Genomic DNA, 72,089 nt, shown 5'->3' with positions numbered 1-72,089 from the left:
GGTTCGCAACTGCCTGTAAATATGTAGACAACCAGTCCTATATTGCGGCGGTTTTAACAGAGCCGCAAAATTCATTCCAAATTACAAAAACTGATTTGATTTGCGGTGGTTTTAGAACCGCTGATAAACAAAATGCCAATCGTGGCAAACAGGTTTTGCGGCGGTTTCTTTAACACCTGCTGCGAAATACGTATTTAGCGGCGGTTATACCAGCGGTTGCTGGAAACCGCCGCTGAACTCACTCCCAGCGCTCATAACCAGGGCGGTCTCCGTAGCCGCCGGTAAACTATTTTGCAGCGGTTTAAAACCGTTGCTGAAGGGAGAAAAAACTGCCGCTAAGTTCCGCCTTTGCTGTAGTGTAATTTATAAATAATAAAAATTATATGTATATTTTAATTTAAATAATTGATATTTTTAATTTAAAAATAGAGTTTAGTTAATATTATTATTATTATCAAGTTCTAAATCCGTGGATATGAGTAAATATTGGTATTTTTCAGTGAGCTTAGCTTTACTAATGTTTTACCGTATACCTTTTATCATTATGTTACTAATATCATTTATATTAGTAACTCATATATATTATTACTTGTGTTTTAATATATCTAATTTCCAAAGTTATTCGTTTAAGATATTTATAACTTAAATCACTGACTCAAAAGCTCAAGAACATGACACGTGTCTCCTAATATGACACATGCCCTTATAACACATATAATCACATTCATCTCATCCTTCCCTTCATTTTGACCGAAGCCAAGAAAGGAAAAGAGAGAAAGTACTAGAAACTCCATGGAAGCCACAAACCTTCGGCGTTCGATTTTCTGAGATCTGTAACCCGAATAAAAAATCAAATCTGATAAAAGTGTTCGGATCTTCCTCCTCTACGTGTTGACATCATAAAAAGTCAAATCCGATAAAAGTGCTCGGATCCTTCTCCTCTACGTGTTGACATCATAAAAATCAAATCCGATAAAAGTGCTCGGATCCTTCTCCTCTACGTGTTGACATCACTTTTGATCGGTGAAAGTCGACGGTGATGTAGCTCCTCTACCCCTTGAGTTCGGTGAACTGGAGTTTTAGGAGGCACAGACAATTCTGGACGTTTTTTTCTTTGGCAGCTCGGTCAAAAGGCTTCTCCGGAGCTTCTGTGGTTTTAGTTTTGTATGGAGGTAGGTTTTGGTAACTTTATAATAATTAAATGTGAATTTGATAAGTGAATGTTTGTTTCATTGATTATTAATTGAATTTGATTGAATTTATGTTGAATTTTTGTGATATATTGATATTTGTGATTAGTTTAGGATTTGGTCAGTTTAAGTGTAGCCAAGAACCGAATTATTTTGATGAATTAGGGGCTAGAATGTTGTTGGTAATCAAGTGGAATTGGTGAGATTTGATGATGACATTGAGATTTAATAAGAAATGAATTGATGACATGCTTTGAGATATGGAAATGGTTTGAGTTTGGAAACTGTTGGATTTTTAATTGGTTTAATTTTATAATTTCTTTTATATTATACATGGTTTTGATTTATTGGAAACGATTTGAAAGAATTTGAGAATTGGTTTGGATGGGACCAGAGGCAGAGCTTCATTAGGACAAGGGGGGCCATGGCCCCCCAAATTTTTTATAAAAAAAATTAGTAGTAGTCCTTCAAAAAATAAAGAATAGTTGAGTTGGCTCAGATACTTTATTATAATTTAGAGTATCTAAGTTCAATTCCTATTTCATGCTTTTATTGCATAATAATTTTTAGTTTTAGAGTGGGCCTTTGTTGGCTTCACAACACATCAAAATTAAAAGATAAAATCAAAATACTTTGCTAAAAAATTAGGTATTTTTTATTTATTTAATTTAATATTATTTTATATATATTATTATTTATTTTATTTAATTTTTTATATGATAAAAAATATTAGAATATTCAATAACTATTGATATTATTGTATTTGTTTAAATTAATAAAAAAACAATAAATATTATAAATTTTTTAATATTTGTTTTTTTAAATTTTTTTTACATATTTTACAGGATATATATTCAAATTTTTATACAAAATAATTATGAAAAATCAAAGAATTGATGCATTTTTTAAGAGGAAGGCTAATATTCAAGAAGGAGAACATATAACTTCTAAAATATCAACACGTAAATAGTTCTTCTACTTTAATAAATCACGAAGAAAGTGAGATACAACTTTCAAAAATTCAAAGAGTTGTATCTGATGAGTTTGACCTTAATTCTTTGGAATGAGACCCTAGAAAACGGCTTTAAATTTCGCAATATCACCCAAACCAGAGAGAAGAGGTTAGAAGAGCTTATCTTAAATGGGGTTCATATCAAAAGCATCTTGACAATTATCTTCTATCTTGTAGAATTATTTATTTATTATCTTATTAGTAACAAACTTAAAGAATAATTATATTTATAAATTTTATTTTGATATAAATATTATTATTACATTTTTATGTTAAATTTTTGCCCCCCAAAATTTTGTTTGAAGCTCTGCCACTGAATGGGACCCAAGAAGGGTGGCAAAGTCCGAGTTTTAGGGGAGATGCTGCCGAAATTTTGTTATAAAATTTAAGACTTTATTTGAAATATTATTTTGAAAAAGATTAGATTTGAGAGGTTCTATTATTTGATTTTTGATTTATTAAGAAAATAGTTATGTTTCGAGTTTAATTCATTTTAGAAAAGTATATGTTTTGAGTTTGATTTATTTAGAAAAGCGTTATTTTACGATTTTAAATTATTTAAGAGAAGTTTTATGTTTTAAGGTTGATTTAAATATGAAAAGGACTTATGTTTTGAATTTGACTTAAAAATTTCATTCGGAGGAGTTTTAGTGAACTTTAAAAGTAATTGAATTTTGACTGAAAAATTTTGTTTTGCGACACCTTGGAAAAAATTAAAGAATTAATCTTAAGGATGGAACTGGGATTGGTATTGGCTTTGACATTGGTTTGGAACCTCCGATTTGTATGGCTTGGTTTTGATTTGATTTAGAAAGTTTATTTGATTAACTCAATTTAAGAAAACAACGATTGTTAAGGATTCCCAATGAACTTACGAAAGTGAGATTGGTTGTCACACCCCTGAAGTCTAGAGCTTTTGCTGAGGGGTTTAACTAGTAAATGATTTCTCTTTGTCTTTTGAAAGAAGAATTGGTTTAAGTGGAATTATTTTAAAGATTTTGAAGAATGTCATAAAGAGGCGGTTTTGATTTTAAAAGAAAAAGAACAGAAAAGAAAAGAAAGAAACAACGAGCAGAGATGATTGTTTACCTGCTGAAAACGAGTAGAGATATAGTGGTGAATCCACCGAGATTTGCTTCCAAAGATACACCAGCCAATCCAGGGATGGTCGTACCTATAAGATAGAGGTTGCTTACAGAGGTTATCGATACATACATTGGCCAGAGAGAGCCTCACCTGTAAGACAGAGGTTGCTTACAGAGGTTATGTTTGTATACATTGGCTCAAGAGAATCGCACCTGTAAGACAAAGGTTGCTTACAGAGGTTATCACACTGGAAACCAAACTCAGACAAAGGTTGTTGAGTTACGTTGGGAGCGGGTCGAAACTGACAGATGAGCTCATTACGTGACCTAGGGATAGACATGCATCATATTTGTTTGCGCATACTTGTTGTGATTGTGTTTTCTATGCTTGTATGTGCTTGTGATTGGATTCTGTGTTCTATAATTATTGAATTGGATTGTACTTTGTTGACTATATTGCGGACCAAATATATATAAAATGAATATAACTTTACACCTCGACCCTACTAAGAACTCCCTAGTTCTTACCCCCTATTTTCACCCCTTTCAGCTACAGGTGCAAAGGCTTATTGCGAAGCTGCAGGAGCACAAGGAATATGTGTACGATTTGATTTGTTAGAATTTATTTTCTCCTCGTCATTTATTATTTTGGTTTTTAGAGGGGTAGGACTTGTATTGAGACTCTTTGAAATAAGTCTATATATAAAGCTATGTGAATATATATACTTTTGTGATTAAGTGGTTTAAAACAGAGTCTCCTTTCGTTTTCTCAATAAGAGTTTCTGTTCGTATTCATGAAGGCTCAATATTAAATAAACATAGTATCTAATTAAAGGAATAGAGGTAAGTGACGCCTGGACTTTTAGTACGATCATGAGATGCTAAAAGTTAGGGTGTTATACTCTACCTATGCATGGGTGTTCTTAGAGCATACAACTATTAGGAAAAGAGAATATTTTAATTTTTAAATAATATCAAATATTTTTAAGATTTAATATATGTGAAATTATAAATAGAATAACTTCTCATAATGACTACAATTAAAAGAGTATATGATAAGAGAAATAGCTAGGGAACTATCAGAATTTATTATTTTTGACCGTTACTTAACTATCAACTCAGTTAGTATAGTTCCTTTAATCTAGTCATCCAACAACATACTTCATCACATATTTTTAAATATTAATGGTTAATTAGTGGCTAATTGATGGCCAAAACAATAAATTCTGATGACCCTTTAACATTCTTCAATATGATAAAATAATCATTAAATACCACATATAGTATATAAATTATTACAATTAATGTAAAAATCAATATAAATATATGTATAATTATAAATAATCATGAGATAAATAATATCTTAATTTAATACTAATTAAACTGACAAATTTGATTTGTTATTGTAATAATACATAAAAAAATATTGTTTGTATCTTCACAAATTGTAGGACACTTTTAAACTATTAATACCTATTAATTAAACCTCTTAAAATAACAATAATTAAAACATAATCAATTCGTATACATTTGTGCGATGCTAAACATAATTGGAACCTAATTAATTTGAACATAATAATTGAAATTATTCTCTCTTAATAAAAAGAATTTTTCATTTTAATTTTGAGAGTAAAATAATATTTTGAATAATAAATAAACATAAATAAATATAATATATAAATTTAGTATATAGTAAAATAGAAAGAAAAAGTATATTAATATACGGGCTTGCTACACATACAAGCAAAAAGGTCCTACAAGATTTACAAGTTTCCAACCCACACTTCATTCACACGTGCACTCACTCACTTTGAATGGAGCATAAATTACACGCGCCCCACTCAACGGTTGCTCTTCACAAATAACGCTCCTTAATGGCGCACTCTTCCACTTCTCCAAGCCCTTCGAAGAAAACACAAACCGTCCATTTTCGAGCAGCATTCCAAATTGCAGAGATAGGACTCGTCGCAAAGATTACAATTTTCCATCAACACAACATAGAACTTTCCATCAACAATCTCCAGAAAAAATGAAGTTATAATACTCAAGGTACGTTACGTTACTATTTTACTCATCTTGTATATTTTCTACATTTCGAAATCGAAAAACTAGGTTTACCTGTTCTTCTACGTTCTTCTAGGTTTTACTGTTCTTCTTGTTTTAGGTCTCATTTTACAGTTTTTAATGTTCTACTTGTTCTAGGTTTTACTGTTATTCTTGGTTCTAGGTTATACTGTTCTTCTTAGTTGTTCTAGGTGTTACTGTTCTTGTAGTTCTAGTTCTTCTTGTAACTGCTTTTTAGGAGTATATTGCGTAATTTGGTGGGTGTATATTGTAAGACCCCAAATTTTTATAAATTAAATAATTGACTATTTACAAATTATTGTATTATATTGAGATGTAGTTTTTAAAAAAAATTATTTTGATTAGACAAAATTTATTATTATTATTATTATTATTATTATTATTATTATTATTATTATTATTATTATTATTATTATTATTATTATTATTATTATTATTATTATTATTATTATTATTATTATTATTATTATTATTATTATTATTATTATTATTATTATTATTATTATTATTATTATTGTTGGAAGGTACCTAACGTAGCCTTCAAAGGAACCAAAAAAAAGGAAATGGAAGTTGATTTACTATGCATATGTATGTATATAATAATAACACATGCTTTCTTTTGAATTATTAAAAAAAAATATGATAAGATAAAAATAAAATTGATTATTATTGTTATTATTATTATTGTTATTGTTATTATTAATATAACAAACAGAAACCATTAAGGGAATAAAGTAAAAGAGGTTGAAATAATACATGTAATGCATGCATACATATATAATAATAATGACACATGCTTTGATTGCTTTATTATTCTTTTGACACCTAATAACACCTTAATGCCACAAATCTTCAAGTTTCACCATTACCCTTTACTTATCTTTATTTTCATTCCTTCATCACCGAACTTCACTTGGAAAAGAAACAAAGAGAGTCCGAGAGTGTGGGTGAGAAAAACCGTAGAACCTCTGAGCTTTCGGTTTTGATTTTTTGAGATCCGTAACTCCAATAAAAAATCTAATCCAATAAAAATATTCGTATTCTTCTTCTCTACGTATTGACGTCACTTTTGACCGGTGGAAGTCGACGGTGACGTAACTCTCCTGCCCCTTGAGTTCGGCTAACTGGAGTTCTAGGAAGCACAGACGATTTCTGACGCTTTCTCCTTCAGCAGTTCGATCAGAAAGCATCTCCGGAGCTTCTGTTGTTTTGTTTGGTACAGAAGTAGGGGATTTTATTTTGAAATTAACTGTTTTTAAGCTATGAATGCCATGGAAGTCTAGTGAGTATTTGTAAATAATTTATGATTGTTTGAAGTGACTGAATTTGATGAGTATGTATTTGATTTTCTGGTTGAAAAGAGGTTGAAAAGGGTTCAGTTGGGACCCGAAAAAGGGTGGCTAACCCCGAGTTTTAGGGGAAGTGCTGCCAAAATTTTATAAAATCTGAGGTTTTATTTAAAAAGTTATTTTAAAAGATTTTGTTTTGGAAAATTAAATTATTTAAAATATATTTAGTTAAGAAAATATTTACTCTATTTTAAAGTTTGATTTATTAAGGAAAATATAATGTTTTAAACCCAATCTTTTAAGGAGAGATTTTGTTTTAAGTAAAGATTTGAGCTCGGTTTATTAAGAAAAAGAATCTCTGCCACAGGAGAGCAGAGAACAAGGATTTAAAGAATATATTAATTAATGAAGCGTCTGCCACAGGAGAGCAGATGTGACATTGTTTGGGCCTTAGTGCCAAATGTAAAGTGGGGACGCCCACACACTGAGAACTGTTTTCCAGATGTACGCTTATTGATTTGGAAAGTCACACTGTATGCGGCCTGGCCGTACGACTTAAAGTCACACTGTATGCGACCTGGCCGTACGACTTATAAGCACACTGTATGCATCTGGAAAGCCATATCTGGGACTTGTGCCCGGGTAATGTCGGGAGCGGGTAGGCAACCGACACATGAGCTCATGGCCTGCATTAGGAATAGACATGCATCATGTTGTTTGCACATTTATATTTGGTTTTGTTTGCTTGTTATATTTTCTCTGTGATTGTGCTGCTTGACTTGTTTGTCTTATTGTAATTTGTTTGTGTGTTGATCTGTTTCTTGTGCTATTAGTTGGTGTATTGAGGTGACTGAGAATTGGGCTTTGATTTTAGTTCAAAAAATTAAAAAAAGTAATTAAGTATATGAGGTAAGAGTAAGAAGTATTTCCAAAGGTTTTAAAAAGGAGAAAATAGTTTTATTAAGTAAAGTTAATTATTTGCATTAAATTCATTACTTTTACGGCATTCCCATTCCCTACTGAGAACGTGTGGTTTGTTCTCACCCCAAAATCTTCCACCCTTTCAGTGACACAGGTTCGAAGATTCAGTTAGAAGATGCAGACGACTAGTAGATTTACTTGTGATTCCTGTTATTTTTATAGAGTTCTCTCGCGCTTGTTGTTTTAGGATTTTTATTTTACCCAGAGGGATAGGTATTGTATTTGAGTTTTATATTGAATTCATTTGTATAGCATTTATTATTATTAATAATTGTGTGATTTGAATTACTACAAATAATTTTCTGGTATTTTCTTATAAACTGAAACGCGATATCGACCTAAAGGCTCAATATTAAATAGTAAATAAGGAGAACAGGTTAGTAACTCCTTACTTTTGGTACGATCATGACGTGCTAAAGGTTAGGGTGTTACATATATGGAGTAATTTGTTGGGTGTATATGGCATAATTTGTTGGGTGTATATTTCTGAACTGATATACTGTAATATAGTCAACAGTTGCAACTGTTCTAATATTTGCTTGTCCATGGGTGTATATTGCTTGACCTTGTAATGTTACTTGACCTTGTATATTAATTCATGTTTGAGTGATATCTGACTGATATATATGGGTGTATCTGAATCATATCTATGAGTGTATCTTACTAATATCTATGGGTGTATTTTTCATTTTAGAAAAAATGGCAAGCAGAAACCAAGCTGAAAAAAATGTAAGAACAAATATATGTCTTAGATGAAATCAGTTTTATATAATAGAAATATATCTGACTATAATTTTGCTTTGTTTACAGCAAACCAAAGACATTAAGTGTGCAACACATTTGTTAAGTGAGAAATTCAGAAACATGAGCGAGAAGAAGAAAACAATTGTTAGGGATTTAGGATTTGGTGGCTTGATGCACCGCCGCTAAGGGTGCATTACCAAATATTAAGGGAGTTGGGTAACTCCTTCAAATTAGGGGAAAACAGACTGGAAACCGGCTATTGTTCATTTAAAGTAAGACAAAACATAATAGGGGCTGCGCTTGGCATCAACGCGTCAGGTAACTCGCTAAAAATTATAGGTGTATATGAGCCATAATCAGTTGTATTTCAATTGATGCTTGGGTGTATTTGAACTGATTTTCATACTATGTTGTTTTTCTTTTTGTAGGAGATCTATTTCCTCAGAAAGTGAATTATAAGGATCTTTCTGAAGATGACAAAAAACTTTTTAGAAGATTCCAGGGTAAGACCCTAAAAAATCTGACAGATGAGATGATGGCTATTGCCATTGATAATGAACAGGATCGCCTCATGTTCAAGAGGATTTTCATTCTCTATATACAGATGGCGTTCCTGTTACCAATGATAATAAACAAAATCTCACCTGTGCACCTGGCCCCAATTTTCAAGATGGACAAGGTAACAGAGCAGAACTAGGGAGCACATGTTTTGAATTTTATCATCAAGGGCATAACAGATTACAATCTAAAAAAGAAAAAGGCAATTGACGGATGCCTGCTTGCCCTGATGATAATTTACTTTCATCTGTCAAAAAATAAAGACAAGAAGAGGGCAGAAAGACCTCCAGAACCCTGGATTGCCAACTGGACTAAGGAGCAGTTGGTTGAAAGAATGAGGGCAGAAATGGAGGATCATATGGTAAGTGAAAAATATCTTGGGTGTATTTTATTTACCTGAATACTGCTAACTAAAATTTCTAATGTTTCAGGGGATTGTAAAGATGGCCGACACAAAGGAAAAAATGAAAGAAATAAAGAAAAAAGAAAAAAAAAGAAGAAACCAAAAAAACAAAAAAAGAAAGGCAAGTTCAACATCATCATCTGAGACTGAAACAACTGAAAGTGACCATTCTACCTCTGAGTCTGAGACTGAAGAAGACTCAGAGGATTCAATAAGAAAATAACCCACCCGAAAACCAAAAAGTAAGTAACATACTTGGGTGTATTTTGTTTATCCATTTGGGTGTATTTTGTTTCTCCATTTGGGTGTATTTTATTTTTCAAGTTGGGTGTATTTTGTGCATTCATTTGGGTGTATTTTATCCCTTTTAAAATGTTTTTAAATAATGATTGTTTGCCTTCCAGAATGGAGTCCAAAAAAAGAAAGAAGATTTAGGAGGATTCTGATTCAGAATCTGAATCAACTGATGAGTAATATTCTGAAATTATTACTCCTTTCCTTTGGGTTTATTATCAAGAGTTCATGTATTAACAGAGTGTCTCTTATTAACTTATAGAAGCGAACAATCATCATGAGTGGAGAAACAAAAAACAAAGAAAAAAACTCAGAGAACACCAAAAAAGTAAGCACTTCTTTGGATAGTATTTTGTGATCAAATTAATTTTGTATTTCTGATTCATACTTGTTTTTTCCCCCAGGACGCAATCCAAAAAGAAAAAGTTCGTTGTTGAGGATTCATCTCCTGAGCAAGCTCAATCCTATCATGGGTACAGTACTTTGTAAGCTATATTACCGTCTATCATCAAAATTATATTTGTTAACATATTCTTTTATGCATGTACTGTCAGATCTGAAATTGAAACTGAAGATTTAGATGAATTCTTAAGAGAAAACAATGAAAAATCTGTTGCAGAAGGGTATGTCTTGTTGGGGTGTATATTTCAGATTTTAGGGTGTTTACTTTGCTAATAATTGTTTCTTGTTTCGCAGGGAGAAGGAAGCTGACCTGCGATCGACGGAAGGTCACTATGTCTCATCTGAAACGTAAGAAGCTTTATTTGATAAAATCTTGTTATCATGATTTAACAGTATGGTATTTTATGTGAATAACATGTACTCTATTATATTTAGAATACCAGATGTAAACTTGGGAAGTGATGATCCTTCCTCTGAAGGACACACAGAACAAAGTAGCGTAAACAAACCGGCAGAGAGCGTGTAATTTCTCTTTCAAATAACCGTTGTTTTTATTCTTTTATTACCTTCTGCTTCTAATTCTGTATATATTTTCTTTAGAAAAAAAGCCTTTTATTGTTTTATTTGAGAAAAAAAGGCAGGAAAAAAAGCAAAAACTGCAAGTATGTAAGTTCTCAAAAAACAAAGCCTGTCTTTCTTTTGAATTGTTCGGGTGTATTTTAGGTTGAGTCTGTTTGAAGAGTCAGTCAGTGAGCCGGCGGAAGAGAATATGATGGTTGTGCGGGAAGAGACACCGTCCGAAGGGCTTGTAATGTGAGTTTTTCAAAAATATTTCAACCTTATAACCTTTTTATTTTCAAAGGCATTGTTAACCTTTTATTTTTCTTCTTGTTTAGAGTTACAATTCAAGTTTGTCTACCACTGTCCCAAACAACCACTATACCGGAAAATGAACAAATACCTGAGACAGAAAATAAACCAACCCCTCTGCTACAAATTGAAGGAACTACAAAAAGGTAATAGATAGTGTTGGGTGTATATTTGGTTACAGTTTGGGTGTATATTGCCCCTGTTGGGGTGTATATTTTCACGATTGATCCAGGACTAATTTTTTTACATCATGATTAATTTTATGTACCGTGCAGCACCCCTGAACCCCCAAACAACTTGAAGAAAGCACACCCACGCTTCCCCCAGCTCCATCTAAAATGTAAGTTCATCAGAGTAAAATCAATGTTTGGTTATCATCCGTATATTCTTATTCTTATAATACGTTATACATGATCATGTAGTAATCCAGCCCCAAAAGATGCTGCTGCGCTGATGATGATGGCACAGACAGCATCGTATGTTCCTAAAATAGATTTGATGCCATCATTCAGCCTTGGCTTGACAGATTCAAGCCAAGAAGAAGCAGCAACGCAGGAGGGGCCAGCAATGCAAGATGGAGAGAGGGCAAAAACTCCTGAAAATTCAAAACTTCTAGAACAATTAGAGGATCTGGTAGAAAAAATTACAAGTGGTGGGGTGACAACAAAAGGATAAAGCCCACAGATTCGAAAGGAGAGTGATGGAGAGAGTTTCGAGAAGTTTGAAATTCCTGCGAGGACGAATGAAGGTACTTCTGGCATGAAAGAGAAATTCTACATCTGGGACATACGAGTGAAGACATACGCAAATGGACTAACTAATGAGTTTGCCAGCGTGTGCACACTCCAAGCCCAAGATAAATACATTTTGTCAAAAGTCCACCTTGCATCACTCGCAGCTGAAACGCATATAGAAGCTGAGGTAATATTACAATAACATAAATGTTTTTATCACCAAAATTAACTGCAATGCTGATTGATGTAAATTGATTTTGGCATCTTGTTTTAGATTGTCTCTGCCATGTGCCTCATCCTAAACCAGCAAAAGATTAAAAAGTTTCAAGAAGAAGTATATTGTCACCCCCTTGATATTGTGGTAAGGGTTGGTTACACGAATTTTGGGTGTATTTTCTGCATTCCTTAGGGTGTATTTTCTTCCTTACATTGGGTGTATTTTATGTGCTCATTTGGGTGTATTTTCTGTGTTCAATTGGGTGTAAGTTGTGTATTCATTTGGATTTATTTTTTGCATTTGTTTGGGTGTATTTTTGGTATTCATTTGGGTGTTCACAATTTTTGCAAAATATGGCCATTGTAAATCATCCAGAAGGGGTATTCTTAAACGCTAAAACCAATAGGCCATTCAGCGTGGAAGACTACCCAATGTTTATACCACCCTTCTTGGATCTTAAAAAATTAGCATCACATCGTTATGTAAGTTTTCATTTCAAAAACTTCTTATTACCATTTTTTACTTATGTGCCAAATAAATTAAAACAGTGTTCAATCTGAACATATTTCAGATTTTTGCACCTATTTGCCATTTGGACCATTGGTGGTTATGGTTGGCTAATACAAGAAAGCGAAAATTTTATATAGTCGACCCATATCACACGAAATCTCCATCTGATAAGAGAACAGCCCTAAATACATTCATTGTAAGTTGGTTCTGTGTTTTGTATTTTAATATTTGGATGTATTTCTGTTCAAAATAAGGTTTAAGTTTGTGCTCCTTTGGGTGTCTTCCTTTATTAAATTTATCCATGTATTACTAATTTGTTTTGTGTTTTAAGGGATATGTAATTTCACGAATTAGAGTATATGCTGGAGGGCCATCTATGAAGACAAGGGACAAGGACAAGGAAATTGAACCGCCATACCTTAACATCTCAGGCCAAAAGACAAGGTATAAATCTTTAACTCTGAAAATTAAACTTTCCTATATGTAATTTGTAATTTATTTTCTTGGTTTTCAGCTATGACTGTGCTATTTACGTAATGAAGTGGCTTGAGATAATTCAGCCCAAAAATATTAAAAGGTTGAAGTATGAGTGAGACAACTGGACCCAGGTAAATGTGTTTAAAACTAAATAACTGTATTACTTTACTCAATTAACATGGTTCATTAAACACAATATTCCTTTTAACTGTAGGACAAGGTGGACCACTTTAGAGTAGAATATGCTTCCCGGATTCTATTCCATGAAATGATCAAAACAAAGCTGAAGCCATTAGAGGAAGTAATGCAATAAGACTATCATTGTTATTGAGTCCATATTGCCAGATAGATTCTAATGATATTTAGACTTGTAAATAGAACACATGCTGTAAAAATTTGCATTTATTATAAACAACTTCTATTGAATGAAATTATTTTCCATAGTTAAACTGTCTCTGCTGTTAAACTGTCTGTGCTGTATTCAAAAGCTCTGTATTACAGGTGGTAAAGTATGAAGAAAAACATATAACGAGATATAAAACCAAAACATAAAATTTTACACCCAAAGAAAGTTGAATATACAACCAAGGGAGTTGAATATACACCCAAACTACTATACCCTGATGCTTTACCCTTAAAACCCTAAACCCAAAACCCTAAACCCTAAAAATCTAACCCCTAAACCCTAAACCCTAAAACCCTAAATCCTAAAACCCTAAACCCTAAATCCTACACCCTAAACCATAAAACAACCAAACTACTATTCACCCAAATCAGTAAATTTTACACCCATAAGATTTCATTTTACACCCATAAGATTTCATTTTTACACCCAAGGAAAGTTAAATATACACCATACATCTATCCACTAATGCTTTATCCCTAAATCCCTAAAACCCTAAACCCCTAAAACCCTAAATCCCTAAATCCTAAAATCCTAAACCCTAAAAACCTAACCCATAAACCCTAAAACCCTAAACCCTAAGCCATAAACCCTAAAAACTAAAACCCTAAATCCTAAAATCCTAAACCCCTAAAACCCTAAACCCTAAAACTTTAAATCCCTAAAATCCTAAACCCTAAACCCTAAAACCCTTAAATCGTAGTAAAAAAAACAAACAATATTTTATAGCATAAACATCAGATTGTGAAGTATATATATTTATATATATGCAAAATGTGAAACACAAAAAATTTAGAAAATACACCAAAAAAAACAGTGCTTTTACACCCATATTTTGTAACTATACACCCAAAGAGATATCCGCTGCTGCTGGTACCCTGAACTGATAATTCATAACACGTCCTTGATATTGGCTAGAATTTGAATGCACCACTGATTATAACAAACTCACATATTAGCTAAACTATTAACGATAAAATTAAACTCAATTACCACATATTTAAAAAACATCACTTTTACCTCGTTTAAAGCTTTCATTTTCTTCTTCTTTGAGACATTTGCAATCTGTTTATCCAACTTTGAACCTAGCCTATTTTTTGGACGTTCTCTTGTTTGAATCCTTGGAGGGCTTTGAAGCTCGTTAACAGATTCCAAGTTGGCGTTTTTGTGAGATAAAGAAGATGTCCCCTTCCTTTTGGCTTTCAATTCTTCCATCTCAACCATGACGGTATCGTACACACGGTACAGAATTGCAGTCAGCTCCCCCGATTCTGATGCAAATTCGCAAATATTTTGCGAACAAAAAACCAATTCGTCAAACCTCTTGCTTCTTGGCTCCAACAATGGCTCGTCGTGGCTGCTCTTGATGTGTGTGTGTCGCCTCTTTACCTTTTTGCTCCATCGTTCCAATATATATCTAGGTGACACTTGGCTTACTTGTTCAAAGCTTAACACGCTTAATGCGTGACGGCACAATATCCCTCTTGACTTGAATAATAAGCATTGACATTTTACCTCGGCTACTACTGAGTCGTAAGTAACCACAAACTTGTTGAATATTGAGCTGGAAACTTGTTCTCCAACTTTGTATATTGAATAGCCTAGAGCAAAATTTGTTAATCTAGTGATGCAATTCGCCTTTCCTCTGAATTGTTCTTGGACTTCCCTAAACTTTTGATGAGTGTACACATCTTGAAACTGAGCTTCAATGGAGGATTTGGTTGCACGCGGTATCACCTTATGAAAATCTGCAGCATCTGATTCTCTCTCTGCTTGCTCCCTGCTTCCAAGGCAATTATCGTATTGTTTGCAAATTGAATAAGCGAGTTGTTCCGGGTAATAAACTTGTTAAAAAATGAATGCATGCTCTCGCTCCTTTATGTGCTTCTCATCCCTGCCCAGAAGTGGTGATCCAGATAGATTGGAACCCATATATGACGGTCTTCATAGAGATCTGCAGAATACACCCAAAAACAGACTATAAATACACCCGAAAGAAATTAAAATTACACCTCTGCTGCAGATTTTAAACAAACATTACCTGAAAGCCACTTATTATCCACAAGACTAAAATTCAGCAGAAAATCATTTCAATTTCTATCAAATGAGTCTTTACTATGAGAGTTCCAAACAACTTGGATCATTTCTTGTTCAATTTCTGCATGTCCCTTGTACCCGTTTAATTTGCTTGGAATCTTCTTCATGATGTGCCAAATACACCAACGATGAATTGTTGTTGGCATACAGGCCTCTAAAGCCCTTTTCATTGATGCGCATTGATCGGTGAGAAACCCTTTCAGAGCATTTCCTCCCATGCAACAAAGCCAACATTGAAATAACCATTTGAATGATTCAATTTTTTCATTTTTTATCAAAGAGCATCCAAGAAGTGTTGACTGACCGTGGTGATTCACCCCAACAAAAGAACCACAAACCAAATTATACCTGAAACAAATTACCATAGTGCAGAATGAAAAATCATTATGTACACCCAACAAATGCTTTGTATACACCCAAAAACACCCAATATATACCTCTGCCGTGGATTCATAAAAATACATTAATTTAGTATCATAAACAGGGACAGTTTGTTACATGTTTGTATTGTAGGTGGTGTCAAATGAAATAACATCTCCGAAATACTCAAAGGCAGCTCTACTTCTTGCATCGGCCCAAAAAGCCAGCTTAACCGATTAATCCTCCTCGAATTCAAGCTCAAAAAAGAAATTCTGATTCTTCTCTTTCATTCTTAACAAATATTTCCCAAATTCCTTTGCATCTTCTTGTTCAGAAACATTTCGCACTTCTCTCGAAATATAATTCCTCACATCCTTTCAATAAAATTTAATTCGCGGTGACCCCCGGCAACCGCAACAAATAATTGGTAAGTTTTGCTTGGTCTAATACCAGCCTCCTCGTTATTCTCTATTGTACGATGAATGGACATGCTTAGTTCCCTGTGCTGTTTGAGCATCTCTGCTTTACTTGGACAGCAAGGGTGTGAATGATCCAACACAACCTTTGAAATGATCCAAGCACCAACATCCTTCAATGTGTATATATAAATTCTTGCAGGACAGTTTAAACCGGCTGTCGAATTTGTCTTCTCGGTTGGAGATATTTTAGATTTCCATTTTCCCTCTCTGCTACATGTAATCAATTGATTCTTAATCTCGTTTCTCTTCCTATTTGTGCTCCGAACTCTTGTAGAAAACTCTGCAGCCTTGGCGTAGTTCTTGTAAAATTTTCTAGCATCTTCAAGGGTGGTAAAGGTCATTCCAACCTTGGGAACAAACTGGTCATCAACAACAGAGAGAGGCTGCAGAATACACCATGTCAAAAACTAAAAATACACCCAATCATGTCTAATATAATACACTCGAACGACAACAACTCAACTAAAATAACAAAAAAAGCCATAAACTGTAAATACACCCACACTTTTCCCTAAAATACACCCAAAAAATTCTGATCTACACCCGAGCGTCTGCTATAAATTGCAGATAATTAATCAAAATTAATACATTAGATTCAATCCACAGATTTATGTTCACGCGTTAATTTCACAGTCAATGTTCACGAATTATTCAGCTACAGAATGCTATACAAATAACTACAACAAAATTAAAGTAATCGTATGAAAATCAAACTTCAGGAACTTTGTTAGATTCAAATTCATAATCCACTTCGCCCTGATTCAGTTGGCAATCTGAGGTTAAATCATCCATTATCTTCAAAACGAGTTCAAACTTTGATTTCAGAAACCAGAAAATTGAAAAGAAAATGAAGCTGGAGTTACAGAGAGAGGAACTAACATCAATGATGAAGAACAAACTAGTGAGAAATGAGGGAAAAAGAACGATTGAAAAAGTAGGGGAAGACGCGCGAGAAGAAGAACGAGAAAATTTGGAAAAGAAGGAGAATGAAGAAGGAAACAAATCTTTTAAATTTGGTAGTTATATATAATACGTGTAAGGAACGTAACACTAGAAGCACGTTTTGGGGGATTAGTGGTTAATTGACTTGTAATGCTTACAAGCTCTAATCGCTTGTATGCAGAGCTTTTCTAATTAATATATTATCATATAAACGGTAAGAATTATATATTATTAAATTTATGATGCATGTATTAATGTTTGAAATTAATTAATGGAAGGAAAGTATATTATTATATATATTATTAAAAGAAAGATAATTTTCTAACTTATTACTAATTACATATATTAAACATGATTTGTATAAATTATTCTACAATCATACATAATTTTCAAAAATTAAAGAATTAAATTATTACATTATTAATTTATTATTAAATATTAAATTAATAATTAAATTATTACATAACAATTTTCATGACTATTAAATTATATTCTAACATTTTGTTTAATATATTGTTAAATAAAATATAATATATATATATATATATATATATATATATAATTTTTTTATAGGTATAATTTTATTTAGAATGCCAAGGTACGTAACTTTCGAGCATAAAATTTGGAAACATAAAGCTAAAGTTCTTTGATTGTGGAATGTAAAATAATTTGAAACGTGGACACAGAAAGTTCTAATTGAAATAGTTCTAATTGATAAAGAAGTAATTGTAATTCATATATTAAGAATAAGTCAATTATATATTTGTACAATTCTTAATTAATTTTTTTTATATTATTTTATAAAGGTACCCTATGTAGTGCACAATTAAAATTTTAAATATATCTCTATTTAAGAAAAAAAAAACAATCTTAAAGAAAAGTTTATAATATGATCAACTTTAGCGTCGGTCAAAATAAGATTAGATCTAAACTAACTAGCCAATTGAAATAAAATTCCTTTCTACTTTGAACCAAGCAAAAAAATACTCTAAAAGAAAAGAGATAATTCATACTTGATAGATAAGAGTTATACAATTTAAATTTAAATTAGTTAGTTTAAATATATTTTGATGAATATTTTTAGAAGTAAATTTTGGACTTTTAATTTACAGATATAATATGGTTTTTAACTAAAGAAATTTTAAATTCTATAATAAATTTAGTAATGCGATATTTTTATTGTGCTAGAACTTGATGAGCCACAACAAATTAAAATAGTTATAAAAATATTTTTAAATTTGATGCAAGAATTAGAAGTTCTTTCTAAATTTTTCTTAATGTGCTATATGAATGGACCTAAGTTGAGATTCACATTTTGTGAGAATTTTGTAAAACAAATTTTTCGAGTATATATATATAATCACATAAATAGAAAAAAATGTTAAATAAGTTAAATATGTACATAAAAAAGTTTACCTTTAATTTCAAACATAAATACAAAAAAATAAATATTTTTCGTGCATCGCACATATACATATGCTCATTACAAGAAAAATGTCAAGTACTGTCGGATTTATCGTTAGAAAACTAATTAAAATCCAATCGTCGGAATGAATCAGACGGTATAAACTTCGCCAATAAATGGTTATCATAAGATTTTTTCGTCCGAAAGTAATTACCATCGGATTCTGCAACGGATTACCATATCAAAGAAGCAATTGGTTACCGACGAATTTTTCTTACAGTATTGTTTGCACCAAAAAATATTGTTTCGCGTACTATTACCATCGAATTATTCCTACAGTAAATCTGACAGTAATATCATTTTTTTTCAAATTTGAAATATATGGTCAATTTCAATTTTAAATTTATTTTTCACACAATTAATGTTGAATTGATAAATAATGAAAACGTATTACTTAAAATAAATAATACAATATTCAAATAAATTAAAAGTCAAATACATCAAATAAATACAATCAAACAGTAAAATGAAACCCTAATAACTACATATCCAGGTAGTCTTCATCGTCATCGTCATCATCGGTCCCCTGGCCTTGAGTCGATGGCACAGAAGACGGTGATGTTTGTGTGCCACCAGGAGCGGTGCTGCCACAGTAGAGTTGATGCCAGTGGTGCGCATCTGGGCCTCGTACACCTCCATCTGAGCCTCCATACGCTGAAACTACTCCAGCGACTCCCTCTACTCCAGCCTGAACTCATCCATAGACGTCATACAGGTGAGGATCTTCTGATACCTCTTCCGATAATTGTTTAGCTCCTTAGCCTACTGCTGAAGGCTACGTTGGAGCTCCTACACATGCATCCTCAAATCCATGCCTTCCTCGGGCTCGATGATTTAACTGGTGGCAGGGCTTGACGACGGCCTCAATGTGAAAGTGCGGATACTGCTGGAGAAGAATGACTCCAACCCGTACACGCAGTTCTTGTACGACACTGAGGTGGTCTCGTGCCAAACTGCATCAGGATCGACGACTAAAGCTACAGAGCCATCGGTGCCGATGTCCTCTCCACTTTGCTGGGACAGTTGAGTTGCGGTCTTTAGTCTCTGTATGTAGGACTCCTATGTAACACAAGTTATTGTGATTAGCACAACAGATATACAGTTAATCTCTAAAAATCTTATAATAGAAGATAATCAAATGTATGTTTACTCACATAATGGTCCTGAGACCGCTGATCAATAAATCTATCTTTGCTCTCCTTCAGCGTGTGGGTATACTTGAACATCTCCGCCAATGTCGCCTCGCAATCCAATGACTTATACTACACATGTTGCATTGAAATACAAAATTATTAGGATGATATGCAAAGAATATAACTAAGTTATTAACAAAATTAAAGTCACTACATACCATCCTGACCTTGGTCTTTATAAAGGTCATTGAGCCACCGATATACTTGAACAATCTGGCTGATGCCCTGTTAGCTTTGTTGGTGAGACACCGATGCCTGAATCCCTCATCGGTCTCCCAATGAACTAATAGAGCCTTCTTTATTTTCAGTCATAGCTAGGTCTTCAAGTGGTCCTGTCCTTGGCAAACATCATCCAGTATCTGCTAGAGCCGCCAACCTATTCTGTGGTCGAATATCTTTCCAATGGTCTGATCGTGCTTAGCATCCCATATAAAGTGCAGCTACAACAAAGAAACTTTAAAATTATTTAAGCAAGATAGAGGATATAAACTAGCTAAAATGGTTTGATACTGAAAAAAAGAAAAGCAATTACCGCCCATTTCTCAAACCATCATTGTCTGGTCTCAGCAGGGATCTTCTTCTACCTGGGCCACAGATGGTGGTACCAGATAGACTACGTCCTAAGTAAAATCCATGAGGGGTGTTGCGGCCATCATATCGGGGGAAGGTGCTAGCAAGGTTGCTCGTGAGAGCTGGGTATTACTGGCCTTTCTCACAGTGGGGGGGGGTGATCTCTTGGGCCCGTTCTCGGTAGGTCCTGGGCAAGTTAAGTATTTAATAGTGGTCATCAATTACTACACCAAATGGATAGAAGCAGAATCATTGGCTAGCATATCATCAGCAAATTGCCAAAAATTCATGTGGAGACAAGTAATCTCCAAGTTCAAAATTCTGGAGATAGTAATCTAACAGGACACAGTCTGCAGACAAGAAGTTCAGAGAGTTCCTGTCCGGGCTGGGGATTAAGCGAAAATTCTCATCGGTAGAGCATTCGTAGAGCAATGGTTAGGTAGAAGCAGCGAACAAGATCATCCTCAAAGGACTAAAAAAGTGACTCGATCAGAAAAAGAGCTCTTGGGCAGACGAGTTAGCTTTAGTCCTATGGTCTTATAGGATAACGCTGCAATCCTCCACCAGGAAAACTCCTTTCTGGCTTACCTATGGAGTTGACGTGGTCATCCCTATGGAAATTGGGGAACCAAACCTAAAATTAGTCCTCGGAGGGGGCATAGAAGCAGTTGAAAAAGATCTGATTGATGAGACGAGGGAGATGGCCCACTTGTCGGGAGCCACATTAAAACAAAGGATAGCTCTGTGGTATAACAGCAAAGTGTTGACCAGGAGTTTTGAAGAGGGCGATTTGGTACTACGGCAAAACAACATTGGGTTACCGTCCTCGGAAAAAGGCAAGTTGGCGGCTAACTTGGAAGTCCCGTACAGAATAAGTGAGGTTCTCAGAAAGGGCACTTACAAGTTGAAATGGTTGGATGGGAGTGATATCCCGAGGACATGGAATGTAGCGAACCTGAAAGGGTTCTACTCTTGAGAGGCGACCTTCCGACCTAACGATTTTTCCTTTCCCTACCTTATCATTTTTGTTTTCATCATCCCCATATTGAATATGTTTGTTCTCTTTCATTTCCAATATTACAAACATTGTATTTCCATTTGATTGTTAAAAATAGAACACCTTTTACCCTATCCGAACGTGAGGCCACGGTAAGGGGTCTTTTCACGAAGTGCGGTTCGTTATTTTAAATTCATTATTTTAAACGACAACACGGGATTGATCACCCCAGGGGGCCAAGAACAATTGCGACTAACGGATATCCAATAAATAGCGGCTTCCGGCCAGATGGCCATATGACTAAGCAACACAAATATCTCACGAATAAATAAGTTAAAAAGTGCCATGACGGCCCGATTGACGATTCAAAGTTCAATACAACATAAATAGTTGATGTTGTTCAAAATTACAAGTTTAGGCACCGCATCGGCCCCATAAAGTCAAAATACAAGAAAAACGTACAAGAATAAGGAAAGGACTTCACGGTCTTGGGATGTCCACGATCTTCCCATATTGGACCATCTTAAAAGCCCCAACCTACGAAGTGTCAAGGTCAGGAGTGAGGATAGAAACTTGAGCTTTGATCCCCTCCTCAGTGGCCTTGACGACCTTCCGAGCATCCCTCACGAGATATTTGTTCTTCTTCTTGAAAGAGAAGGCCTTTTGCTGGGCAGCCTCGGCCAATTTTGCGGTCTCGGCAAGCTTCATGATGACTGCGCATCATGTCATGTTTTTCTATGCTTTTTCATGTCAAAAGTTAATTCATTATGCTTAATTATTGAGTATTGTTGTGCTTAAGTTGTATATTGCTTTGATTTTTTTGAATTGTTTAAATTTGTAGAAAATGGTGGAAAAAGAAGCAAAAAGCACAAAAGAAGCAAAAGAAGCTGGCGTGCCACTTGATGCTCTGGGCGCGGCAAGCCAAGCTTGTGAACCCAACACTCAACAATGGGCGTGCCACTTGGAGCTCTGGGTGTGGCACGTCAAGCTTTTGAAACTAATTCTCATCAATGGGCGTGCCACTTGGTGCTCTGGACGTGGCACGCCAAGCTTGTGAACCCAACACTCAACAATGGGCGTGCCACTTGGAGCTCTGGACGTGGCACGCTAAACTTTTGAAACCAATTCTCATCAATGGGCATGCCACTTGGAGCTCTGGGCATTGCACGCCAAGTTTGTGAAGTCAAGATCTCAAAGAGGGTGTGCCACTTGATGTTTTGGACGTGGCACGCTAGGCTTAAGTTCCAGAGGAGTGATTTTGAGCCCCACTATGGGCGTGGCACGCCAAGCTTTAACGTAGCACACAGGGGCATATACTAGCCTGACCTTTTCTCATTCAAATGAAGATATCTTGAGTTACACAACTTCAAATGAAGTAATTCTAGTGCCATTAAAAAGTAGACATCTAGAGCTTTACAACCAAATATAATACTTTATAGTGGACACTAGAATTAAGGATGATATTGACCCTGAAAATACAAGAAGGAAAACACACCACTGCAGAGTTACCAACCTGACCTCTTCATCTTAAAAGGAACATAACTTGAGTTGCAAAGGTCTAAATGATTTAATTTTGGTGGCTTTGAAAAGCTGACATTAGGAGTTTTCCAACAATGTATAAATTTTATGGTAGACACTAAATATGGAGGTGAAAAAGGCCATTATTTCAGTATTGCAAAACCTGGGCGTGGCACGCCAGCTCGAAGGCATGGCACGCCAACTCCTTTCCTACAATGGGCGTGGCACGCCAGGTCTTGGTCGTGGCATGCCAGTTCTAATGGCCAGAGAGGAATATTTTGTGTATCATTAAGGGTGTGGCATGGTGAACGAAATTGTGATCTCAATGGCGCCAACAACTTGGTATGCACGATTGTAATATCACTCTTTTTCACAACTTCACACAACTAACTAGCAAGTGCACTGGGTCGTCCAAGTAATAAACCTTACGTGAGTAAGGGTCGATCCCATGGAGATTGTTGGTATGAAGCAAGCTATGGTCATCTTGTAAATCTCAGTCAGGCGGATTCTAATGGTTATAATGGTTTTTGAATATAAAGATAAATAAAGCATAAAATAGAGATAGAGATACTTATGTAATTCATTGGTGGGAATTCCAGATAAGCGCATGAAGATACTGTGTTCCTTCTGAATCTCTGCTTTCCTATTGCTTTCATCCAATCATTCTTACCCCTTTCTATGGAAAGCTGTATGTAGGGCGTCACCATTGTCAATGGCAACTTCCCATCCTCTCAGTGAAAATGGTCCAAATGCGCTGTCACAGCACAGCTAATCATCTGTCGGTTCTCGATCATGTCGGAATAAGATCCATTGATCCTTTTGTGTCTGTCACTATGCCCAACACTCGCGAGTTTGAAGCTCGTCACAGTCATCCCATCCCAGATCCTACTCGGAATACCACAGATAAGGTTTAGACTTTTCAGATCTCAAGAATGCTGCCAATGGATTCTAGCTTATACCACGAAGACTCTAATCTCACGGAATGGGAGGCTCGGTTGTCAGGTGAGGCAACCATGCATCGTGGGTCAGGAATCCAAGAGATACACACTCTAGCTTTCGCAGGTAAAACGGAAGTGTTTGTCAGGCACGCGTTCATAAGTGAGAATAGGGATGAGTGTCACGGATAATCACATTCATCAGGTTGAAGTGCGAATGAATATCTTAGAATAAAAATAAGCATGAATTGAATAGAAGAACAATAGTACTTTGCATTAATACTTGAGAAACAGCAGAGCTCCACACCTTAATCTATGGTGTGTAGAAACTCCACCGTTGAAGATACATAAGTGAAAATAAGGTAGGCATGGCCGTGAGGCCAGCCCCCAATGTCTAAGGACTAACAATAATCAAAGATGTTCCAAAAGCTCGTCCAAAGATTCATTAAAATACAATAGTAAAAAGTCCTATTTATACTAGACTAGTTACTAGGGTTTACAGAAATAAGTCTTAGTGCAGAAATCCACTTCCGGGGCCCACTTTGGTGTGTGCTTGGGCTGAGCTTGAGCTTTACACGTGCAAAGGCTTCTCTTGGGGTTAAACGCCAAGTTGTAACGTGTTTTTGGCGTTTAACTTTGGTTTGTGACGTGTTTCTAGCGTTTTACTCCAGAATGCAGGATGGAACTGGCGTTGAACGCCAGTTTGTGTCATCTAAACTCGAATAAAGTATAGACTATTATATATTTTTGGAAAGCCATGGATGTCTACTTTTCAACACAACTAAGAGTGCGCCATTTGGAGTTCTGTTGTTCTATAAAATCCATTTCGAGTGCAGGGAGGTCAGAATCCAACAGCATCTGTAGTCCTTTTTCAGCCTCCTATCAGATTTTTGCTCAGGTCCCTCAATTTCAGCCAGAAAATACCTGAAATCACAGAAAAACACACAAAATGATAGTAAAGTCCAGAAATGTGAATTTTGCATAAAAACTAATAAAAACATCCTAAAAGTAGCTAGATCCTACTAAAAACTACCTAAAAACAATGCCAAAAAGCGTATAAATTATCCGCTCATCACAACACCAAACTTAAATTATTGCTTGTCACCAAGCAACTGAAAATTAAATAGGATAAAAAAGAGAATATACTATAAATCCCAAAATATCAATGAATATTAGTTCTAATTAGATGAGCGGGACTTGTAGCTTTTTGCTTCTGAACAGTTTTAGCATCTCACTTTATCCTTAGAAGTTTAGAATGATTGGCATCCATAGGAACTCAGAGTTCAGATAGTGTTATTGATTCTCCTAGTTAAGTATGTTGATTATTGAACACAGCTACTTTTATGAGTCTTGGCCGTGGCCCTAAGCACTTTGTTTTCCAGTATTACCATCGGATACATAAATGCCACAGACACATGATTGGGTGAACCTTTGTTGCTCCTCCCTCATAGCTCTTTGATCTTCTCTAATCTCATTGAGAATGATGGAGTGCTCTTGGTGTTCCACCCTTAATTGGTTCATGTTATGACTCAATCCTTCTAGAGAAGTGTTGAGGTATTCCCAATAGTTGTTTGGAAGAAAATGCATCCCTTGAGGCATCTCAGGGATTTCTTGATAATGAGCTTCCTCATGCGTCTCTTGAGATCCATGAGTGGGCTCTCTTGTTTGCTCCATCCTCTTTTTAGTGATGGGCTTGTCCTCTTCAATGAGGATGTCTCCTTCTATGACAACTCCAGCTAAGTTGCATAGATGGCAAATGAGATGAGGAAAAGCTAGCCTTGCCAAGGTAGAGGGCTTTTCGGCTACTTTGTAAAGTTTTAGAGAGATGACTTCATGAACTTCTACTTCCTCTCCAATCATGATGCTATGGATCATGATGGCCCGATCCACAGTTACTTCAGATCGGTTGCTTGTGGGGATGATAGAGCGTTGGATGAACTCCAACCATCCTCTAGCCACAAGCTTAAGGTCCAGTCTTCTCAATTGAACTGGCTTGTCTTTTGAGTCTCTTTTTCATTGAGCTCTTTCCACACATATGTCCATGAGGACTTGGTCCAACCTTTGATCAAAGTTGACCCTTCTAGTGTAGGGGCGTGCGTCTTCTTATATCATAGGCAAGTTGAACGCCAACATTACGTTTTTCGGACTGAAATCTAAGCATTTCTCCCAAACCATTGTAAGCCAATTCCTTGGGTTTGGGTTCATGCTTTGATCATGGTTCCTAGTGATCCATGCGTTAACTTGTTGAATGGGATTGGAGAGAACTTCCCATCCTCTTCTTCTAATCTCTTGTCGGATCTCCGGATATTCGTCCTTTTTGAGCTTAAAAGGGACCTTAGAGATCACCTTTTTCTTGGCCACAACTTCATAGAAATGGTCTTGATGGGCTTTTGAGATGAATCTCTCCATCTCCCATGACTCAGAGGTGGAAGCAATTGCCTTCCATTTCCTCTTTCTTGAGGTTTCTCTGACCTTAGGTGCCATAAATGGTTATGGAAAAACAAAAAAGTGATGCTTTTACCATACCAAACTTAGAATGTTGCTCGCCCTCGAGCAAAATAAGAAAGAACAGAAGAAGAAGAAGAAGATATGGAGGAAAGGGAGAGAGGTGTAGGTTTCGGCCAAGGGGGAGAAGAGAGGGTAGTGTTGTGTGAAAATGAAGAAGGATGGAGGGGTTTATATAGTGGAGGGAGAGGGGTTTGGGTTCGGTCCTTTAGGGTGGGTTTGGGTGGGAAAGAGATTTTGAATTTGAAGGTAGGTGGGGTTTATGGGAAAGAGTAGATGGATGTGATTGGTGAAGGGGTAATGGGAAAGAGAGATTAAGGTGATTGGTGAGGGGTATAGTGTTATTGGATTGTGTGAAGAAGAGAGAAGTGGGGTAGGTGGGGATCCTGTGGGGTCCACAGATCCTGAGGTGATCCTGTGGGATCCACAGATCTTGAGGTGTCAAGAATTTCTCATCCCTGCACCTTTTAGGCATGTAAAACGCCCTCTGTGTGCAATCCTGGTGTTTAACGCCAGACTGATGCTTGTTTCTGGCGTTAAACGCTCAAATATAGCTTGTTTCTGGTGTTTAACGCCAGCCTGATGCTTGTTTCTGGCGTTAAACGCCAGCTTGGTGCTTGTTTCTGGCGTTAAACGCCAGATAGATGCTTGTTTCTAGCGTTTAAATGCCAGACAGCTCTTCCTCCAGGGTGTGCTTTTTCTTCTGCTATTTTTTATTCTGTTTTAATTTTTACAATTGTTTTGTGACTCCACATGATCATAAACCTAATAAAACATAAAAGAACAATAGAAATGTAGATAAATAAAAATTTGGGTTGCCTCCTAATAAGCGCTTCTTTAATGTTAATAGCTTGACAGTGAGCTCTCATGGAGCTTCATGGATGTTCAGAGCATGATGAGGGCCTCCCAACACGAAACTTAGAGTTTGAATGTGGGGGCTTCTCAACACCAAACTTAGAGTTTGGTTGTGACCTCCCAACACCAAACTTAGAGTTTGATTGTGGGGGCTTTGTTTGACTCTGTATTGAGAGAAGATTTTCATGCTTCCTCTCCATGGTTGCAGAGGAAGATCCTTGAGCTTTAAACACAAGGTAGTCCCCATTCAATTGAAAGACTAGCTCTCCTCTGTCAACATCAATCATAGCTCCTGCTGTGGCTAGGAAGGGTCTTCCAAGGATGATGCATTCATCCTCATCCTTTCCAGTGTCTAAGATTATGAAATCAGCAGGGATGTAAAGGCCTTTAACCTTCACTAACACGTCCTCTACCAATCCATAAGCTTGTTTTATTGACTTGTCTGCCATCTCTAATGACATTCTTGCAGCTTGCACCTCAAAGATCCCCAGTTTCTCCATTACAGAGAGTGGCATAAGATTTATACCTGACCCCAGGTCACATAGAGCCTTCTCAAAGGTCATGGTGCCTATGGTACAGGGTATTAAGAATTTACCAGGATCTTGTTTCTTTTGAGGTAAAGTTTGCTAAACCCATGTATTTAGTTCACTAATGGGCAAGGAAGGTTCATCTTCCCAAGTCTTATTACCAAACAACTTGGCATTCAGCTTCATGATGGCTCCTAGATATTGAACAACTTGCTCTTCAGTTACATCTTCATCCTCTTCAGAGGAAGAATAGTTCTCAGAGCTCATGAATGGCAGAAGAAAGTTTAATAGAATCTCTATGGTCTCTATATGAGCCTCATATTCCTTTAGGTTCTCAATAGGGAACTCCTTTCTATCTGAGGGACGTCCCATGAGGTCTTCCTCATTGGGATTCACGTCCTCCCCTTCCTCTTTGGATTCGGCCATTTTGATAGTATCAATGGCCTTGCACTCTCTTTTTGGATTCTCTTCTGTATTGCTTGGGAGAGCACTAGGAGGAGTTTCAGTGATTTTCTTACTCAGCTGACCCACTTGTACCTCCAAGTTTCTAATGAAGGACCTTGTTTCACTCATGAAACTTAAAGTGGCCCTAGATAGATTAGAGACTATGTTTGCTAAGCTAGAGGGGCTCTGCTCAGGATTCTTTGTCTGTTGCTGAGAAGATGATGGAAAAGGCTTGCTATTGCTAAACATGTTTCTTCCACCATTATTAAAGCCTTGTTGAGGCTTTTGTTGATCCTTCCATGAGAAATTTGGATGATTTCTCCATGAGGGATTATAGGTGTTTTGATGAGCGGATAATTTGTACGCTTTTTGGCATTGTTTTTAGTATGTTTTTAGTAGTTTTAGTTGAGTTCTTAGTATATTTTTATTAGTTTTTAGCTAAAATTCACTTTTCTGGACTTTACTATGAGTTTGTGTGTTTTTCTGTGGTTTCAGGTATTTTCTGGCTGAAATTGAGGGACCTGAGCAAAAATCTGATTCAAAGACTGAAAAGGACTGCAGATGCAGTTGGATTCTGACCTCCCTGCACTCGAAGTGGATTTTCTGGAGCTACAGAAGCCCAATTGGCGCGCTCTCAACGGCGTTGGAAAGCAGACATCCTGGGCTTTCCAGCAATATATGATAGTCCATACTTTGCCTAAGATTTGATGGCCCAAACCGGTGTTCAAAGTCACCCTCAGAATTCCCAGCGTTAAACGCCGGAACTGGCACCAAAATGGGTGTTAAACGCCCAAACTGGCACAAAAGCTGGCGTTTAACTCCAAGAAGAGTCTCTACACGAAAAATGCTTCATTGCTCAGCCCAAGCACACACCAAGTGGGCCCGGAAGTGGATTTTTATGTCATTCACTCATCTTTGTAATCCTTAGGCTACTAGTTTCCTATAAGTAGGACCTTTTATTATTGTATTTTCATCTTTGGACATCTAGTTCTTAGATCATTTGGGGGCTGGCCATTCGGCCATGCCTAGACCTTGTTCTTATGTATTTTCAACGGTGGAGTTTCTACACACCATAGATTAAGGTGTGGAGCTCTGCTGTACCTCGAGTATTAATGCAATTACTATTGTTCTTCCATTCAATTCCGCTTGTTCTTTGTCCAAGATATCACTTGTTCTTCAACTTGATAAATGTGATGATCCGTGACACTCAACATCATTCTCACCTATGAACGTGTGACTGACAACCACCTCCGTTCTACCTTAGATTGGGTGAATATCTCTTAGATTCTTTAACCGGAATCTTCGTGGTATAGGCAAGAACTGATGGTGGCATTCAAGAGAATCCGGAAGGTCTAACCTTGTCTGTGGTATTCTGAGTAGGATTCAATGATTGAATGACTGTGACGTGCTTCAAACTCCTAGCAGGCGGGGCGTTAGTGACAGACGCAAAAGAATCACTGGATTCTATTCCGGCCTGACTGAGAACCGACAGATGGATAGCCGTGCCGTGACAGGGTGCGTTGAACATTTCCACTGAGAGGATGGGAGGTAGCCACTAACAACGGTGAAACCCTTGCATAAGCTTGCCATGGAAAGGAGTAAGAAGGATTGGATGAAGATAGTAGGAAAGCAGAGAGACGGAAGGGAAAGCATCTTCATACGCTTATCTGAAGCTCTCACCAATGATATACATAAGTATCTCTATCTTTATCTTTATGTTTCATTCATCATCTATACCCATTTGAGTCTGCCTGACTAAGATTTACAAGGTGACCATAGCTTGCTTCATACCAACAATCTCCGTGGGATCGACCCTTACTCGCGTAAGGTTTATTACTTGGACGACCCAGTGCACTTGCTGGTCAGTGGTGCGAAGTTGTAGTGATTGCAATTTCCGCCCACCAAGTTTTTGGCGCCGTTGCCGGGGATTGTTTTGTGTATGGACAACTGACGGTTCATCTTGTTGCTTAGATTAGGTATTTTTTTCGAAATTCTTGAAGATGAATTCTAGAGTTTCATGATGATTTGTTGAAGTCTGGCTGGCTGTAAAGCCATGTCTAATTTCATTGGACCGAGGTTTCAACTTATCATCACAAGAGCTTGTTGATTTTTATCAATCTTGCTTTTGGAGCAGTGATCTGCTAAGGCTTGGCTGGCCATTGGCCATGTCTAGTGTTTTGGACCGAAGCTTTCTTTGAAAGCTTGGCTGGCTGTGAAGCCATGTCTAATTCCTGGACCGGAGTCTTAGACTAGCATTGCACTGATTCCTGGAATTCTCATTAAGAATTTTGATATCTTTTTCCACTTAATTTTCGAAAAAAAATCAAAAAAATCATAAAACCCAAAAATATTTTATGTTTCTTATTTGAGTCTAGTGTCTGATTCTAAGTTTGGTGTCTTGCATGCATTGTTTATTTGATCTTAGTTCAATTTTCAAGTCAATAGTACAGGGAACTGAAGATTCAGAACATGCAGCAGAGGAATTACACAAAAAAAGCTGGGCGTTCAAAACGCCCAGTGAAGAAGGACAGACTGGCGTTTAAACGCCAGCCAGGGTACCTGGTTGGGCGTTTAACGCCCAAAAAGGTAGTGCATTGGGCGTTAAATGCCAGAATGTGCACCATTCTGGGCGTTTAACGCCAGGATGGCACAAGAGGGAAGATTTTGTTTTCAAAATCAATTTTTTTCAAAGTTTTCAAAGTTTTTCAAAATCAAATCTTTTTCAAATCATATCTTTTCAATCAAATGTTTTCAAAATCAATTTCTTTCCTTTTTCAAAGATACTTGCTAACAATTAATGATTTGATTGAACATTTCAAGTACGTTGCCTTTTCTGTTGAGAGAGGTTTAATGTTTGAATCATATCTTTTCTTGTTAGGCAAGTCATTAATTTTTAATCAAATCTTTTTAAAATTGTTTTCAAATCATATCTTTTCAATCATATCTTTTTAAAACCATAACTTTTTAATCATATTTTTTTTATCACATCTTTTTCAAATTAGTTTTCAATCATATCTTTTTTATTTCTAATTTCAAAATCTTTTTCAAAAATTACTGGATCTCTTTCTCACTCTTGATTTTCGAAAATCAAATTAAAGTTTTTCAAAATGTTTTTAAAATCTTTTTTTTAATTTTCAAAAATTCTCTTCCCCTCTTCTCACATCCTTCTGTTTATGGAGTACCACTCCTTCTCAATGCACAATTCGAACTCTATCTGATTAAGTTCGAATTCTTCTACCTCTTTCTTCTATTTTTCTGTTCCTCTGACACCTCAAGGAATCTCTATACTGTGACATAGACGATTCCATATTTTCTTGTTCTCTTCTCTTTCATATGAGCAGGAGCAAAGACAAAGGCATTCTTGTTGAAGCTGATCCTGAACCTGAAAGGACCTTGAAGGAAAGCTAAGAGAAGCTAAGGCACAACTCTCTGTAGAGGACCTAACAGAAATCTTCAAAGAAGAAGAACCCATGGCAGCCGAAAACAACAACAATGCAAGGGAGGTGCTGGGTGACTTTACTGCACCTACTCCCGACTTCTATGGGAGAAGCATCTCTATCCCTGCCATTGGAGCAAACAACTTTGAGCTTAAGCCTCAATTAGTTTCTCTAATGCAACAGAATTGCAAGTTCCATGGACTTCCATTGGAAGATCCTCATCAGTTTTTAGCTGAATTCTTGCAAATCTGTGACACTGTCAAGACTAATGGGGTTGACCCTGAGGTCTACAGACTTATGCTATTCCCTTTTGCTGTGAGAGACAGAGCTAGGATATGGTTGGACTCACAACCTAAAGAAAGCCTGGACTCATGGGAAAAGCTAGTCAATGCCTTCTTGGCAAAGTTCTTTCCACCTCAAAAATTGAGTAAGCTTAGAGTGGAAGTCCAAACCTTCAGACAGAAGGATGGAGAATCCCTCTATGAAGCTTGGGAAAGATACAAACAATTGATCAGAAAATGTCCTTCTGACATGCTTTCTGAATGGAGCATCATAGGTATTTTCTATGATGGTCTCTCTGAACTATCCAAGATGCCTTTGGATAGCTCTGCTGGAGGATCTCTTCACCTGAAGAAGACGCCTACAGAAGCTCAAGAGCTAATTGAAATGGTTGCAAATAACCAATTCATGTACACTTCTGAAAGGAATCCTGTGAACAATGGGACAAGTCAGAAGAAAAGAGTTCCTGTGATTGATACTCTGAATGCCATTCTGGCTCAGAATAAAATATTGACTCAACAAGTCAATTTGATTTCTCAAAGTCTGTCTGGAATGCAAAATGCACCAAGCAGTACTAAGGATGCTTCATCTGAAGAAGAAGCCTATGATCCTGAGAACCCTTCAATGGAAGAGGTGAATTACATGGGAGAACCCTATGGAAACACCTATAATTCTTCATGGAGAAATCACCCAAATTTCTCATGGAAGGATCAACAGAGACCTCAACAAGGTTTCAACAACAATAATGGTGGAAGAAATAGGTTTAACAATGGCAAGCCTTTTCCATCATCTTCTCAGCAACAGACAGAGAACTCTAAGCAGAACCACTCTGACTTAGCAACCATGGTCTCTGATCTAATCAAAACCACTCACAGTTTCATGACTGAAACAAGGTCCTCCATTAGGAATTTGGAGGCACAAGTGGGACAGCTGAGCAAGAAAGTTACTGAACTCCCTCCTAGTACTCTTCCAAGCAATACAGAAGAACATCCAAAAGGAGAGTGCAAGGCCATCAACATGGCCGAATTTGGAGAGGAAGGAGAGGAAGTGAACGCCACTGAGGAAGACCTCAGTGGGCGTGCACTGACCTCCACTGAGTTCCCCAATGAGGAACCATGGAAATCTGAGGCTCAAAATGAGACCATAGAGATTCCATTGGACTTACTTCTGCCCTTCATGAGCTCTGATGAGTATTCTTCCTCTGAAGAGGATGAGTATGTCACTGAAGAGCAAGTTGCTAAATACCTTGGAGCAATCATGAAGCTAAATGACAAGTTATTTGGAAATGAGACTTGGGAGGATGAACCCCTTTTGCTCACCAAAGAACTGGATGACTTGTCTAGGCAGAAATTACCTCAAAAGAGACAAGATCCTGGGAAGTTTTCAATACCTTGTACCATAGGCACCATGACCTTCAAGAAGGCTCTGTGTGACTTAGGGTCAAGTGTAAACCTCATGCCTCTCTCTGTAATGGAGAAGCTAGGGATCTTTGAGGTGCAAGCTGCAAGAATCTCACTAGAGATGGCAGACAATTCAAAGAAACGAGCTTATGGACTTGTAGAGGATGTTTTGGTGAAGATTGAAGACCATTACATCCCTGCCGATTTTATAGTCCTAGAGACTGGGAAGTGCATGGATGAAACCATCATCCTTGGCAGACCCTTCCTAGCCACAGCAAAGGCTGTGATTGATGTTGATGGAGGTGAACTGATCATTCAAGTGAATGAAGAATCCTTTGTGTTTAAGGCTCAAGGATATCCCTCTGTCACCATGGAGAGGAAGCATGAAGAGCTTCTCTCAAATCAGAGTCAAACAGAGCCCCCACAGTCAAACTCTAAGTTTGGTGTTGGGAGGCCACAACCAAACTTTAAGTTTGGTGTTGAACCCCCACATTCAAACTCTAAGTTTGGTGTTGGGAGGTTCCAATATTGCTCTGAGTATCTGTGAGGCTCCATGAGAGCCCTCTGTCAAGCTACTGACATTAAAGAAGCGCTTGTTGGGAGGCAACCCAATGTTATATTTTATCTATTTTCTTTTGTTATTTTATTTTTTTTGTAGGTTGATGATCATAAGAAGTCACAAAATCAATTGAAAAAGCAAAAACAGAATGAAAAACAGGAAGAAAAATAGCACACCCTGGAGGAAGAACTTACTGGCGTTTAAACGCCAGTAAGGTTAGCAGGTGGGCGTTTAACGCCCAGTCTGGCACCATTCTGGGCATTTAACGCCAAAAATGGGCACCAGACTGGCGTTAAACGCCAGAAAAGGGCAAGAACCTGGTGTTAAACGCCAGAAATGGGCACCAGCCCGGCGTTTAACGCCAGAATTGGCTCAAAACGTGATTTTGCATGCCATTTGGTGCAGGGATGACTTTTCCTTGACACTACAGGATCTGTGGACCCCACAGGATCCCCACCAACCCCACCACTCTCTCTCTTCTTCACCCATTCACCAATCACCTCAACACCTCTTCCCCAAAAACCCTTCACCTATCAAATCCCATCTTTCTCTTCACCACTCACATCCATCCTTCATAAAAACCCCACCTACCTCACCCTTCAAATTCAAACCACTTTCCCTTCCAAACCCACCCATACATGACCGAACCATGAGCCCCCCTCTCCTATATATACCCTTCTTCACCCCTTCATTTTCACACAACCTAAACACCACTTCTCCCCCTCTTTAGCCGAACACAACGCCATTCCCTTCTTCCTCATTTCTTCTTCTTCTACTCTCTTCTTTCTTCTTTTGCTCGAGGACGAGCAAACCTCTTAAGTTTGGTGTGGTAAAAGCATTGCTTTTTGTTTTTCCATAACCATTTATGGCATCCAAGGCCGGAGAAACCTCTAGAAAGAGGAAAGGGAAGGCAAAAGCTTCCACCTCCGAGTCATGGGAGATGGAGAGATTCATCTCAAGGGTGCATCAAGACCACTTCTATGAAGTTGTGGCCTTGAAGAAGGTGATCCCCGAGGTCCCTTTTTCACTCAAAAAGGGTGAATATCCGAAGATCCGACATGAGATCCGAAGAAGAGGTTGGGAAGTTCTTACCAACCCCATTCAACAAGTCGGAATCTTGATGGTTCAAGAGTTCTATGCCAATGCATGGATCACCAAGAACCATGATCAAAGTGTGAACCCGGATCCAAAGAATTGGCTTACTATGGTTCGGGGGAAATACTTGGATTTTAGTCCGGAAAATGTAAGGTTGGCATTCAACTTGCCCATGATGCAAGGAGATGAACATCCTTACACTAGAAGGGTCAACTTTGATCAAAGGTTGGACCAAGTCCTCACTGACATCTGTGAAGAGGGCGCCCAATGGAAGAGAGATTCAAGAGGGAAGCCGGTTCAATTGAGAAGGCATGACCTCAAACCCGTGGCTAGAGGGTGGTTGGAGTTTATCCAACGCTCAATCATTCCCACTAGCAACCGGTCCGAAGTTACTATAGACCGGGCCATCATGATCCATAGCATCATGATTGGAGAAGAAGTGGAAGTTCATGAGGTTATAGCCCAAGAACTTTATAAGGTGGCGGATAAGTCCTCTACCTTAGCAAGGTTAGCCTTTCCTCATCTCATTTGTCACCTCTGTTATTCAGTAGGAGTTGACATAGAAGGAGACATCCCCATTGATGAGGATAAGCCCATCACTAAGAAAAGGATGGAGCAAACAAGAGACCCCTCTCATCATGAGATCCCTGAGATGCCTCAAGGGATGCACTTTCCTCCACAAGACTATTGGGAGCAACTGAACACCTCCCTAGGAGAATTGAGTTCCAACATGGGACAACTAAGGGTGGAGCACCAAGAACATTCCATCCTCCTCCATGAAATTAGAGAAGATCAAAGAATCATGAGAGAGGAGCAACAAAGACAAGGAAGAGACATTAAGGAGCTCAAGCACTCTATAAGACCTTCAAGAGGAAGAACAAGCCGCCATCACTAAGGTGGACCTGTTCTTTAATCTCCTTGTTCTTTATTTTCTTGTTTTTCGAATTTTAGTGCTTATGTTTATCCATGTTTGTGTCTTATGATCATTAGTGTCTTAGTGTCTATGCCTTAAAGTTATGAATGTCCTATGAATCCATCACCTTTCTTAAATAAACAATGTTCTTAATTGAAAAAGATAAGAATTGCATGAATTTTGAATTTTATAACAGTTTAATTATGTTGATGTGGTGTCAACACTTTTGTTTTCTGAATGTATGCTTAAACAGTGCATATGTCTTTTGAATTTGTGGTTCATGAATGTTGGCTCTTAAAAGAATGATGAAAAAGGAGACATGTTACTGAGGATCTGAAAAATCATAAAAATGATTCTTGAAGCAAGAAAAAGCAGTGAACATAAAAAAAAAGGGGAGCAAGCGAAAAAAAAAAAGAGAGAAAAACGAAAGAAAAAGAAAAAGAAGGAAAAAGAAAGAAAAAGAAAGAAATAAAGTTGTGATCCAAGGCAAAAAGAGTGTGCTTAAGAACCCTGGACACCTCTAATTGGGGACTCTAGCAAAGCTGAGTCACAATCTGAAAAGGTTCACCCAATTATGTGTCTGTGGAATGTATGTATCCGGTGGTAATACTGGAAGACAGAGTGCTTTGGGCCACGGCCAAGACTCACGAAGTAGCTGTGTTCAAGAATCATCATACTTAACTAGGAGAATCAATAAACACTATCTGGATTCTGAGTTCCTAAAGAAGCCAATCATTCTGAATTTCAAAGGATAAAGTGAGATGCCAAAACTATTCAGAGGCAAAAAGCTAAAAGCCCCGCTCATCTAATTAATACTGATCTTCATAGATGTTTTTGGAGTTCAATGCATATTCTCTTCTTTTATCTTATTTGATTTTCAGTTGCTTGAGGACAAGCAACAATTTAAGTTTGGTGTTGTGATGAGCGGATAATTTGTACGCTTTTTGGCATTGTTTTTAGTATATTTTTAGTAGTTTTAGTTGAGTTCTTAGTATATTTTTATTAGTTTTTAGCTAAAATTCACTTTTTTGGACTTTACTATGAGTTTGTGTGTTTTTCTGTGATTTCAGGTATTTTCTGGCTGAAATTGAGGGACCTGAGCAAAAATCTGATTCAGAGATTGAAAAGGACTGCAGATGCTGTTGGATTCTGACCTCCCTGCACTTGAAGTGGATTTTCTGGAGCTACAGAAGCCCAATTGGCGCGCTCTCAACGGCGTTGGAAAGCAGACATCCTGGGCTTTCCAGCAATATATGATAGTCCATACTTTTCCCAAGATTTGATGGCTCAAACCGGCGTTCAAAGTCACCCTCAGAATTCCCAGCGTTAAACGCCGGAACTGGCACCAAAATGGGAGTTAAACGCCCAAACTGGCACAAAAGCTGGCGTTTAACTCCAAGAAGAGTCTCTACACGAAAAATGCTTCATTGCTCAGCCCAAGCACACACCAAGTGGGCCCGAAAGTGGATTTTTATGTCATTTACTCATCTTTGTAATCCTTAGGCTACTAGTTTCCTATAAGTAGGACCTTTTATTATTGTATTTTCATCTTTGGACATCTAGTTCTTAGATCATTTGGGGGCTGGCCATTCGGCCATGCCTAGAACTTGTTCTTATGTATTTTCAACGGTGGAGTTTCTACACACCATAGATTAAGGTGTGGAGCTCTGCTGTACCTCGAGTATTAATGCAATTACTATTGTTCTTCCATTCAATTCCGCTTGTTCTTTGTCCAAGATATCACTTGTTCTTCAACTTGATGAATGTGATGATCCGTGACACTCATCATCATTCTCACCTATGAACGTGTGACTGACAACCACCTCCGTTCTACCTTAGATTGGGTGAATATCTCTTGGATTCTTTAACCGGAATCTTCGTGGTATAGGCAAGAACTGATGGCGGCATTCAAGAGAATCCGGAAGGTCTAACCTTGTCTGTGGTATTCTGAGTAGGATTCAATGATTGAATGACTGTGACGTGCTTCAAACTCCTAGCAGGCGGGGCGTTAGTGACAGACGCAAAAGAATCACTGAATTCTATTCCGGCCTGACCGAGAACCGACAGATGGATAGCCGTGCCGTGACAGGGTGCGTTGAACATTTCCACTGAGAGAATGGGAGGTAGCCACTGACAACGGTGAAACCCTTGCATAAGCTTGCCATGGAAAGGAGTAAGAAGGATTGGATGAAGACAGTAGGAAAGCAGAGAGACGGAAGGGAAAGCATTTTCATACGCTTATCTGAAGCTCTCACCAATGATATACATAAGTATCTCTATCTTTATCTTTATGTTTCATTCATCATCTATACCCATTTGAGTCTGCCTGACTAAGATTTACAAGGTGACCATAGCTTGCTTCATACCAACAATCTCCGTGGGATCGATCCTTACTCGCGTAAGGTTTATTACTTGGACGACCCAGTGCACTTGCTGGTCAGTGGTGCGAAGTTGTAGTGATTGCAATTTCCGCCCACCATGTTTCCATAGGCTTCACCCATGTAATTCACCTCTGCCATTGCAGGGTTCTCAGGATCATAAGCTTCTTCTTCAGAAGATGCTTCTTTAGTACTGTTGGATGCATTTTGCAATCCATTCAGACTCTGAGAAATCATGTTGACTTGCTGAGTCAAAATTTTGTTCTGAGCCAATATGGCATTCAGAGCATCAATTTCAAGAACTTCCTTCCTCTGAGGCATCTCATTACTCACAGGATTCCTTTCAGAGGTGTACATGAATTAGTTATTTGCAACCATGTCAATGAGTTCTTGAGCTTCTGCAGGCGTTTTCTTTAGGTGAATGGATCCACCTGCAGAATGGTCCAGTGACATCTTAGAGAACTCAGATAGACCATCATAGAATATATCCAAAATGGTCCACTCTGAAAGCATGTCAGAAGGACACTTTTTGGTCAACTGCTTGTATCTTTCCCAAGCTTCATAGAGGGATTCACCATTTTTTTGATTGAAGGTCTGAACATCCACTCTAAGCTTGCTCAGCTTTTGAGGAGGAAAGAACTTGGCCAAGAAGGTCGTGACCAGCTTATTCCAAGAGTCCAGGCTATCTTTAGGTTGCGAGTCCAACCATGTTCTAGCTCTGTCTCTTACAGCAAAAGGGAAAAGCATGAGCCTGTAGACTTCAGGATCTACTCCATTAGTCTTAACAGTATCACAGATCTGCAAGAACTCAGTTAAAAACTGATCGAAATCTTTTGATGAAAGTCTATGAAACTTGCAGTTCTGTTGCATTAAAGCAACTAGTTGAGGCTTCAGCTCAAAATCGTTTGCTCCAATGGCAGGGATTGAGATGCTTATTCCACAAAAGTTGGAAGTAGGTGTAGTATAATCACCAAGCATCCTTCTTGTATTATTATTTGGTTCGGCCATGTCTCCTTCTTTTTCGAGATTCTCTGTAAGGTTTTCTCTGGATTGTGGTGCTTTAGCTTCTCTTAGCTTCTTCTTCAGAGTCCTTTCAGGTTCAGGATCTTCTTTAACAAGAATGTCCTTGTCCTTGCTCCTGCTCATATGAAAAAGAAGAGAACAAAAAAGGAAGAGAAATTCTCTATGTCACAGTATAAAGATTCCTTTTGAGAAGAAGAAGAAAAGAATAGAAGAAGGAGGAGAAAAATTCGGACACAGAGGAGAAGAGAGGGTTTGAATTTTTAGATGAAGAGAAGAGTTAAAAAATGAATAAATAAATAGAAGGAGGTGAGAGAGAGGAGTTTTCGAAAATTATTTTTGAAAAAATGGTTAGTGATTTTCGAAAATTAAGAGAAGAAATAAAATAAAAATTAAAATTTGAAACAATTAGTTAATTAAAATGAATTTTGAAAAAGAGAGAGGTGATTTTCAAAAATTAGAAAGAGAAAAGTGGTTAGGTGGTTTTGAAAAAGACAAGAAATAAACAAAAAGTTAATTAGTTAGTTGAAAAAGAATTGAAAATCAAAAAGATAGGATAAGGAGTTAGAAAAGATTTTTGAAATTGATTTTGAAAAAGACATGATTTAAAAGATATGATTGAAAAGATATTTTGAAAAAGATTTGAAAAGGAAATTAAAAATATTTGATTTTTAAAATTAAAATTGATTACTTGACTAACAAGAAACTAAAAGATATGATCCTAAAATTTAAAGATTGAACCTTTCTTAACAAGAAAGTAACAAACTTCAAATTTTTGAATCAATCACATTAATTGTTAGTAAAGTTTTCGAAAATCATGAAATAAAGATAAGAAAAAGATTTTGAAAATCAATTTTTAAAAAATTTTCGAAAATAACAAAAGGAAAAAGAAAATATTTGATTTTGAAAAAGATTTTGAAAAGATAAGATTTTTAAAATTGAAATCTTGACTTGACTAACAAGAAACAACTTATTTTAAAAATTTTTGACTAAGTCAACCCAAAGATTTCGAATTTTTGAGTAAAAGAAGGAAAATATATTTTTTATTTTTGAATTTTTAATGATGAGAGAGAAAAACACAAATATGACACAAAACATGAAATTTTAGATCAAACAAATTATGCATGCAAGAACACTATGAATGTCAAGATGAACACCAAGAACATTTTGAAGATCAAGATGAACATCAAGACTTATTTTGGAAGAATTTTCAAGAAAAGAAAAAAATATACAAGACACCAAACTTAGAAATTTTTCATGTTTAGACACTGATGAGCGGATAATTTATACGCTTTTTGGCATTGTTTTTAGGTAGTTTTTAGTGAGTTCAAGCTACTTTTAGGGATGTTTTCCTTAGTTTTTATGTTAAATTCACATTTCTGGACTTTACTATGAGTTTGTGTGTTTTTCTGTGATTTCAGGTAAATTCTGGCTGAAATTGAGGGATTTGAGCAAAACTCTGAAAAAGGCTGACAAAAGGACTGCTGATGCTGTTGGAATCTGACCTCCCTGCACTCGAAGTAGATTTTCTGGAGCTACAGAATCCCAATTGGCGCGCTCTCAACGGCGTTGGAAAGTAGACATCCAGGGCTTTCCAGCAATATATAATAGTCCATACTTTATTCGAAGAATGACGACGTAACTTGGCGTTGAACGCCAAGTACATGCTGCTGTCTGGAGTTAAACGCCAGAAAAACGTCATGATCCGGAGTTGAACGCCCAAAACACGTCATAACTCGGAGTTCAACTCCAAGAGAAGCCACAGCTCGTGGATAGATCAAGCTCAGCCCAAACATACACCAAGTGGGCCCCGGAAGTGGATTTATGCATCAATTACTTACTCATGTAAACCCTAGGAGCTAGTTTATTATAAAAAGGATGAATTACTAATGTATTTGACATCTTTGGTCTCAGTTTTGTTTTATTCTTCATCCTAAGAGGCTATTGATCACGTTTTAGGGGGCTGGCCATTCGGCCATGCCTGAACCTCTTTCACTTATTTATTTTTAACGGTGGAGTTTCTGCACACCATAGATTAAGGGTGTGGAGCTCTGCTGTATCTCAAGTATTAATGAAGTTCTATTTTCTTTTATTCAAATCTCTCTTATTCTTATTCCAAGATATTCATTCGTACCCAAGAACATGATGAATGTGATGATCAGATAACCCTCATCATCATTCTTATTTATGAACACGCGTGATTGACAACCACTTCCGTTCTACATGCAACAGAGCTTGAATGTGTATCTCTTAGATTCCCCAACAGAATCTTCGTGGTATAAGCTAGATAGATGGCGGCATTTATGAGGATCCGGAAAGTCTCACCTTGTCTGTGGTATTCCGAGTAGGATCCTGGAAATCCGGAAAGTCTAACCTTGTCTGTGGTATTCCGAGTAGGATTCCGGTAATGAATGACTGTGACGTGCTTCAAACTTGCAAGTGCTGGGCGTTAGTGACAGACGCAAAAGAATCAAGGGATTCTATTCCAGTAGGCGCGGGAACCAACCAGTGATTAGCCGTACTGTGACAGAGTGCGTGAGCATTAGTTTTCACTGCGAGGATGGGATGTAGCCATCAACCATGGGTGATGCCTCCAGACGATTAGCCGTGCGATTGACAACCGCATAGGATCATTTTCCCGAGAGGATTGAAAGTAGCCACCGCTGATGGTGAACCCCTATACACAGCTTGCCATGGAAAGGAGTAAGAAGGATTGAGTAGAAGCAGTAGAAGAGCAGGCATCCTTGAGCCATGCAGCATCTCCATTCGCTTATCTGAAATTCCCACCAATGAATCTGCATAAGTCTTCTATCCCTTTTATTAATTCTATTTTATTATTTCTATTTTCGAAAACCCATAAACAATTTTAATCTGTCTAACTGAGATTTGCAAGGTGACCATAGCTTGCTTCATACCAACAATCTCTGTGGATTCGACCCTTACTCACGTAAGGTATTACTTGGACGACCCAGTACACTTGCTGGTTAGTTGAACGGAGTTGTGAATGAACAAGAGACACAATAGTTTTTGTGTACATACCAAAGAGCCAATTAGAACATTGATCACAAATGATACAAGCATGATCACAATTTCGTCCACCAAGTTTTTGGCGCCGTTGCCGGGGATTGTTCGAGTATGGACAACTGACGGTTCATCTTGTTGCTCAGATTAGGTAATTTTCTTTTCAAAAATCTTTTTTTTTTTAATTTTTCTTTTAATTTTCGTTTTTCTTCACATTATTTTCGAAAAATTTAATAAAAATCCAAAAAAATTAGAAAATCATAAAAACCAAAAATATTTTGTGTTTCTTGTTTGAGTCTTGAGTCAATTTTTAAGTTTGGTGTCAATTGCATGCTTTAAAAATTTTTCTTGCATTTTTCGAAAATCTCATGCATTCATAGTGTTCTTCATGATCTTCAAGTTGTTCTTGATAAGTCCTCTTGTTTGATCTTGATGTTTTCTTGTTTTGTGGTGTTTGTTGTTTTTCATGTGCATTTTTGCATTCATACTTTCCATGCATTAAAGATTTCTAAGTTTGGTGTCTTGCATGTTTTCTTTGCATCAAAAATTTTTTCAAAATTATGTTCTTGATGTTCATCATGATCTTCATAGTGTTCTTGGTGTTCATCTTGACATTCATAGCATTCTTGCATGCATCTTGTGTCTTGATCCAAAATTTTCATGTTTTGGGTCATTTTTGTGTTTTTCTTTAAAAATTTAAAAATCAAAAAATATCTTTTCGTTATTTTCCTCCAAATTTTTGAAATTTTGGGTTGACTTGGTCAAAAATTTTCAAAATTAGTTGTTTCTTACAAGTCAAGTCAAAATTTCAAATTTTAAAAATCTTATCTTTTCAAAATCTTTTTCAAAAATCATATCTTTTTCATTTTTTATATAATTTTCGAAAATTTCAAAAATTATTTTTCAAAATATTTTCAAAATCTTTTTCTTATCTTTTTATCAAATTTTCAAAAATTAAGCTAACAATTAATGTGATTGGTTCAAAAATTTGAAGTTTGTTACTTTCTTGTTAAGAAAGGTTCAATCTTTAAATTCTAGAATCTTATCTTGTAGTTTCTTGTTAGTTAAGTAAATTTTTAAAATTAAATCTTTTTCAAAATATCTTTTTCAAATAAATCTTTTTATCTTTTCTCTTATCTTTTTCAAAAATTTTATCTTTTTCAAAATTTGATTTCAAAATATCTTATCTAACTTGCTATCTTCTTATCTTTTTCAATTTTAATTTCAAATCTTTTTCAATCAACTAACTAACTGTTTGTTTGTTTCTTATCTTTTTCAAAACCACCTAACTACTTTTCCCTCTTCAATTTTCGAAAATATCTCTCTCTTTTTCAAAAAAAAAATTATTTTTAATTAACTAATTGTTTCATGTTTTAATTTTAATTACAATTTATCTCTAATTTTCGAAAATCACTAACCCCTTTTCAAAATTATTTTCGAAATTTCTCTTCTCTTTTCTTCTTCTATTTAATTATTTAATTACTAACACTTCTCTTCACCTCTCTTCATCCATAAAACCGAATCCATTCTTCATTCTTCTACCCCCTTTCTTTTTCTACTAACATAAAGGAATCTCTATACTGTGACATAGAGGATTCCTCTTCTTTTCTTGTTTTCTTCTCTTTCATATGAGCAGGAACAGGGATAAAGGCACTCTTGTTGAAATTGATCCAGAACCTGAAAGGACTCTGAAGAAAAAATTAAGAGAAGCTAAATTACAACAATCCAGAAGAAACCTTTCAGAAATTTTCGAACAAGAGAAGGAGATGGCCGAAAATAATAATAATAATGCAAGGAGAATGCTTGGTGACTTCACAAAGCCAACGTCCAAGTTTGATGGAAGAAGCATCTCCATTCCTGCCATTGGAGCAAATAACTTTGAGCTGAAACCTCAGCTAGTTGCTTTAATGCAACAAAACTACAAGTTTTATGGACTTCCATCTAAATATCCTTATCAGTTTTTAACTGAGTTCTTGCAGATCTGTGAGACTGTAAAGACAAATGGAGTTGATCCTGAAGTCTACAGACTCATGCTTTTCCCTTTTGCTGTAAGAGACAGAGCTAGAGTGTGGTTGGATTCTCAACCCAAGGATAGCCTGGACTCATGGGATAAGCTTGTCACTGCATTCTTAGATAAGTTCTTTCCTCCTCAAAAGCTGAGCAAGCTTAGAGTGGATGTTCAAACCTTCAAACAAAAAGATGGTGAATCCCTCTATGAAGCTTGGGAAAGATACAAGCAGCTGACCAAAAGATGTCCATCTGACATGTTTTCAGAATGGACCATATTAGATATATTCTATTATGGTCTCTCTGAATTTTCGAAAATGTCATTGGATCATTCTGCAGGTGGATCTATTCACCTGAAGAAAACGCCTGAAGAGGCTCAAGAACTCATTGACATGGTTACAAACAACCAGTTCATGTACACATCTGAGAGGAATTCCGTGAATAATGGAGTACCTCAGAAGAAAGGAGTTCTTGAAATTGATGCTCTGAATGCCATATTGGCTCAAAACAAAGTGTTGACTCAACAGGTCAACATGATCTCTCAAAATCTGAATGGATTGCAACATGCATCCAACAGTGCTAGAGAGGCAGCTTCTGAAGAAGCTTATGATCCTGAAAACCCTGCCATGGCAGAGGTTAATTACATGGGTGAACCTTATGGAAACACCTATAACTCATCATGGAGAAATCATCCAAATTTCTCCTGGAAGGATCAGCAAAAGCCTCAACAAGGCTTTAACAATGGTGGACGCAATAGGCTGAATAATAGTAAGCCATATCCATCATCTTCTCAGCAACAGACAGAGAACTCTGAACAAAACAACTCTAATTTAGCCAATATAGTCTCTGATCTGTCAAAGGCCACTTTTAGTTTCATGAATGAAACAAGATCTTCGATTAGAAATCTGGAGGCACAAGTGGGCCAGCTGAGTAAGAAAGTTATTGAAACTCCTCCCAGTACTCTCCCAAGCAATACAGAAGAGAATCCAAAAGGAGAGTGCAAGGCCATTGACATAGTCAATATGGCCGAATGCACAAGGGAGGAGGAGGACGAAAATCCTAGTGAGGAAGACCTCCTAGGACGTTCCTCAAGCAAGAAGGAGTTTCCTATTAAGGATCCTGAGGAATCTGAGGCTCATCTAGAGATCATAGAGATTCCTTTAAATCTCCTTCTGCCATTTATGAGCTCTGAAGAATATTCATCCTCTGAAGAGAATGAAGATATGACTGGAGAGCAAGTTGCTCAATACTTAGGAGCTATCATGAAACTGAATGCCAAGCTGTTTGGTAATGAGACTTGGGAAAGTGAACCTCCCTTGCTCATTAGTGAACTAGATACTTGGATTCAGAGAACTCTACCTCAAAAGAAACAAGATCCTGGCAAGTTCTTAATACCTTGCACCATTGGCACCATGAGCTTTGAAAAAGCTCTATGTGATCTTGGGTCAGGGATAAATCTTATGCCACTCTCTGTAATGGAGAAGCTGGGGATCATTGAGGTACAACCTGCCTTGTTCTCATTACAATTGGCAGATAAGTCCATAAGACAAGCTTATGGAATAGTAGAGGACGTGCTAGTAAAGGTTGAAGGCCTTTACATCCCTACTGATTTCATAATCCTAGACACTAGGAAGGAAGATGATGAATGCATCATCCTAGGAAGACCTTTCCTAGCCACAGCAGGAGCTGTGATAGATGTCAACAGAGGTGAGTTAGTCCTTCAATTGAATGGGGACTACCTTGTGTTTAAGGCACATGGCCATCCCTCTGTGACAAAAGAGAGTAAGCATGAAGAGCTTCTCTCAGTTCAAGGTCAAGAAGAGCCCACACAGTCAAACTCTAAGTTTGGTGTTGTGAGGCCACAACCAAACTCTAAGTTTGGTGTTAATACCCCATATCCAAACTCTAAGTTTGGTGTTGGGACCACACTTAAATTGACCTGATCACCTTGTGGCTCCATGAGAGCCACTGTCAAGCTATTGACATTAAAGAAGCGCTTGTTGGGAGGCAACCCAATTTTATTTATCTAATTTTATTTTATTTTGTTTCTTTGTTATTTTTGTGTTCAATTAGGTACATGATCATGAGGAGTCACGAAAAAAATCAAAAAAATTAAAAACAGAGTCAAAAACAGAAGAAAAAAATTTTCACCCTGGAGGTAGCGCAGACTGGCGTTCAACGCCAGTAAGGTGCATCTGGCTGGCGTTCAACGCCAGAACAGAGCACCATTCTGGCGCTGAACGCCAGAAACAAGCAACAACCTGGCGTTAAACGCCAGGATGGTGCACGGAGAGGACAAGCTGGCGCTGAACGCCAGAAACAAGCATGAAACTGGCGTTCAACGCCAGAAACATGCATTACATGGGCGTTGAACGCCCAGAACATGCACCAATGGGCGTTTAAACGCCAGAATGATGCATGAAGGCATTTTACATGCCTATATGGTGAAGGAATGGTATTTGTTTTCACCTCAGGATCTGTGGACCCCACAGGATCCCCACTTCAGGATCTGTGGACCCCACAGGATCCTCACCTAACATATTCCCACCTTACCTCCTAATCCTAGTTTTTGTGAATGTGATTACTCTTCCCCATGTCACACTTCCCAACATCTTCTTCATCAATCACCTCAATTCCTCTTCCCAATTACCCCATTCACCATTCACATCAACCTCCTCTTCCCCATACCCCCACCTACCCTCATAAAATTCAAATTCAATTTCCCACCCATTCCCACCCAAAATGGCCGAACACTAACCCTCCACTCTCCCTATAAATACCCTCCCATTCTTCTTCATTTTCACACAACACTAACCCCTTCTTCTCCCACATAGCCGAACCTACTTCTCCCCCTCTCTACCATATTCTCTTCTTCTTCTTCTACTCTTCTTTTCTTTCTTGCTCGAGGACGAGCAAATTTTAAGTTTGGTGTGGTAAAAAGCATAAGCTTTTTGTTTTTCCATTACCATCAATGGCACCAAAGGCCGGAGTATCCTCTAGAAAAGGGAAAGGGAAGGCAAAAGCTTCCACCTCCGAGTCATGGGAGATGGAAAGATTCATCTCCAAGAGCCATCAAGACCACTTCTATGATGTTGTGGCAAAGAAGAAGGTGATCCCTGAGGTCCCTTTCAAGCTCAAGAAGAATGAGTATCCGGAGATCCGACATGAGATTCAAAGAAGAGGTTGGGAAGTCATAACCAACCCCATGCAACAAGTCGGAATCTTAATGGTTCAAGAGTTCTATGCCAATGCATGGATCACTAGGAACCATGACCAAGGTATGAACCCAAGCCCAAAGAATTATCTCACAATGGTTAGGGGGAAATACTTGGATTTTAGTCCGAAAAATGTGAGGTTGGCGTTTCACTTACCCATGATGCAAAGTGATGAACGCCCCTACACAAGAAGGGTCAACTTTAATCAAAGGTTGGACCAAGTCCTAATGGATATTTGTGTGGAAGGCGCCCAATGGAGAATAGACTCCAAAGGCAAGCCAGTCCAACTAAGAAGACTAGACCTCAAGCCTGTAGCTAGAGGATGGTTGGAGTTCATCCAAAGATCCATCATCCCTACAAGCAACCGATCTGAAGTTACTGTGGATCGGGCCATCATGATTCATAGCATCATGATTGGAGAGGAAGTGGAAGTTCATGAAGTCATCTCCAATGAACTCTACAAAATAGCTGACAAGCCTTCACACATGGCACGGCTAGCCTTCCCCCACCTTATATGCCATCTATGTTACTCAGCTGGAGTCATCATAGATGGAGATGTCTCCATTGAAGAAGACAAGCCCATCACCAAGAAAAGGATGGAGCAAACAAGAGAAGTTCCTCACGGCCCTCAAGAAGAACATGAGGAAGTTCATCATCAACAAATGCCTCAAGGAATGCACTTTCCTCCCAACAACTATTGGGAGCAACTCAACACCTCCTTAGAAGATTTGAGCCATAATGTTGAACAATTAAGGGTGGAACATCATGAGCACTCCATCATTCTCCAAGAAATAAGAGAAGAACAAAGAGCAATGAGGGAGGAGCAACAAAGGCAAGGAAGGGACATAGAAGAGTTGAAGAACATCACTGGTCCTTCAAGAAGAAGACGCCACTAGAGGTGGATTCATTCCTTGTTCTTTATTTCTTTCTGTTTTCGGTTTTTAATTATTGTGTTTATCTATGTTTTGTGTCTTTATTTCATGATCATTAATATGTAACCATGCCTTAAAGCTATGAATAAAACCCATTACTCCTTCACCTCTCTTAAAAGAAAAATGTTTTAATTCAAAAAGAACAAGAAGTACATAAATTTCGAAATTATTATTGAATTTAGTTTAATTATATTGATGTGGTGACAATACTTTTTGTTTTCTGAATGAATGATTGAACAGTGCATGTCTTTGGATATTGTTGTTTATGAGTGTTAAAATTGTTGGCTCTTAAAAGAATGATGAACAAAGAGAAATGTTATTGATGATCTGAAAAATCATGAAATTGATTCTTGAAGCAAGAAAAAGCAGTGAAAAAAAAAATGGCTAAAAAGAGTATATAGAAAAAGAAGGAGCAATAGAAAAAGCCAATAGCCCTTAAAACCAAAAGGCAAGGGTAAAAAGGATCCAAGGCTTTGAGCATCAATGGATAGGAGGGCCCAAGGAAATAAAATCCAGGCCTAAGCGGCTAAATCAAGCTGTCCCTAACCATGTGCTTGTGTCATGAAGGTCCAAGTGAAAAGCTTGAGACTAAGTGGTTAAAGTCGTGATCCAAGGCAAAAGAGTGTGCTTAAGAGCTCTGGACACCACTAACTGGGGACTTTAGCAAAGCTAAGTCACAATCTGAAAAGGTTCACCCAGTTATGTGTCTGTGGCATTTATGTATCCGGTGGTAATACTGGAAAACAAAATGCTTAGGGCCACGGCCAAGACTCATAAGTAGCTGTGTTCAAGAATCAACATGCTTAACTAAGAAAGTCAATAACACTATCCCAAATTCTAAGTTCCCCAGAGACGCCAATCCCTCTAAACTACAAACGAAAAAGTGAGATGCCAAAACTGTTCAGAAGCAAAAAGCTACAAGTCCCGCTCATGTAATTAAATTAATATTCAGTGATATTTTGGAATTTATAGTATATTCTCTTCTTTTTATCCTATTTGATTTTCAGTTGCTTGGGGACAAGCAACAATTTAAGTTTGGTGTTGTGATGAGCGGATAATTTATACGCTTTTTGGCATTATTTTTAGGTAGTTTTTAGTGAGTTCAAGCTACTTTTAGGGATGTTTTCCTTAGTTTTTATGTTAAATTCATATTTCTGGACTTTACTATGAGTTTGTGTGTTTTTTTGTGATTTCAGGTAAATTCTGGCTGAAATTGAGGGATTTGAGCAAAACTCTGAAAAAGGCTGACAAAAGGACTGCTGATGCTGTTGGAATCTGACCTCCCTGCACTCGAAGTGGATTTTCTGGAGCTACAGAACCCCAATTGGCGCGCTCTCAACGGCGTTGGAAATTAGACATCCAGGGCTTTCCAGCAATAAATAATAGTCCATACTTTATTCGAAGAATGACGACGTAACTTGGCGTTGAACGCCAAGTACATGCTGCTGTCTGGAGTTAAACGCCAGAAAAACGTCATGATCCGGAGTTGAACGCCCAAAACACGTCATAACTCGGAGTTCAACTCCAAGAGAAGCCTCAGCTCGTGGATAGATCAAGCTCAGCCCAAACATACACCAAGTGGGCCCCGGAAGTGGATTTATGCATCAATTACTTACTCATGTAAACCCTAGGAGCTAGTTTATTATAAATAGGATGAATTACTAATGTATTTGACATCTTTGGTCTCAGTTTTGTTTTATTCTTCATCCTAAGAGGCTATTGATCACATTTTAGGGGGCTGGCCATTCGGCCATGCCTGAACCTCTTTCACTTATGTATTTTTAACGGTGGAGTTTCTGCACACCATAGATTAAGGGTGTGGAGCTCTGCTGTACCTCAAGTATTAATGAAGTTCTATTTTCTTTTATTCAAATCTCTCTTATTCTTATTCCAAGATATTCATTCGTACCCAAGAACATGATGAATGTGATGATCAGATAACCCTCATCATCATTCTTATTTATGAACGCGCGTGATTGACAACCACTTCCGTTCTACATGCAATAGAGCTTGAATGTGTATCTCTTAGATTCCCCAACAGAATCTTCGTGGTATAAGCTAGATAGATGGCGGCATTTATGAGGATCCGGAAAGTCTCACCTTGTCTGTGGTATTCCGAGTAGGATCCTGGGAATCCGGAAAGTCTAACCTTGTCTATGGTATTCCGAGTAGGATTCCGGTAATGAATGACTGTGACGTGCTTCAAACTTGCAAGTGCTGGGCGTTAGTGACAGACGCAAAAGAATCAAGGGATTCTATTCCAGTAGGCGCGGGAACCAACCAGTGATTAGCCGTACTGTGACAGAGTGCATGAGCATTAGTTTTCACTGCGAGGATGGGATGTAGCCATCAACCATGGGTGATGCCTCCAGACGATTAGCCGTGCGATTAACAACCGCATAGGATCATTTTCCCGAGAGGATTGAAAGTAGCCACCGCTGATGGTGAACCCCTATACACAGCTTGCCATGGAAAGGAGTAAGAAGGATTGAGTAGAAGCAGTAGAAGAGCAGGCGTCCTTGAGCCATGCAGCATCTCCATTCGCTTATCTGAAATTCCCACCAATGAATCTGCATAAGTCTTCTATCCCTTTTATTAATTCTATTTTATTATTTCTATTTTCGAAAACCCATAAACAATTTTAATCTGCCTAACTGAGATTTGCAAGGTGACCATAGCTTGCTTCATACCAACAATCTCTGTGGATTCGACCCTTACTCACGTAAGGTATTACTTGGACGACCCAGTACACTTGCTGGTTAGTTGAACGGAGTTGTGAATGAACAAGAGACACAATAGTTTTTGTGTACATACCAAAGAGCCAATTAGAACATTGATCACAAATGATACAAGCATGATCACAATTTCGTCCACCAGACACTATGAATTCAAAAATGCATATGAAAAATAACAAAAGACACAAAACAAGAAAATATGAAGATCAAACAAGAAGACTTACCAAGAACAACTTGAAGATCATGAAGAACACCATGCATGAGTTTTCTTTTTGAAACATGCACAAATTTTAAAAACATGCAATTGACACCAAACTTAAAAATTCACACTAGACTCAAACAAGAAACACAAAAATATTTTTGGTTTTTATGATTTTATTAATTTTTTTGGGTTTTTCGAAAATTTCTTTTTGGAAAAAAAATAAAATAAAAATTTTTGAAAGATTTTTAAAAACTTTTTGAAAAGAAAATTACCTAATCTGAACAACAAGATGAACCGTCAGTTGTCCAAACTCAAATAATCCCCGGCAATGGTGCCAAAAACTTGGTGCACGAAATTGTGATCTCAATGGCGCCAACAACTTGGTGCGCACAATTGTAATATCACTCTTTTTCACAACTTCGCATAACTAACCAGCAAGTGCACTAGGTCGTCTAAGTAATAAACCTTACGTGAGTAAGGGTCGATCCCACGGAGATTGTCGGTATGAAGCAAGCTATGGTCATCTTGTAAATCTCAGTCAGGCGGATTCTAATGGTTATAATGGTTTTCGAATATAAAGATAAATAAAGCATAAAATAGAGATAGAGATACTTATGTAATTCATTGGTGGTAATTCCAGATAAGCGCATGAAGATACTGTGTTCCTTCTGAATCTCTGCTTTCCTACTGCTTTCATCCAATCATTCTTTCCCCTTTCTATGGCAAGCTGTATGTAGGGCGTCACCGTTGTCAATGGCTACTTCCCATCCTCTCAGTGAAAATGGTCCAAATGCGCTGTCACAACATGGCTAATCATCTGTCGGTTCTCGATCATGTCGGAATAGGATCCATTGATCCTTTTGCATCTGTCACTACGCCCAACACTCGTGAGTTTGAAGCTCGTCACAGTCATCCCATCCCAGATCCTACTCGGAATACCACAGACAAGGTTTAGACTTTTCAGATCTCAAGAATACTGCCAATGGATTCTAGCTTATACCACGAAGACTCTGATCTCACGGAATGGGAGGCTCGGTTGTCAGGCGAGGCAACCATGCGTTGTGTGTCAGGAATCTAAGAGATACACACTCTAGCTTTCGCAGGTAGAATGGAAGTCTTTGTCAGGCACGCGTTCATAAGTGAGAATAGTGATGAGTGTCACGGATCATCACATTCATCAGGTTGAAGTGCGAATGAATATCTTAGAATAAGAATAAGCATGAATTGAATAAAAGAACAATAGTACTTTGCATTAATACTTGAGGAACAGCAGAGCTCCACACCTTAATCTATGGTGTGTAGAAACTCCACCGTTGAAGATATATAAGTGAAAATAAGGTAGGCATGGCCGTGAGGCCAGCCCCCAATGTCTAAGGAGTAACAATAATCAAAGATGTTCCAAAAGCTCGTCCAAAGATTCATTAAAATACAATAGTAAAAAGTCCTATTTATACTAGACTAGTTACTAGGGTTTACAGAAATAAGTCTTAGTGCAGAAATCCACTTCCGGGGCCCACTTTGGTGTGTGCTTGGGCTGAGCTTGAGCTTTACACGTGCAGAGGCTTCTCTTGGGGTTAAACGCCAAGTTGTAACATGTTTTTGGCGTTTAACTCTGGTTTGTGACGTGTTTCTGGCGTTTTACTCCAGAATGCAGCATGGAACTGGTGTTGAACGCCAGTTTGCATCGTCTAAACTCGAATAAAGTATGGACTATTATATATTGGTGGAAAGCCCTGGATGTCGACTTTTCAACGCAATTAAGAGTGCACCATTTGGAGTTTTGTAGCTCCAGAAAATCCATTTCGAGTGTAGGGAGGTCAGAATCCAACAGCATCGGTAGTCCTTTTTCAGCTTCCTATCAGATTTTTGCTCAGGTCCCTCAATTTAAGCCAGAAAATACCTGAAATCACAAAAAAAACACACAAACTCATAGTAAAGTCCAGAAATGTGAATTTTGCATAAAAACTAATAAAAACATCCTAAAAGTAGCTAGATCCTACTAAAAACTATCTAAAAACAATGCCAAAAAGCGTATAAATTATCCGCTCATCATGGCACGCCAATTTCACAACACAAGGGGCGTGGCACACCAAGAGTGGGCGTGGCACACCGAGGTACTTGACAGACTGACATCTTCACCTTCAAATGGGCATAACTTGAGCTATAGATGTCCAAATGAGTTGATTCCAGTGTCCTTAGAAAGATGACATCCAGGACTTTCTAGCAATATATAGTACTTCATAGTAAACATTCAATTTAAGGCTCAAACAACTTTATATTTTTAACGTTGCAAAGTGGGTCACAATCCAAAGAGCAAATTCTATTAGGAGTGGCACTTGAACCCACATGCCAACTTTTTCCTGCAGCCCCAACCTTCAACCAAGCCCATTCCAACTCTCATTCAAGCCACAATTGTCAACCAATCAAGGTCACAAGAAGTATCTAGAATAGTTTATTTCATTTCATTGTAATTTGCTTTCAATTTCACTTAAGTTTGTAATCTAGGAGAGCCTATACAAAGGCCTTAGTTTTCATAGAATGGGGGGTCATAATTCTGCTAGAGAGGGGTCTTCAGACTCCCTCTTCTCACCCACAATTCTCTCCTCCTCCACTTTCTTACTTGTAAATATTTTAGTTATGAATCACTAACTCTTTCCATTGGGAAAGAGAGCTATATTATTTTTCAATGGGTTAGATTATTTTTATTCTTCTTCATCTCTTCATCTCTCTTTGATTTACTTGAAGGATTTTTGTTCTTCATGTTAGCATTCAATTATCTTGGAAAAGAGATTGAATGTATTTGGGTTTTATGTGAACCTTGGAAGAGGAATCATAAAACCATTCTTGAAAATCCTTCTCACACTTGAGTAGACTTGGGTTTTGGGTTGGATATTGTGACATTTAATCTACCGACTACTTATGTCTATGAGGATGTGTGGTATAATCAGGGACCAAGCTTCATCTCCTCTCATGAGCAACTAGACCAAGGAATTGGCTATTGATCAAGATTGGAGAGATTGAGTTACCAAAGAATTGGGACTCAATCACTCATGATTGCCAAGAGGTCAATGAGTTTTATCATTGAAGATGAGATGAAATCAATTAATCCGGAGAATACAATATCTCTTGATCCTAATGCTTATTTTATCTTTCTTTCTTTTATCTACTTTATGGTTATTTACATTTTCTGCACTTTACATTTTCAGCACTTTACTTTCTTGTACTTTACTTTCCTTACCATTTACTTTCTTGCACTTTATAGATTTCATTTACTTTCATGTAATTTACATTTTCTTGTTACTTATCATCCAATTATGCTTGTCTAACTAGGCTAATTAATCAACTATTGCTTGCTTAATCCGTTAATCTTTGTGGGATTCGACCCCACTCCTAGTGGGTTATTACTTGACGATATTTGGTGCGCTTGCCAAAGAACTAATTCATTTTATATGGGGAGTGAATTCTAAATCTCATCACTTCTCTTCCAGTTCCTTAACCTTCACCTCAGCAGAGGCGACATGCCCTCGTGCAATGTTCACTTCCCGAGAAAGAGAGAGATCACGTTCCACCAACCTATTAATCTCTGCAGCATCTTCCTTCGCCTTTTTCTCCTTCTTGTCAAGCTGGGTCTTCAGGGAATCCTCTTGGGTCTTTAAATTGGTAATATCCTTCTGAGAAGTTCAAAGTTTTTCCTCCAAAACTTGACAGTGGGCCAGGACAGGCTCCACTTTCCTAGCAATAGCTGCGGCCCGGAGGAGACTACGGTAAGTCCACCTCACCTGGGCGGCAAGGTCTTCTTCCCGAAAAAACTCATCTTTGCCTGGAAAAAGTTGGGAATTAATGAATTGCCTGGTATCAAAGTTCTTCTCCATAACCGTCAGAGTCTTGCCAAAGGGTGCCTTTCACTTTTTGGGGTTAGTCACAATGATCAGGTCACCGTCATTTGCGAGATCCTCCTCCTGTTCCTAAATCGGTTCATCAGCAGTGTGGTTCATAGGGGGGTTCTCAGGCTGTGCGTCACTAGAGGGCTGGGACTCCCCCTGGTCCCTGCGGCAGCTTGGCCACTTCCCTCACCGAGGAGTCTTCATTGCTATCAACCGCAGGAAGGAAGTGAAACATCAGCTCAGCCATTGTGGTCTTCCCAATAGCCATGGAAACTACAAAGAATAAACACGTGATGAAAACAAGAAACTAGAGAAGTTTGAATGCAAAGACAAGTAAACTAGCCAGGAAAACGGAAGAAAGGCAACCTACTTACATGGGCCCGACCAGTTTCCCGATCCCATCACAATGTGGGGAGTTGAGTTTTTTGGTGCCAAAGATCGCCAATAGGATGTCGGCAATCCAGCGGTTCTCCTCGCCATACCTTTCGTAGGTCATTTTTATCATGTAATCGGAGCCAGTCTTAGAAACTTCAATAAGTCGGGATTCGCCTTTTTCCCTCCAAGGTAAGCTAGAAGGGGTGACAACCCTGAACTGGCCTTACCTTAAAGAAAGTACCTTTGAAGCCGTGAAAAGAATCCACGAAGAGCCCGAAGATCCTATGACCTTGCACGGCCCGGAAAGACATATGACCTTTATTTGTCTTACCCTCTCGAGAGGGGTTTGTGAGCAAGAAGAGATAGAGGAAGATGTTGACAGAGGCTAGGAGCTCTAAGTACTTGCACACTATCTTGGAACAGCAGATGGCGGGCCAGCTGTTGGGGTGAAGCTATGACGGAGCAACGTTACAGCAGTTTAATAAAGACATGACAAAGGGAGAGAAGAGAAGTCGATCGTCCAGTGTGATGAACATTAGTTTATACACCCATAACCAGTCAGCTACTCGGGGGGTCGCCATGTTTTTATGACAAACGCGCTCTCGTTCGCCTAGGACAAAAGCTTGATAATTTGCTTCCTCAGGGTCTCCTCCGCACAAGGACCCGAAATTGCGAAGCACTTGTAGCTCTTCTCGAGTTACCCAGGAAGTCGTGTCCTTGACATCCGAGTTGACCCAAATATAGCGATTGATAACATTCGGTGCCGGCAGTTGCTGAGCTATACCTATAGTGGGGGCACAACTTAAGTTAACTCAGGAAATAGAAAACGCGGAGGAAAATGAAAAAACAAAACTACATTCTGCTACGCCAACTATTCTATGCTATTTGCACTAATATGAAGACTAATCCAAAAACAAACTCCTAATGGTACCCCACTAAAAACTCTCTAACCGAGGCTATGTCAATCTATTTAGTATAAATCAAATCAGGGAACGCCGTGCACTGATCAATAAAGAAAGCAAGAATAATAGATATAAGAAGCGATGATAAACACTCACCAAAAGAAATGCAGCAGAAATAACAAAGGAGAAGCAAATGGGAGGAACGCAGTAAATCTTGCACCAAACTGTGAAAAGAAGGAAGATTGGGTAGTGGCAGAGATAAGGAGAGAGTGTAGAGTGGCGAAAAGAAATGAGCAAGGAAGAAATTCGGAAGATAAAAGCAAGAAACGCAGAATGATAACTATCAAATGGAGCGAGAAAATTAAAGGTAGGGGTATAATAGCCTTTTTCTCTGGCTTTCAAATCTGCCATAAAGAGAATTAAATGCTCTCGACACGGAAATCCAAGTGACATCCCAAAGCGTAATAGAGGCGACTCACGCACATAAAAACAACGACCCCGTCAACGGATTCCCGTTCTCGACGGGATTCGTCTAGGGCGAGCACGAGTAGCTTGAACGCGCTAACCACGAGCTTCTGGTCTCACGGTTGGCATGTTGGGGGCACTGTTCCAGTCCAACCCATTAGGAATCCGGGTCCAGCTACGGACCACCGACCCGACGGGTCGACTAACCCTGGATGTGGGTCGACCCGCGCGTTACCTCACATTACAAAGAGGCTCGCAGGGGGTTCACCCGAGTACATAGTATAAATGGGGAGGGACCTATCTCTCTCCAGGGGTATGTTACCTTGCTAACCCTAATTAGCCTTCTCTTCATATGGATTCTGACTTTGACATCGAAGTGTCTTTGCAGGTGGCCCCACCCGCCAACGCGCTGACGCATAGGCCGAACGCACCGCTCCAGCAGCCCACATCTAAGTCTGAATCCTCTCATCCTCTTGCTTTGTCACCCATCTTACCAATCCACCAAACACCCAAGCAATCGAACAAATGAATTATCTCAATTAATTCGGATTCAAAATTAATACACATAACATTTTAGGAACTATTTAACTATTAAATCATAATTACATTGTATTAATGATTTATCGAACATTAGAATGCAAAATGAAAAAAAAAAAAACTGAATTTTAATTTGTTTATACAACCATCAAATTATATTTATCAATATAATAATACAATCTCATCCAATTTTTATTAAAAAATATACTTTTTTCACGTTCACATCTCACGGATAAAAATTATTTGTATCTAACTATTCATGTTTGATTTTCCATACAGTTATTTATATCATTGTAATCCCATGCATAGTCATATATCATAATGTAACTGCATGCAACCATAAACAAAACAATATGTATAATCGAGATGTAAAACAGATTAAGGGAACAAATATCATTAAAGATAAGCTTGAAAATAACAAACTCATGCTCTCCACATCAGGTCCAATGTGAATCCATGATGAAACATGTAATTAGATGATATACGTTGAAATGCAACAATATCATAATTACCAAAAATCCTTGATTGGAACCCGCTCATATTTTGAGAGCCTCCACCCATCACTATGGTAGGTTGAATAATTGGTATCCAATAAGCATCTATTGCTGCTAATTTAATAGGCATAACTAACATATATTAGAAATTAGGCATAATATATTGATAGTCCTCTTAAATAAATCCAAATACATATACTGACATAAATTTGGACAATTCAGGAATTGAATGACAAGAATGTTGTTGTAGAAAAGCCTAGTTGGTGTTAATGATTTCATCCGCCATAACTAAAGGTGTAAAGGAGAAACGAGCTGTGCACTAAGACTTGGTATTTTGTCTGATATAGTAACACAAATATGGTTTTGTAACTTAACTTATCAAGTAATTTATAGACTTGAACAGTTGCACTAGATTCGTAATAATACTATAAAAAACCTTAATGACCAAACTTCTTTAGTCTTTCTTTGAATTTTATATTTAAAAGTTGTATTAGTTAACAAGTTAACCAAAATAATTTACCTAAGATAAAGAGTCAAAATGATATGAACATAATTAATATACAGGTCCACACGGTGAGATCTAAATTGAGAGGGTTGAATTTTGTAAACAATATTTAGTATATAGTAGTAATCTATATTAATTAATAATTTCACTACGAGTGTATCTTTTATTATAAATACTATTTTGATATTAATATTTTTTTAACAACTAAATATACATTTTTTTATTTTATTAATTAAAAAATAATTTCAATACATAATTAATTGTGTATATCATGTTATCTTTTTTGTAAGACATACATATTTTGTCGATGTAATTTTTTTTTTTTTTGGGCAATCTAAATTGGTTAGAGTTGTTTGCTAGTGAAATAATGGTTTTACGTTCTTGAAAAATTTACGTTAAAAATTTATAGTAGAAGATTTATAATGTAATGCTTCTAAAAATTTAAAAACATTATATGAACCACAGTCCACACATATTTTTTTTTTTTAATTCCTTTTCCCCTTGTAGAGGTAGCTCGGTGAACTTCTCTCAGTGAACTACTTGATACTTCTCGGTGGAAATTAAATTGTTTTTGTTTTTTTTTGTTGGTTTATTCTTGCATATTTTGAAATTTCAAAATAAATTGAAAAATAGGACATACTCGGTAAATTAAAAAAATATATTATTGATGACTAATAATAATAATATTTACAGTATATTTAGCATCGTTCTTTTTATCTATGATGTACGGACACTAACACTAACATGAGACACAACACAGAATACGCCGAGCCGACACACAAATTTTAAAATCTTATTAAACACGAGGGCGCGCGCACACACACACATATATATATATATATATATATATATATATATATATAATATAAAATACTTTTTAGATAAATTATAATGATGTTTTGATATTTTATTGATATTAAAATATAAATTAATTTTTTAATTATTTTAAATTTTTATTTTAATTATATAAATACTTAAAATATTTCTTTTAATAAATAATAATATATATTATTTTTAAATTTATATTAAAAATAATATTAAACACATTAATACATAATAGTATTTAAATAGGTGCAAATATATTTAAAAAATATATTTTTATTTTGACAAAATATCGGTGCTTCCTAGCTCTTTATTTATTTGCACAGTAGTGTGTACTCTGAAGCATTAAGGAGACCAGTTGTTTGTCTCATAGCGTGAAGTTCTTATTCTTAGGAAAGTGACGGCTACGGTTCCATCACTATTTATGTTTCATTTCCGAATGTTGACCACGGTGTCGAAAAGTTCAATTTAGGCAGTAGACCGTAATTTATCTAGTTTAAGAAATTACGTGAAGATTATTTGTATCGAAGTTGACACGCTACAAGGAGGATCTGCTACTTCTTTTTCATCATTGAATCAATTGGGACTTAGAGACCATTTTGTTTCTCTCTCTCTATACATAGAAAAAATTCCACTTTCTTTTTTTATAAGATTTTAAAATGATATTTTTATCTTTTTTATTTTATAAATGTACATTTTTTTTAATTTTTAAAAAATTTCTTTTTTAATGTATTTTAAATTTTTTATGTTAATTAATATTAATTTTATCTATTTTTTTAAAAAAATAAATTATTTTTAAAAAAATAACGATTAACAAAAAATTTATTTTTTATTATTAAATTTTGTTTACCAAAATATTTTTTAATAAATTATTTTTTTATTGATTAAATTATATTTTTATTAAAATACTTTAAAAATTAATAATTAAATTATTTTTTCTAAAATACCTACTATTTAATAATTTTTTAATTATTAAATTGTGATCTTACCAAAATTTTTGTTAATAATTATTTTTATATTTTATTATTAATTTTTTGATATTAATATATATTATTTTAGCATTAAATAAAAAAATCTTACTATTATTAATATATAATAATTAATATATATTGATGTTGAAAAATAATTTTATTAAAATTTTTTATTTAATATTAAAATAATATATATAGATATCGAAAAATTAATAGTAAAATATAAAAAAATTGTTAACAAAAATTTTGATAAAATTATAATTTAATAATTAAAAAATTATTGAAGGGTATTTAAAAAAATAATATAATTATTAAATTAAAAAAATATAATTTAATTAATAAAAAATAATTTATTAAAGAATATTTTGATAAATAAAATTTAATAATAAAAAATAAAATTTTTGTTAATGGATATTTTTTTAAAAAATAATTTATTTTTTTAAAAAATAAATAAAGTTAACATTAGTTAATACAAAAATTTAAAATAAATTAAAAAAAAAAATTTTAAAAATTAAAAAAAAATCTACATTTATAAAATAAAAAAGAGTAAAATATCATTTTAACATCTAAATCGGAAGAGAGTGAAATTTTCTCATATATTTATCTATCAAAACATTTTCGGTCTCTTTCCACGAATCATAATCTTGAAGCGTACAATGACTTTGGTCTCATTGTAGGTTTATCATTTGGAATTGTTTTGAATACACCATAAACCCACAATCATCATTTTCTTAACCAATTCAGTTTCCTCTATTGCCACCTCTCTCTTGCGTTCTCTTCCCTCTCTCTGTGGTTCGTAACTCAGTTTCTGTTCCAGTGTTCCTAGCCCTTTTTTTCTTTCCCCATAGGTTCCGTGTTATAAATTATAAACCTCGTCATTTGTTGGTTTAAGAATTAAGAACATGATGAGACAATGACTTTGGTGTTTCTTTTGAGTTTTTAGTTTAAGTTCTATATCTTATGTTTTATAGTGTGTTATGACTTGATGTTATGCTAATTTGTTGAATTTATTGCTGCATATGCTGAACTAAATGTCTTATGAGTAGAAAATTGTTTAAATTGATTAGATTTTTCTGCATGTTTATTGTGCAGGTAATCTATCATAATTTTATGATGGACTTTTGGCTGAACGTCATGAGCTACCATCCGCAATCAAAATCTATGCACGCATAAACAAGGATTCAGTAATTGAGGAAGTTGTTTCTAGAATGGGAGTTTGTCTGAGCGCCCAAGTTAAAGTTAAGAGAGAGGGAGAGATCTTTCACTGTTCTAATTTAAAGAGCTTTAGTTTATCAGAACTTAAGAAAGCCACAAGAAATTTCCATCCGAACAGTTTGTTAGGAGGTGATTTTGGTTCTGTTTTTAAGGGTTGGATTGATGAGAATTCTTTGGTGCCTGCCAAACCTGGCACTGGCATTGGTATTGCGGTGAAGAGACTTAAACAAAGTGGCTTACCGGATCACACGGAGTGGTTGGTGAGTTTATGTCCCTTGGACTGCATTTGGTTTTGAGAACATGATAAGATTGACACACAAAAATTAGTAATTTTATATTTTGTGTCTCTGTGTCCATGTTTCAGTGTTCTGTAAACAAACGCAGCCTTGCTTATGTTAGTCTCAAGTTGCATTATCTCATCCATGATCTTCTTCTAAGTTAAACTGAGTCTGTCTGGATGACAAAGGGGAGTTTATTTTTCATTTTCAGGCCGAAGTAGACTATTGTGGACAATTTTCTCATCCTCATCTAGTGAGGTTGATTGGATATTGCCTTGAAGATAAACACCGCCTTCTCGTCTTTGAGTTTATGCCTCGCGGTAGTTTGGACAATCATTTGTTCAGCAGGAGTGAGTATTTTCTGCCCCATCATTGCACATAATCTTAAAAGTTCAACTTAGGACTAGTTTTAACATTTGGATATACTATTGTAACAGGACACTCACACTTTCAACCTCTATCATGGAGTCTCCGTTTAAAGGTTGCTCTTGATGTAGCCAAAGGGCTTGCATTCCTTCACAGTGCAGAAACAAATTTGATGTGTGTTCATTTTAACACTACCAGTGTCTTACTTGACTCGGTATGTGCTTGCAGTATATGACAGATTCATGACACAGTTTGTTTTGGTAATTTGTTAAAAGCAGGGGTAATTATTTGGACATCATAACTGAATATATTTCTTGATTTGGTTACAGAATTACAATGCAAAACTTTCGGCCTTTGGGTTGCTAAAGCATCGACAGATAAGCAACATAGGTCATTGCATGCAGTTGGAGTTCAGCTCTGGTGGATATATAGCTCCCGAAATTTTATTTACTGGTACGGTTGGTTTCAAGTTGCTGAACAATTTTTGCTCCCAATTTATATTAACAGAAAATCTTAGAGACCAGCAGTTTTCAATAATTTTGGTTATCATTTGGCCAACACAACAATGAAATTGTTTTTAACAAATAAATTTTACTAATGTGGGTAAATTCTAATAAATGTGGGTGCAAGCTATGTTTAAACTTTAATATAGGTGTAAATTATGTGTCTTATGTGTATAAATGTGGGTGCAAACTATTAAAAGCCAAATATTGATCTAAAATAATAATATTTTTAGTCATGTAATATTACTGTGATATTAATTCATGATTAATATCTTTTTGGTTAGTTGGCTAAACACAATGTTAGTGCAGGCTTTTATACTGCTAAGGCTACTGTCTACAATTTCGGAGTAGTCCTACTTGAAATGTTTACCGGCGAGAGGTTGATGGATAGGAATCGACCAACTGGGCAACAGAATCTGCTGGAGTGGGTCAGACCATACCTGGCTAAGAAATGCAAGGTCTTAAAAGTTTTGGACACGCATCTCAAAGGGCAGTATTCAGTTGAGGAAGCCTATGAACTAGCCACACTCACCTTGCGATGCATATCAACATCACCCCGTTTCAGGCCAAAGATAGATGAAGTTGTTACATTACTGGAGCAGCTGCAGGCTCCTAATAATGCTGATTCAGGCAACCAAATTCCTTCTTCTAGCGAGTCTCGGCCCTCTGCCTCAATTCTATATACTTGAAACTTAACACAGCCTAATAATATAAAGGAGATACTACAATGAAAACTTTATAATTGTCTTCATATGAAAATCTTTTTTTTTTTTTACTTTTGGATGTTGGATTGTATGGTTAAATTTTAATATGATATAAAAGTGTGTTTTTGTTTAAAGCGTGACTAAATAAATAAATCATACTTTTAAACAAAGCATCTTCATGAGTTTATTTGAGTAGTTACCATAATATAATGCTTCCAGGCAGGGTAAAAACCATGATGCATGAACTCAGGCACTTCTGTAACTAATAAATTTTGCACATATGATATAATTCAGCTAGTGTTGCAAGTATGCTGAGTTGGTTCAGTGTTTGTAACAATTCAAAATGGCTAGGAGTGTAAGTACCTCTATCACGATGAGCATATTTTGGGGTGGTGTAGTTTTCTAGTCTAATTATGTAACACCTGATTTCAAACACAAGAAATAGACATGGCATTATTTAATTAAAAGAAAAAGAAAGTCTTACATAAAAATATAAAACACACTAGAACGATCCTGTTGACAAAAAATTATTATCAAAGAATAGACTTCACGACTCTAAATTCCGTATTTTTTAAAATTTAAATATAAATAAGTTATGATTTATTTTATTAAGTTTAATTTTTTATTTTATTTTTAAAATTTATTTATTAAAAATAATTAAATTAATTGTATGATAACTAAAATTTAAATTAATTAAAATTTTTATATAATTTTTATTATAATAAAATCTTTTGAAAAAAGATATAATAATAATAATAATAATAATAATAATAATAATAATTTATTATTATTATTATTATTATTATTATTATTATTATTATATTAATATTTTATTTTTATTTTCTTGAATTAAAATAAAAATTTGTTTAATAATATTATTATCAAGTTCAAAATTTACCGATATGAATAAATATCGGTACTCTTCGATAAACTTAACTTTGTTAATGTTTCATCAAATATCTTCTATTCTTATAATTATTATGTTACTAATATCATTTATATTAGTAACTTATATATATTCATCTATCTCTCTCTCTCTCTCTCTCTCTATATATATATATATATATATATATATATATATATATATATATATATTATTTATATTTTAATATATCAAACTTTCATAATTATTCTAAGATATTTATAACTTAACTCACTCACTCATCAGCCCTAATGCTTGGCACCCAACTCCCACCCTTGCCGCCTAATCATCATTAACACCATTAATTATTATCAAATTGTATGGCTGAATTCATTTTGAAGAAAAAAGAAGGGGAAGCTGAGAGAGAGGAGAGAACCGTGATCCTTCCAAGAACTTTTAATCTTGATTTTTTGAGTTCCGTAATTCTAATAAAAACTCTAATTCAATTAAAGTATTTGTATTGTCCTCCTTTTCACGTTGAAGTCATTTTTATTCAAGAGATATCGACAGTAGAATTTTTTTCCAAGCTTACATTATTTGGCCAAAATGAGGAAAATGTTGAGTAGCCAATTTTTTACGTTTATTTTCAATTGTTCGGTCAGAGACCTTTTTTAGAGCTTTGGTTGTTGTAATTTTTGTATGGAGGTAGAGTTTAGTAAATTAATTAAGAATTAATTGTGTTTTTGAAGTTTAATTGATAATTAATTGTTCGGTGGTTGAAATTGAGTGTTTATGTGTTGATTTAATAATGTTTCTTTGATGAAATTAAGCTTAGAAGTCACTTGCTGCTGTTGTTGAACCGTGAGTTTCTAAGGGTTGAATTCAAGCTTAATTTATGTATTTTGATGTGATTATGATGGTTGAATTTTTTTTTTTTTTTTGGTTTGAGAAATATTGCATAAAATCGGTTATTAAAAAAGTTGAAAAATTAGTTAAAATTAAGTAAAAATTAATGAATTTTTTATGAGTTTGTTTTGGTTTCTTGAAGAGGACTAAACCCTCATGTTTTTAATTATTTCATGACTAAATTATAATTAAAAAAAAATTGAGACTAAAAGTTAATTAACAAAAATTAAGAGTTAAAATGAAATTTCTAAAAGTTCAGTGATTAAAGCAGAAGAAAAGTTTTAGGGGTCAAAATGAATTTTTAAGAGTTTTGAGGAATTAAATATTATTAAATAAATTTTTAACTTTGAAATATTATAATATACTATTATTACCATTTAAATAATTATCTTAATAATAAAAGAATGAAGTTAAAATAATTAATGAAAATAGAGCATTGATAAACAAAAGCATAACTGAGGATAAATTACTGATGACCGAAAAAAAATATTGTACAAGTTAGAAATTGAGAATTGAATGAGTAGACATTGAATGATTGACTGAAAACTAAAAAATGATTTAAGAAAACTGTATGTGAGAACTGACTGTTTCATTAGGCTATGGTCAAACACTGAAATAGAGACACTTGTAAACTGTGTGCTACTTTTTTATTAGCCCTAAAGATTCTATAAGTCGAAGTTCACCTACAGAGAAGTGTTATTCCTATAAGCCAAAGTTCACTAATTATAGAAGTGTCATTTCTGTAGACCAAAATTTACCTACAGAGGATTGCGATGTTGTGTTTAGTTCTGGAACAGCCATATCCAGCTAAAAATAATAGGTTATGTCGGAAGCGGGTAGAAACTAATACATGAGCTCATAATCTACACTAAAACTAAACATGTATCATACTTATTTGCACATATTTCTCTATGATATATATTTTGTGTGTATGTGTGGGTGTTTTGTATGTACTTTATGATTGTTCGACTTTTGCATTCTTTATTTATTACGTTAAATATATTATGTTACTTGCTGTTTTTAGCTAATAATAGTAAAATGAACTTAACTTCTAACTCCAACTCTACTATGAATTTTCCAGTTCTTAAACTCCCTCCTCCCTCCCCCTCCCCCCTCTTTCTAGCCCTTTCAAATACAGGTAGAAAGGCTTATTGCGAAGTTGTAGAAACATAAAAGAATTTATTTACGAGTTGAATTGTTATTATAATTTATTTCTTCTCCCTCACTTTATTAGTTGAAGTTTTATTCAGAGGGGTAAGTTTGTATTTATTATTCATTGATTAACTATAATGTATCACTTGTAATTATGTAATTATTTTTTATTGGAAGTCTATGTTAAATGATTTTTAATGAATAGAAACAAAAAATTTACTAGTTTTTACCTAAAACCGGGAACGTGTTAACGTATAAAAGCTCAATATTAAATAAATAATAAAAGAAATAGGTTTGTAGCATCTTAATTTTAGTACGATCATGATGTATTGAAAGTTGGACCATTAAATAAATAATATTTAAAATTACTTAATATTTTAATTGGCTATGTTATTATGTGTACACTAAAATCAGTCATCAAAATCAGCCATCAGTATAAGATATATGTTGAAATATAAAGGTTTAATTACTCTGTTGGTCCCTATAGTTTGGTCGAATTTTTAATTAGGTCCCTATAATTTTTTTCCTTTCAATTGAATCCTTATACCAATTTTTTTGTTTTAATTGTGTCCTTACGCGACAAAAAATGTTTGGAGTAACAGAATATTCCGTTCCAAAATTGGATATACCCAGTTACAAACGTTTTTTGTAATCCTAAGTGAATTTACTTATTTTATATTGTCAAAATTGCCCCTATCTTAATAAAGGACTAACCCTTGATCTTCAGTAATGGAAAAATAACCCTTGCTCTTCATCCCTTTTCACTAAGGCAAAAGAAACCCTTCCTCTTCACCCCATTTTCGTTTCTGATTGTTCGATAACGCGTATGCATTCCACCATTGTGTGATCGAGGTTTGTTATTGTCTATCGTGGCCTCCTTTGTCGAAGGAGCTACTGTCGTCATTGTTGCAAAGGTACGAGTTATACTTGTTTCCATTCTTCATTCTTTCAAAAGTTGCCGAACGTTATGGCGTTAAAGTCATTAGCATTGTTTGGTGATGTTTGATTAGGGGATGACTAATCATCATTTTTCGTTTTTTATTTTGTAGCAATGGAAGAATCAGAGTTCACAATAGGGCTCCATCACGGAGGAAAATTTATTGACATGGGACATGGACTAGAATATTTAGGTGGGTTGGTTGTGGAAGACTTGCATTATGAACTAGATGAATGGTCTCTGCAAGAGAGACTGAGTTTGCTGAAGGGTCTAGGCTACAAGGGTTATGCGAAGCTATAGTGGAACGAACCTGAAATGGACTTGAAGTTAGGTCTCAAAGAGTTGAGGTCAGATGGGGATGCTGTTAGAATGGCTAGGGCTTTAGTTAATAATTCTGTGAAGCATGGTATAGTGTATGCTGTTGATGGTTACAGAGAAGGTAATGGGGTTGAAATCACATCAATAAATTCAGATTATGTCCTAAATGAAGGCGAAGATAGTGGACTGATAGAAGTAGAAGTTGATGCTGAGTCAGAACCCTCTACTGAGGAGGATAGGTTTGATGACAGTGCTGATGATGGTGAACATGAGGATTAATTTGGGTTCGATGTAGAGGATGGTGTTGATGGTGGACAATCAAATGTGTTTGGTGGGTTCAATGGCCTGCTAAATTAAGAAGGGACAACAGATAAGGGTGCTGAAGATAATGAAGCTGCTGAGAGATGGATGAACAAATTGGAGACATTTCGAATGGCTATGCAACTGAAGACATAGATAGTTATGAGAGAGATTCTGATGACATGATTAAGAAAAAAAGGTTTTCTAAGTATGATGAGGCAGAAATGTGTAGAGAGTATGAGTTTAAGGTTGGGTTGGAGTTCAAAACACTGTCCCAGTTTAAAGATGCAATTAAGGAGCATGTCTTATTGAATGGGAGAGATGTTAAGTACAAGAAGAATGACAATTTGAGGTGCAGAGTTGTGTGTAAGGGACAAAAAGAAAAGTGCAAGTGGATTTGCTTTGCAAGTAAGGTAGGAGGATCTGATTGTTTTAGGATAAAAACCTTAAAGGGCAAGCATACCTGTGGGAGGAGTTATAGTGGTAGGCTTGCTTCTAGTGAGTGGATTTCAAAAAGGATTGTCAACAACATTAGTCGTGGAGAAGATATGCGGCTGACCACTATTATTCAAACAACTCAGGATAAGTATATGGCAAATGTTAGTGTTGGAAAGGCTTACTGGGTAAGGAGAAAAGCAAGGAAAGAAGTACATGGAAGGGCCATACTACAATATGCCAAATTGAGGGATTATTGTGCTGAGATTTTAAGGAAAAATCCAGGGTCCAAGCTTAATATTATTGTGGATAGGCCATCTTTAACACACCAACCACGATTCATGAGGATGTACACGTGCCTCGATTCGGTGAAGCAGGGCTTCTTGGTTGGTTGTAGGCCAATCATAGGAGTGGACGGGTGTCACTTGAAAGGGGACCATGGTCAACAGTTACTAGTTGCAGTAGGGAGGGATCCTAATGACAATTATTTTTCAATTGCTGTTGCAGCAGTGGAGGCGGAAACAAAGGACAGCTGGGGATGGTTCCTTGATTTGTTGCTGGATGATATCGGTGAATCAAGAAGATGAGTTTTCGTGTCGGATCAACAAAAAGTAAGGATAATATGACTTATGATTCTAACTATTTAATTGAATAACATGACTTATGATTCTAATTATTTCATTGAATAATATAACTTATGATTCTAACTATTTCATTGATGGTTCCTTGATTTGTTGCTACACCAATTCTTTTCTGTAATGTTGGCTCAATTCGATTGAACTTGCATCAGCTCCTGAACCCGCTGATAAACCACTATTTTATGATTTATATTGTGTTTAATTGTGTGGTTTTATCATGATCTTTACTCACTTATTCATTAATTTAGCATGCATTTATATTTCCTTCCTGGAATTATTACATGGTTGAAAACTGCTCCCTAGAGACTCTTTATTATGCATTTTAGTTCTCCCTTGTCCCATTCGATGCCGTGATCTGTGTGTTAAGTGTTTCAGGCTTTATAGGGCATGGATGAGTTGGGGATTGAAAGGGAAGCTAGCAAAAAAATGGAAGGAACACAAGAAATTGAGGAGACAACCAGTGAGAAGCGACGCGGCCGCACGGCTCACGCGTTCACGCGGTAAAGGAGAAATCGCATCGACGCGGCCGCATGGCTCAAGCGACCGCGTGGAAAGGAACTGCATAAGTGACGCGGAGGCGTGGACGACGCGAACGTGTGGCACGAAAAGAACGCGAATGACGCGTCCGCGTGGACGACGCGATTGCGTGACAGGCGCGATCTGCACAATCTGCAGAATTCGCTGGGGGGCGATTTTGGGCCCGGTTTTGACCCGGTTCTCGGCCCAGAACAGTAGACTAGAGCCAAGGAACATGCAGAAATGAAAGAGAACATTCATTCTACACAGTTTTGAGTTTTTAGATCTAGTTTTCACTCTTCCTCTAGGTTTTTCTCTTTAGGTTTTAGAATTTAATTTTCAAATGGTCTTAGCATTGGAACATTGAGAAGAGTTATTTCCTCATCAAGACTTCGTCATTCTAGTTCGTTCTCTTAACTTGGTTTATTTCTTCCATGTTTTTTTTGCTTTGTTCAATTTTGTCATTTGAATACTTTTATGATTATTTAATACAAGAATTATTTCTTTCATTTTAATCCATTTTACCTTCCAATAATCATGTCTTCTTTTAATTCCCTTTCATATGTTATGGATTTATTATTTACAATGAGCGAGTAGTTCCCCTCACTTGATGGGGAGTTAATTGAAAGGAACTCTTGAGTTGGAAGGATTGAAGGGGAATTTGTAATTGGGTTAACTGTTGGATTGCTATCTTGTCACTAACACCAATCCCTTTGAACTAAGTGGGTTGCAACTCGTGAACAGATCTATCATTCCAACTTGTTTGACTTTCCTTTACCTAGTAAAGAATAACTAAACAGAACAACCATTAATTATAAATTAATCCTAAAATCACTCCATCAATAATAGAGATTCCAACTAATCAACTCCCAGTCAAGGCTTTTATTTATATTATTCAATTTCCTCAATTTAATTTTCCATCTACTTAACTCAACTTTTTGGAAACATCTGATTAATAAAATAGCACACTTTCCTGCAACTCGTTGGGAGACGACCTGGGATTCATACTCCCAGTAATTTTTAATTTAAATTTTCTGTGACACATTTTAAATTGATAGGCAGATTTTGGTGAGTTAAGAACTATACTTACAATGCAACCATTTTAATAAATTTTAATTCACCAACTTCTGTGTTTCATCAATTTTTGGCGCCGTTGCCGGGGAGTTGCAACAGTGTGTTAATTTATTGATTGGTATTTATTTTTATTGTAATTTTTTTCTTTTCGTTTTATCACTATGAACTGCACATTTCTTTCGTTAAATGACACGTTCGCTTCCTGATCCAAGCTTGCCAGCATTTGACCCTGAAATTGAAAGAACTCTTTCACATATAAGGCGAGCTAGGCGTAGGCGACTCCTCTTTGGGGACGAACCGGAACCGTCATTTAAGGAAGAAACAACCCCCCTCTCTACTGATCCAGTTCATTTACGTGTAGGTGACATGGCAGCACCCAGAAGAGTTACCATCCAGGAGGAAGGAGCCCCTGATTTTACGCTCCAACCATTCCAGGGGCACTACCTAGCAGTACTGTAGATTTTGAAATAAAATCTTCACTACTCAACTTGATGCCCAAATTTCATGGCTTACCTGCTCAAGAGCCTATCAAGCATCTTAGGGATTTCCACACCGCTTGCTCTACTGTTAAACGTGATGGAGCTGATGAAATCTCTATTCTATTAAAAGCCTTCCCATTTTCTCTGGAGGGAAAGGCAAGAGAGTGGTACTACACTCAGCTCAGGGAAACTATTTCCAACTGGGATACACTTAGGAGAGAATTTCTGAATAAATTCTTTCCAGCTGAAGTTGCTGACAAGCTAAGGAAGGACAAGTCTATGATCGTCCAGGATGAATCTGAGACCCTCTATGAATACTTAGAATGCTTCAATACACTTCGAAATGCATGTCCCCATCATATGATTGACAAGGTCGTCTTACTCGGTTACTTTACACAGGGTCTGAAACCTCAGGATAGAACCACACTGGAAGGTGCTCGCAATGGTTCTATGAAAAAGCACAAGACTACAGACGAAGCATGGGAATTGATCAGAGACTTAGCTGACTCTACTAGGAATTATAGACAAAGACAAAGTCTATCAAGAGCTGTTGCGGAGGTATCCACTAATACAGAGACTACTGCTATAACCCAGAGTCTATGTGAAATTACTAACTTGCTGAAGCAGATGCAACTGAATCAACAACAATCTCAGCAAGTTCAGCCTTCTCCACCACAGCACAGCCAGTAGTTAGTCCCGCAAAGAGTGTGCGGCGTATGTACAGATTATAGTCACTATACCGATGAGTGTCTGCAGCTCCAACAAGAAGACAATACTGTAGTAGCCACTCACAATTTTTATGACCGCCCCCAATCAAGGGTACAGTCAAGGTGGCAACTATAATCAAGGATGACAGGATAATTCCAACCAAGGCTGGAGAGATAATTCCAACCAAGGCTGGAGAGACAATTCTAACAGAGGAGGCAGAGATAACAATGGAACCAGAGGTGGAACAACAATCACAACAGGCAGCAGAATCAACCTTACAGAGCACCTTATTTAAGACAACCTCAAGCCCCTTAACAAACCTCTCAGGCCACCAGCATCTCTTCATCCCCTAATGTTGACTTACTACAAACCATTGTTCAGAGACATCAGGCTATGGAGGATCATCTTA

General features: G+C 36.5%; 2 protein-coding genes and 3 non-coding genes across 5 annotated transcripts; 3 read left to right on the top strand and 2 right to left on the bottom strand.

The window, feature by feature from the left end:
* Positions 1 to 32,007: 32,007 nt before the first annotated feature.
* On the bottom strand, positions 32,008 to 32,115 carry LOC130964885 (small nucleolar RNA R71). The gene has a single exon (XR_009080951.1). It is a non-coding gene; the product is annotated as a small nucleolar RNA R71 (small nucleolar RNA).
* Positions 32,116 to 38,709: 6,594 nt separating this feature from the next.
* Positions 38,710 to 38,817, top strand: LOC130963757 (small nucleolar RNA R71). Its single transcript, XR_009079875.1, has one exon. It is a non-coding gene; the product is annotated as a small nucleolar RNA R71 (small nucleolar RNA).
* Positions 38,818 to 44,405: 5,588 nt separating this feature from the next.
* On the bottom strand, positions 44,406 to 44,509 carry LOC130963992 (small nucleolar RNA R71). Its single transcript, XR_009080107.1, has one exon. It is a non-coding gene; the product is annotated as a small nucleolar RNA R71 (small nucleolar RNA).
* Positions 44,510 to 60,996: 16,487 nt separating this feature from the next.
* On the top strand, positions 60,997 to 63,361 carry LOC130962324 (probable serine/threonine-protein kinase PBL9). Its single transcript, XM_057888541.1, has 6 exons — positions 60,997 to 61,081; positions 61,382 to 61,764; positions 61,994 to 62,132; positions 62,220 to 62,362; positions 62,478 to 62,601; positions 62,961 to 63,361. Exons 2-6 carry the CDS (start codon positions 61,498 to 61,500, stop codon positions 63,338 to 63,340), a joined length of 1,053 nt encoding a protein of 350 aa, XP_057744524.1. The 5' UTR covers positions 60,997 to 61,081; positions 61,382 to 61,497; the 3' UTR covers positions 63,341 to 63,361.
* A 4,573-nt stretch (positions 63,362 to 67,934) lies between these two features.
* Positions 67,935 to 68,852, top strand: LOC130963104 (uncharacterized). The gene has a single exon (XM_057889255.1). The coding sequence runs from the start codon at positions 67,935 to 67,937 to the stop codon at positions 68,850 to 68,852; it is 918 nt and encodes a 305-aa protein (XP_057745238.1).
* Positions 68,853 to 72,089: the final 3,237 nt, after the last annotated feature.

This window comes from Arachis stenosperma, chromosome 2 (assembly GCF_014773155.1).
Source record: "Arachis stenosperma cultivar V10309 chromosome 2, arast.V10309.gnm1.PFL2, whole genome shotgun sequence".
Lineage (NCBI taxonomy): Eukaryota > Viridiplantae > Streptophyta > Magnoliopsida > Fabales > Fabaceae > Arachis > Arachis stenosperma.
This window is presented reverse-complemented; position numbering and strand designations above follow the sequence as displayed.

Bases quoted from the DNA above. Each gene is read 5' to 3' on its own strand.
- LOC130963104 (XM_057889255.1), top strand. From the start codon at position 67,935: ATGGATGAACAAATTGGAGACATTTCGAATGGCTATGCAACTGAAGAC.
- LOC130962324 (XM_057888541.1), top strand. From the start codon at position 61,498: ATGGGAGTTTGTCTGAGCGCCCAAGTTAAAGTTAAGAGAGAGGGAGAG. The intron at 62,133-62,219 runs GTGAGTATTTTC...CTATTGTAACAG, and splicing joins CAATCATTTGTTCAGCAGGA to GACACTCACACTTTCAACCT. The intron at 62,363-62,477 runs GTATGTGCTTGC...ATTTGGTTACAG, and splicing joins CCAGTGTCTTACTTGACTCG to AATTACAATGCAAAACTTTC.